At 37.1% G+C, this 72089-nt stretch overlaps 1 protein-coding gene across 3 annotated transcripts; it reads right to left on the bottom strand.

Annotated features, from left to right (window-relative positions):
* Positions 1-14993: 14993 nt before the first annotated feature.
* On the bottom strand, positions 14994-23897 carry LOC311289183 (uncharacterized protein). 3 transcript variants are annotated; one of them, XM_084406984.1, is made up of 4 exons: positions 23827-23877; positions 23025-23073; positions 22686-22820; positions 14994-15961 (listed from the first exon to the last, which is right to left on the bottom strand). In XM_084406984.1, exons 3-4 carry the CDS (start codon positions 22780-22782, stop codon positions 15087-15089), a joined length of 972 nt encoding a protein of 323 aa, XP_084263110.1. In that variant the 5' UTR covers positions 22783-22820; positions 23025-23073; positions 23827-23877; the 3' UTR covers positions 14994-15086. The 3 variants fall into 3 exon arrangements, with proteins under 3 accessions (XP_084263110.1, XP_084263108.1, XP_084263109.1); XM_084406982.1 differs by lacking the exon at positions 23025-23073 and having other exon boundaries at positions 23827-23897; XM_084406983.1 differs by lacking the exon at positions 23025-23073 and having other exon boundaries at positions 23307-23833.
* Positions 23898-72089: the final 48192 nt, after the last annotated feature.

Below are 72089 nucleotides of genomic sequence, written 5' to 3' on the forward strand. Positions count from 1 at the left end.
CAAATGTGAACCCCTTAGTAAACCAGATCTAGCTGGTTAATACAAATAAAGTTCTTCAAATAAACCCCTCCTGGACTTTTACTGTCCTCATATACCGATGAGGTCAAAGCTAGATAACCTCTCAGCCTGCTGTGAAGACAATGGGTTTAGCCCTTCCCCCCTGGATTTACTGTTTTTCCCACCTGTGAGGCCGAAATGTCTTTGTTTGTGGCCTGAATACAAATTATCCATACTAAAAAGTTCAAAGACTCATCTGACCACTTGTTTTACTGTGCGTTCTCTTGTTCCCGCCATGAGCATATTCATCCTCCTCTTGATGCACAACACCCATCTCGTGCATAAATCTAACATAATAAAATTCTCTTACTTTTATCAGACGCTTTTATCCAAAGCGACTTACATTTCAAGGTACACATTTACATTCTTATCAATTCTTGCTTTCCCTCGGAAATTGAACCCATGACTTTGGCGTTACAAGCGCTAACGCTCTACTGTTTGAGCTATAGAAAACTGCAATATTTGTTCATATTTATTTGGTAACATTTGTTTGGATAAAGTTTGCTAACCCAAACGTTGTCCTTCAGCCAAATTTCCCATCTTTCTCTGCCTCTGAAATAAAAATATTACTTAAAGCCACAATTTCATCTTCTTATCAAATTGTTTTAAGGCAATGGCCCCTAAACCCTATTGTTTGGTCTCTTAATCAGCTGTCATCTACGAACATTCTCCAGGTCATCAATTGGTCAGGTCAGGTCGTGTACACTTTGTCAACGTCACTACACTTCGTCAACGTCAGTCGAATAACAATCTTCCCCTTTTTACAATACATAACTGTTAAGGGCTCTCTGGATAATCTGATATTTACTTAGCCTACTGTACGTGTTTGTTGCTGTCAAATTTATAACTTTTTCTCAACACATGACTGACGGCTATCTACGACTTCACAATTCTAATTTATCAATACTTAAACCTGTCCAGAAAGTAATTCAAATCTACTGCACATCATGAATGACCAAAATAATAATTAACAGACAGAGCTCGATGATCAATCAACTTAAAGCTCATCCTGTTCTGTGTTGCCTTCTCATCAGATTGACTCACAATCCTCAGCTTTGTGAAATTTCAATTTCAAAATTTCAAATTTGTCATTCGCCTTAACCCATCTATAATGCTAAAACACTCTTTCCAGAGGTTAATGACAAATTTATACACACTATTCAGACAGAACAGTTGTCCTAAACTAACACATACTGTACAAACATGAATTAACACTCACACTCATCCCTGACTATGAACTGCTCATATTTCTTATTCATATCTTTTCTCTAAAAAGATTTAAATTTTAAATGACATTTTAACCTTACATTTTCCTATATCTTTTATCTAATGTTTTTATGGCCTCTTAACCAGTTTCAAAGCATGTCTGTTCATTATCCATCTGATTTTAGAAAAGTCAGCTGGATTGTTTTGGTGCATTATCTTATTTTGCTCCAGCTTTCTTTGGCTGACTGATAACAGAAGAACAGACAGAGTACCATCCTCTTCCTCCACTCAAGCAGTCTCTTTCTCTCTCATTATAAGCAAATAATCTTTTCAACAGCCTCCTAGGACTGTAACTAAAATAATCATAGTCAATCCTTAATAGTTCACAAATGTCAAAATACAAATGTTTGACTCAAATTAGAACCGTTACAATAATCTAAAATACATTATGCTATGATCTTTTTTCTAAGGTTATTTTTAGTTTAAATACTCAATTCACCTAACCTTCGTTTTTCAGAAATTTCTCTTGACTCATCACAAGCTGTTCTCATCTTTAGCCACCACCATGTCTAATGACCTTCAGGAGTTAAAAACTAGTTCAATATCAAACATTTTTCTTTGCCCATAAGGCAACCAACATCATGTTCCTTATGTCACATCTTTGATCTTCTGTTAAAAACAGAACGGTCAAATGTTTAAGGTGACAAGCTATTCGAAGTCCCCGTAATCAAGATGGTTGTTGGTTGTGCTCTGTGATTCTATTTACATATTACTGAGATTGGATGTAATTGTCTCTATATGATAATTAAGCTCTTTTAAGTGAAGGAACATTTTGATATATATATATTGGAGTGGAAGTTGTAGGGAACAGACCCCTCTTTGATGCTCTTGGCCCCAAGTAGCATCACAACCACTCCCTTCTTGTAGGTAACACCTCCCGAACCTGGTGGGCAGGTGCCCCAGTGGCGGCAATAATCCCTGCCTTAGGTTGTTCCCATCTATGGCCATCAGAGAATCTTACCCGTCTTTGGGATCTACGCCTCCTGCACACTGAGTTATGGCTCTACTTCACTTGAGCAAAATTATCATAGTTTGTGGTAATGAAATTTTTTTTTTTTTTAATCGAGGTAATCAAGAACCATCATATCCACTTGGAACATTTAATATTGACATTCAGTGTACTGTTACTTCTGTAGCCGGAGCCATCGGCCCTGTTTTATGGTGGAGGCTAAAATCAGACAAAGAAGCGGTCAAAAATGTCACTTCTATCATTTAAGGTCTGCATTATTATTTTAAAGACTTCTTTAAAATCATTCAGTTTTACTTTTAAAACATTTACAAATTGTCCTCTAAATTTGTCAAATCTGATTTGTTTTAGCTTTTCCACATCTATGAATCTTTTCAACTGAAACACTGTGCTTTACACAGCCTCAGACAACAGCTTTCCGCTTATATTGAATGAGAGAGAGACTCTTGAGGCATTCAGGACTGGTACACTGCATTCTCATAAACTTTTAACTTCAGACTTTATCTACCATCTTTTTCAACTGTAGCCCATCTTAAGGCATCTTTTCCATGAATTACATGTATTGTAATTTAGACATAATATCCACTCAGAATGAGTCTCTGTTGCACTGAAACTGTGGCAGTTTCAGTCACAGCACATGCCAGATTCAGATAAGCAAACCTGTTTTGGCCAAATCACAATCTTATCTTTTAAAATCAACATTAACAAGCCTTTGTTTAATCAAATGCCTTTTACACATTTTACATTTAGCAACTGTTAATCCTGTAACACTGCTTCTGTTTATTTTATCTTAAAGAAATAATACGAATTATTCTAGTTCTTAATAACAATTTCATTTCAATTTTACTTCAATGTTTTCTCTAGGAGTTTATCAATCTGCTTCTATGATTCACTTTTGAGGCTGCTCCCTGCTTGTGATACATTTTTTGATTATCATTATAAATCATTCATTAGATTTGTCTCTCCATATCATCTAAAACCTTATCAAAGCATTTCATTCAAAACACAATCATCCTTTTAGTGACCGGTACTTTTAAAATATTTTGCAACTCATTTAGCTCATCTGTAATTTTACGTCCACCGGTACTTTTTATAGTTCTTTTCCTTTCAAAAGGAATTCCTTACACTTAATATCTTTCAATCTTCTTAACAACTTTCAAAAGTTTATCTATCAACTTTCTTTTCTCCCTCATCTACTTTTACAGTTATACAGTTGTCATTTTACAGTCACTGAATGACCTCGCTGACCGCAGTAAAACACTCTCTGTTATTCTACCTACAATCACTGTGATCTTTTTAACATCTCCACCCTACTTTACGCCCCTGAAGCAGAGCGTTCCTATTCAGGAAATGCAAACAGAGCCACTGATAAGTTCTCTGCATTTTCCCCCACTGTCCCAGCTGCAAATTCAATTACAACAGCCGAAATTATAATCTTCATCATATTAACATTGATCTACTTTCTAATCCATATTAACACAGACTTTTCTTTAAATTTGTGTCATTTTGGCACTTTCTTTCTTTGGAGCCAGTTAAGTTATTGTTTATCTTTCCAATCACAATCAAACTTTTACTAAACATCATCTGCAAATCTCTTCAGAGCGTGAGCAGAACTGCTTACAGCATTTGCTCTCTATTATCTCACTATTTATCAGGACTGTTCAGTTACTCTTCATACAGTATTAAAACTTTAACGTGTCATTAATTTCATCAACACTGGTTTTAAAAGCTTATTCTTCTATCAAATGGTTAGTTTGCAGATTCAACATAAATCACAAGATTGTATTATAATTATTCAGTCCTACTTATCTCTACTGTTTCACAGAAAACACAAGATTCTCTAAATCTTCTCAGTCTCTAAATTACACAGACAGCTATCTTAGCCGCTTGCACCTTCAACTCTTGTTACAAAAGTATGGCAATCTATTCTTCAATACCCTTGTTTTCATAACATTAATACAATAAAGCATTCACATCGTCATTATTGGCAGAACATTAATTTTCATAAGCGACACGGAAAATCTAAATATTCTAAACGGGTTTCACAAAGTTTCTGATTAACTTTAGTCACACGTTTCTGGGGAAATTATCTCCAACCCATAATTTCCTTTATAAAACAATATATTTCCTTAAATGGCTTAATATCAACAAAATATCCAATCTCTGGACATTTTCTAATTTGATATTATCATCAACAACACATACAAAACAAGTATACATTTAACATTCAGAAGCTGGTTTGAACAAGCAAGCGCTGTTGCTGTACTCCCAGCATAGCTGGACCCTTTAGGTTCAAAAGACAATCGTTTTACTTAATGAAACATTCCTTATCCTTATATCATGCCAATCCCTGTTAATCATACTCAACGCCCCATTTCCATCTAAAACTCACCTTTCGTACCATTTCAACTTAATTTGACTTAATCAGGCATTCATAAATAGTTCCATGAACTCTATCGTTCCCTACATGTCAGTTCCTTCTGCACCTGCTCAATCCAACGATTCACTGTTTCCATCAGGAAAAACATCCTATCTTCCCCTACATGTCAGTTCCTTCTGCATCGACTCTGTTCTCTTTTATCTGCTTCTTTCCCATCCAACAATTCACTGTCCGTTCACAGTTTTACACTCATGAACAAACTTCAACAACCCTTTCTGACTAGTAACGGATAAGTTAGCATTTCAGAAAACCCTGTAGGCTACTTTTGTACAATCTCATATGCTCATCATTCACAACACTGCTCAAATCATCAGTCATAGCTTTGCTCAAAGTTTCATCAGCCACACATAAAGATCCTTTACACACGTTTAACACACACACAACAACCATTCTGTTTTCCCTCGTTCTTTTCTATTGATTCTTTTACAACATTGAGTCTTATCTTACTCAAGGTTCCCGCCTCGGGGAAATACATTTACATTTACCACCATCATTATTTCTCTTTTAACAGAAAATTGGTGTATAAAAATGATCTACTTTACTGTTAGATGACCCCATTTTGGCTGAATCTCCCTTCTGGATTTCACAATTTCGACACGTGTCTTACAGTATCTGTCAAACGTCTTCAACAGACCCGATCTTTCCCTTACCCCAAGATCGGTCGGGTGGTTTGTAATTACGTTTCACTCAAAAACTTCCTATAAGCACTTTCCAGCGCTCGATTAATTCTGATTTGACGTGGCTCTTCCGTCCACCTAAATCGGTTACTAGCACTTTTGAGTAAAACTAATTAATCAATAACTGTGATTCCCCTGAATCTGTGATTCCCCTGAATCACCTGTGGGCTTTCCGTCCACCAACGAGCTAAGTGAGGTAGAAACTGATCCGAATTCCTCAGATCAATTCTTTCCCTTACCCCAAAAAATTTGTGATTCCCCTGAATCACCTTTCGCTCGTACCAAAAGCAAAACTCAGCCAATATGGTTCACGTTCACTCACAATTATCAAATTACACTCAACTTCAATAAAACAATTTTGCCGTTTCTTACCCAGAGATGCTTTTCTGTTTTTCCCGCAATCGTCGCGGATTTTTTTTAATCCTGGTGGGAGTTTTTCTTTCACTGGTCCTGAGTGTGGGGTATTTGCCTCTCTCTCTCGTAATCTGTTGAGTTTCTATCTCAAACCGTCGAGGTATAAGACGGCTGCCTAGTGCTGCCGAGGTTGTGCACTTTCCCGTCAAATCCGTTCTCAGGACCAGGAGAAGAAGCGTCCGCACAGGATCCCTCTTCTTGACACCAGCTGTAATAGCAATTTTTATCTCACTGGGAAAAACAGCATCACAGGGTTAAGGAACACTCAAAAGGCAAAATTGTAATAAAGAAGAAAAGGCTTTTTATTCTTTGAGGAATCTTTTCGCAACCGCAGCCACCCAGATGTGAAACAGAAAGCCTACTGACATAATAAAACAGAGACATTTTATGCAGGTTTCTGACATTCTTGACTCCTCCTTTCCAGTTTCTGTAAATTTCCTTAAAGACATCTTATATCTCAAGCTAGTATGGACTGGTTCTACCCCCCCTGGGCAGGTCATGCTGTTCTTTGTCCCTGAGAAGCCAAAAGGCCTTTATTTACAATCTAGATGACCTCCTGCTGTTCTTTATCCCCTAAGGGGATGGCATGGGACCCCTTGTTTATTGTTAAACGACCCCTGTATTCTCCTGGCTGGATCCTTTCTCGTGCTCAGGTGTAAGTTTTATCACCCTGTCTTCCTGTCCCTTCTTCAGCTGTTAGAAAACCCTCACAGAAATATATATGGTCAGATGCTTTTACACACACTCAAATGAAATCAACAAGTTTAAATGAATGGACACAAGAACAATGAATTTTTCATTAACAACTGCTATATTGAATATTATATTCTGCTATATTGCTATACTCCATTTTGAATGAGTGACTCCGGGTAGGGAGTTTATCCAAGGGGGTAATCCACCGAAACCGAAGCTTTCCTGGGGGCCGTCATTGATTAGCAGACCATCACCTGCTGTTAGCATTCCATTGACTCCCATTCATTTTGGCGTTACTTTGACAGCGAATAACTTTACATCTAAAGTTTAAAGACTCCATTTGTCCATTATTTATTTCTAAAGAAACACAAAAATGTATAAAATTTCCATTACCTCCATTACCTTACTCCATTATAAGGCTCCATTACCTTGTATCTTACGTTATGGCTCCGTAGAAGCAGTTTTTGTAAAAATAGGCTAACGATTGCGTCATAACCACGCGACTCTCTGTTGCACAGTAGAGAGATTACCATATAGACAGGAGGAGAAGCTCGCAGGCAATCTTTTACTGTCTATGAGGCAATCGGGGGGACGTGGAGGCATAAAGTCAAGGGAGAAGCCCATAGAGAGTCCATAAAAGCAACGGAACAAAATTTTTCAACAACGTTTTGAGGAATTGGAAATAATTCGGTATGTGGCAAGTGAATAGCCTACATATGAAGTAACATTTATCCACGAACTTTAAATAATTTATCTACTTCATTAAATAATGAAGTATGGGTAAAGGGGTATCTATATTAATGGGGGATGGGGAAATTATCATGAAATTTTACATGCAATGAAAAAAAAAAAAAAAACATCTCAATGTCAATCGCGGTTAACGTTATTCCTTTATTTATTTACAGATATAGACCTACGCTTGAAGATGAATGTGATCCCTTTCATCCTGGTCGGAAGCCATCTACAAGATGTCCTATCCTACATAACCTAATGTGAAATAAAGAAAAACGTTTCTGTTCAAGTGTTTTTGTTTTTGACCACGATTTATTAGCCAAAACTACATGATTTAACACCTAGCTCACAATTCTTTATATATTGGAATATTATATGGTCAAATGTTTTATGTGAAGAGATGAAATCATGTAGAACAATGAGCAATTTTAAGAGACTATTTAAAATGAATTTATTGAATGGATACGAAAATGACTCAAGGGGATATTATATTGTATACTGACAGTATGGTTCCTTGGCTTGTATACTAAGTCTGTTTTAGATGGGTTATTATTCGGTTTGATGTATATTAATATTATTGTAATATTAATATACATTATATTATGTTATTACTATACTATACAATTTGATTTCCAAAACACACACACACACACACATTAATGTTCAATGCGTCATTGACCGTTCGAGGTCAGCTTGCTTGCGCCTTATGATAACACCTGGCAATAGTCAAAGCCCCTATTTCTGGAGAGCTGTGATACTTAGACCTTGGAAACTTCTGATCAACATTCAAGACAAGTATTGTGTTATAGGTGGTATTTTGTTAATTCAGTGTGTTAACTGTTTGTTGCCTTTTTTTCGTGATTTCATCTTCCTCTATTTACTTCAATTGACTTGTTGCTAGCATATTGTCCCTCGTGCGAACATGTCTTGCTGTGTAGCGTACATGTGTTCTAAGAGACAAGTCTCTTCTTTCGAGTTAAGCTTTTTCGGGTAAATCCACAGTCTCCATCAGTATATAATGAAAGATTATGATTATTTGAATCATCATTATATAGGCCTAAGCAGAGGTGTAAAGAGTAATGTTACCTGAAAACAATACTTGAGTAAAAAGTACAGATACCTTACATTAAATAAGAATCCATTAGAAATTACAAGTCACCAATTCCAATACAACTTGAGTAAAAGTCTTAGAGTATCTGATTTCAACAGTATTTAAGTATTTTACTTGTACTGATTGTGGCGAAAAAAGATGCACATTGTCCTCGACAGCTGAGAGACATGCAGGTGACTTAAAACATGCTGGTGAAAGAAACAATTGATTTGTAAGATGAGAAATCATGTTTATTTTCTAAAATCAAAATAAAGCTGAACACCTCAATATTGCAATAAATCAAGGTCGAAGAATTTAGAAGAATATCAGTAACCAGACCGTTTCTGGTCTCATTGACTTCCATAGTATATATTTTTTCCTACTATGGAAGTCAATGAGACCAGAAACTGTCTGGTTACTGACATTCTTCTAAATATCTTCCTTTCTGTTCAGCAGAAGAAAGAAATTCATACAGGTTTGAAACAACATGAGGGTGAGTATATGATGACAGAATTTTCATTTTAAAGTGGAGTATCCCTTTAAACGTCTACAAACTCTCAGTTAAGCTCAAGTGCACAAAAAGGCTACAAGTAAACCAACATCCTTAAAAAAGGCCTTGTCAATATAGAGGATATATAAAATTATGTTAATAAAAATTAACTAGTCAAAGTCTACTTGCACTGAATGTGCTGGTTTCGGCCTCATCAGCAGCTGCAGTCTTGACCTCATCTCCAAAATCAAACACCTGAGAATCAGAAACCAAGCACAAAAACTAAGGGTACTCCAAGTGATATGCCACAGCAATAGGTTTATTTTAAATGAATGGCTGCAACAATAAATATATATTGTATGTGCATAATGTGTGTGTTTGTGCATGCACACGTGTGCGTTTGGGTGTACATGTCTGTACGTGCACATTCATATGGGTGTGTGTGTGTGTGTGTGTGTGTGTGTGTGTGTCATACAATAGCCTATAGTGCCCAGTTGAATGCTTTCTACCAATTTTAATATACCACCACAGCCACATTTTATTGTTTTGGTTGGATGTGAGTGACAGATCAGCTTATGCATTGTCACTGCAATTGATTATCAACTGGGGTGGGGGGTAGTGAGATCCTTTTAGGGTAGCATGGCATGCAAACTTTTGGTTTAATTTCCATTAAATTCATTTGATGAAATGAATGACATGACATTCATTAAATGGAAATGACATTAATTTCCATTTAATTCATTTTCTTGAACAATGTGATATGCTTTTTTTCTTGTCAGGTTCCCCTTCAATGATAAAGACAGGTTGCAGCAGTGGATACACAATGTCAAGAGAAAGAGCTGGACACCAAACAAGCATTCTCGCCTCTGCTCCCTTCACTTCACACAGGACTGTTTCATCCCTGTCCAGGGACGAAACACCCTTAAACCAGACGCGGTGCCAACCATCTTCTACCCCCATTGCCAGGTGAAGGTCAAGGTGAGGCACACCAGAGTCAGTAAGAACACAGTGGTTAGTAAGACTGACTCTGACACACAACCTGGTAAACACAGGAACTTCAGTCATGACCATGATTACATCAGTTGCACTCACAGTGAACCACAGACAGTCGAGATGAGTGTAGCCAGCTGCAGCCATAGCCATTCTGCAGATCATGGTGCATACACACTGAAAAACTCCCCCAGTCCTCTAAAGAGGAAAGTGGCATTTGTTCAAAGTAGCTTGCGTTCTTGCAAGAAAAATGTGAAGCTTCAAGAGCAGAGAGTCAGAAGACTGAAACAGAAAGTGAAGTCTCTCTCTTCAGTTGTCACTGATCTGAAAGAGAAGCTGCTTGTTACCACCAGCTGTGCTGATATGCTGGAGGCTTCCTTTAGCGGTGTTGCTAAAGAAATTCTTACAAGGGCCAAGTGCAAGACTAAATCTTCTAGAATCTCTGATAATTTGAGATCTTTTGCCATGACTCTCAATTTCTACTCTGCAAAAGCTTATCAGTTTGTTCGTGATAGCTTTGATTGTGTTCTGCCTCATCCTCAAACAATCAGGTCTTGGTACAGCAGTATTCCTGCAGACCCAGGCTTTACAGAGGCATCATTCGCTGCCCTCCAATCCCATGTGGATGAAGGAAGGAAAGATGGTAAGGAGACTGTTTGTGCTCTTATGATGGATGAGATGGCCATCAGAAAGCATGTTGAATATGCTGAAGGGAAATTCCATGGGTATGTTGATGTAGGATGTGGCAAAGTTGATGACTCTTTGCCAGTAGCCAAGGATGCATTGGTCCTTATGGTTGTAGCTGTTAATGGATCTTAGAAAATCCCTGTGGCTTACTTTCTCCTTGACGGGTTAAGCGGACAAGAGAGAGCAAATATTGTCACACAGTGTCTTTACAAGCTGCATGACATTGGAGTGCGCGTTGTTTCCCTGACATGTGATGGACCATCTTGTCACTTCACCATGATGCAGGCTCTTGGAGCCAATATCACAGTTGGAAACATGAGGCCATTTTTTCCTCACCCTGCAAATCCAATGCAGGCTGGACATGTGTCACATGATGAAACTCTTGATGAACGCTTTTGCTGATGGACGTGTTTTTCCAGACAGGCAGTGGCAAAAAGATTAGGTGGCAATACCTAGAAGACCTCAACAAACTTCAGGAGACTGAGGGCTTGAGGCTGGGTAATAGGCTGAAGATGGCACATATTCTGTGGAGAAATCAGAAGATGAAGGTAAATCTTGCTGCTCAAGTTTTCAGCAGAAGCGTTGCGGATGCCCTTGAATTCTGCTAAAGGGTTCCCTCTCGCAAAGGGTTCCAAAGCTCCTTTGGGAAGTTGTAATAAACTTCACATGCTGAGTCTGTTGGAGAGAGCTGAAAATTTCCTTCTGCAGCTCAGAGATAGCTCTGGGAGACATCTTTATGCAGGTCCTAGGAAAACGGGTCCCATTGGATTTATTGCCAGCTCCAGAAGCATTTTGAACATTTTTAAAGAGCTGGTTGAAGCACAGGATGCACCTTGTAAGTATCTCCTCACTTACAAACTCAGTCAGGATCATCTTGAGCTATTCTTTTCTGCAGTTAGGGCACGCGGAGGCTACAACAACAACCCAACAGTTCAAAGCTGCGTACAAACGCCTCCTAGTGAGACATCAAGTGATGCATGCTTTCATTGCCCTGAAGAACAGGGGAGGCTTACAGAATCCATCAACAAGCATTGTGGAGGTGTGTAAAGCCTCTGAAAGGTGCTTTCAAAGACTTCTGAACACCAGTGGAGGAAAGCTTCCTCAAGGAAAAGGAGTGACAGCTGCCATTATAATTCAGGTTTAACAAAGCTTTCGATTATACCAAAGACATTATGAGAATCTGTTATGTGTGTGACCAGTGCAATAAAATGTCAGCTGAACTGGACCATGTTCATTGTGTTCAATGCAACATTACTTATGACAAAGCCAGTAGGTTGACCAATATTTTTTTTCATATACCTCTCCTTGGAAGATCAAATAAAAATATTTGGAAAATTCCAGGAATTACAGACGAATTGATACAAAGGCAAACAGAAACATCAACATCTGTCAGTGATATTTGTGATGTTTTTTATATCAGAAAGCTTTAAGAATGTTCTCATATTAGGCTTCTCATCCCCAAACCACAGTCCACAAAGGAGTTCATTATCCTGTCTCATTTTCAACGGCAACTCATTAATGGTGCAAAAAAGGGGTCAAATACTACAAGGGGACTTTTTAAAAACTGGCACACCATCACAGCTAAATGTCAAGTTAAGGGTTTGAAGGGGCGTATCTGAACCACTTAAATCCTTTTGTAGAGGAATGAGTAAAACTAGAGGATACCAGTTTCACATGGGAAAAGGACAAAGGTGTTTCTATCAATACAAAAGTAATCCCTCTAGTTCTTTTTATCTAGTGTAATTAAAATACTTCTGTAATTAAAATACTGGGAGCCTGAATTATGTGGTGCCTGGATTACCACATGCTTCCCATCCATTGCACCCACAAAGTTGGGGAAGTTCCACCTCTCCTTGAAACCAAAGGTGATCTCCTGCCAATCAGCAGTCTTTGGTACAGGCAGAAAGTCATCCACCAGGCTGTCCCAAATGGCCTTGGACACATCTTTTACAATGCCTGTCACCGAGATGCCCACTCTGTAACTAGAAGCAATGGTGGTGTAGGAATCACCAGTTGCCAGGTATCTGAAATTAATGACATTATAATGTCCAGTAAAATATAACTATCAGTACAATTAAAACAGCAAAACTTTTAACCACCTCCAATTAAGAAACTGATGTGGCGTGAGAGGGATAAAGACATGACCACAGGACTCCCGCAAAATATAGTCTATTGTTTATGTAGCCTATGAAATAAAAGTAGTAGATTTTTTTTTATCACATTTCACATTTCACCTGATGCTCCATTGAAGAAATTGGCTCTTGGTATGGATCATTTAGATTTTAGGTCCAACTCTGCCCAGCAAACTGTCAAACTGCTCCCTACTGAGCCGAAAGTACACCTGGAACCGATCGCTGTGGAAACGAAGCTCCTTCGCAAGCCTGAATACCCCAAAATGTTCTTTGGACCTGAGGGTTTCATGCACCCACATTCATTCAACAAAAATCACCTGTTCAATATGACACAACTTAACATCAAAGTAATACTATTTCAAAAGGCAATTCACACATTACATTTCAAATGAGTGTCTATTCATTTCCTTACAATGATCTAACTATCAATTGATACAACTGCTCAAAATGATAAGTAACTGTTGCATTACTCTTAATGCATAGTTGTATGGAAACAGACAAACAATATTCCATGTTTAAATCATGAAAGTTTCAAGATAACGAGATTCATTGTCACCAATTAGCGTGGAGCATGAACCAATTAGACTACAATATCCATGGATGTAGCCTAATATTTTTTCATAATGCTTCATCAGACACCGTGTCTATGGTCCCAAATACTGTAACACTGTTTCAGACTATTTACAGTATTGACAGTACTGCACTGTAAAGATGCAGGCCCTTGTAATTGCTTATCCAATTCTGCCAAGTTGAGGAACACTGCATTTGATGTTTTACAGTACTGTCTTTTCTTTTCTATTTCATAGCTAATTATTTTTGCTTTGATTCAAATAAACCTATGTTGTGATTGTACTATAGTGTTTTGCATCAATATATTACAAACTTTGTTCAATGATTCCACTGTGTCTGTAGTATTCTCTCTACTACTGCAGTACTTTTACAGAGATGTTTTTACTGTACATGTAGTACCATAATGATCACCTATTTTGTTCTACAATATTTAATGATTGTACGAACAATGACACAGTGAAACTATCGGTTGCTTGTGTGTGGGTGATCTATAGTTATGTTTCAATGGTATTTCACAGTAAATTTGTTTTTTAAACCAATGATTGTGCAAGTGCAAGATTTCTTTAAAGATGTGAATGCATTGCACAATGCAATGTTTTGAACATTAGACAGCCTGTGTTACAAGTGATAACCGTTTTGTGATTGTAAAAAACTGTAACAGGAATTCATTACAGAATTATTATTGTCAATTAACACTCTTGAAACTGTAATAATGGTAATTAATATTGATTAATAGAATACATAAAATGTTTTTGTGTTTGGGGAAACAGCATGCCATATTCTGGCTACAGATAAAACCATCTAGAATTATTTTAATGCTTTTTATTATTAGAAAATGAAGACTTAACATGATCTTATCAGCATGATGAATAAATTAAATGAAATTGCTCTTAAAGTTGTATGTTCTAAAACTGATGAGTTCAAACAGGCTTTGTTATTGGGAGTGTTTGTTTGGATTTAAACAGGATTTAAACAGCATATGGCAGTGTTGTCTTCATCATTGATGTTAAGATGCTGTTCAACAGATCCTGTTCATTATAGCATTTTCTGGAAGTGCTTTGTTTTTTGTTGAAGGATTTCAGGAAATTTTAGTGTTGGTTTGAAGAATACCTTTTTCACCTTTATGCAAAAAGTGTCTAAATGTCTTCTCTGGATTCATTTTTGTGTTATTAGCTGTAAAGGGACAGAAATTGTTGTCAAAAAAGTGATAGATGTAACTGAACTGTAAATTATTGAAACTATTCAAAACTAAACGTAGGCATGGTGGAAAATCTGACATTTCGAGGATCTCATATTTAAATGTAGACAGTTTTGTAGTTTACCTCAACCTCACACGAGGAACCAGTTGTGTAGGTGTTCTCACATGTGACCAAAATACAGCTCTGGAAAAAATAAAGAGCACTGCAAAACTGGCTATACTATTTATATGTATGCATTTGAGTAAAATGTATATTTTTGTTTTTTTCTAAAATCTACAGATAGAATTTCTGCCAAATTTAAAGTAAATACATAGTCATTTAGAGCATTTATTTGCAGAAAATAACTGGTAAAAAATGAAAAGAAAATCTACATATTTTCAGGTGCATCTGTAAAGCCGATCCCGACTTCAGCGTCATTACTACGACACGGCATTATTACGGCTTTTGTTCACACAGCGCGCGTTCCGGGACTGAACACAGCAATGTTACTAGGTCCCCAACCCGGCATCAATCCCGGGGTCGTGTTTGCGTTCACACAGAAGGCGTTCTGGCAATTTGCCGGGATCATCGCGCTGTGTGAAAGGGGCTTAAGTGTGATGGGAAAAAAAAAAATTGTACACAGAGCAATAAAAAAAATAAAATAAAAAAAAACACACTTGCACATTGATTCAGGAGGAAGAATTTAATTTTGTAAACCTCTTGCCAAACTGAGGAACATTGCAAATTCTTTCTCAGAATGAGTCTGTAAATGCCGTTTCAGGTCTCTTTGATAGGTGAAACTCTTTTCACACTGAAGACACATGTAAGGCTTCTCTCCAGTGTGAAGTCTCATGTGAATGTTAAGGTTTCCTTTTTGAGTGAAACTTATTCCACACTGTTGACAGGTGAAAGGGCTCTCTCTAGTGTGAACTCTCATGTGGACTTGAAGGTTTCCTTTCCGACTGAAACTTTTTCCACACTGTTGGCAGGAGAACGGGTTCTCTCCAGTGTGAATTCTAATGTGAGCATTAAGGTTCCCATGTTGATCGAAACTCTTTCCACATTGAGGGCATGTGAAAGGCTTCTCTCCAGTGTGAATTCTCACGTGGGCATTAAGAGTTGGTCTATGTGTAAAACTCCTTCCACATTGAGGGCACGTGTAAGGCTTCACTCCCGTATGAATTCTCATGTGGCTTTCAAGGCTTCCTTTTCGGTTGAAACTTCTTCCACACTGATTGCAGGTAAAAGGCTGCTCTCCCGTGTGAACTCGCATGTGGTAATTAAGGTTTTCTTTTCTGTTGAAACATTTTCCACACTGTTGGCAGGTAAAAGCGCTCTCTTCATTGTGAATTATCATGTGAACTTTAAGCTTCCCATGTTGTCTGAAACTTTTTCCACACTGAAAGCAGGTGAAATGACTTGTAGTTCCTGCCTTTTGAGTTTTTTGTGAGGAAGTAATTTCAGTCTGTGAGCAACTATAAGTTTTTGTTCCGGTTATTAAGTCATGGTGTTTTTTGTACCGATCTTTCTCTTCCTTTTCATTCAGTTCTTGACTCTCCTCTTTCAGTGCAATCAGGTCTAAAGTGAAAAGAGACAAATACAAGTTAACCCCAGTTTAATGCCACAAATCAACAGACATTAAACCATAGACATGTAAAGCATCAAAACAAACAACAGTAGATCCTATACCCACACTATGCTGTAAACTCAGAACTCGATTTGTTTTAGCACACATACCAAAAACATCTTGGTTATGTATGTAACCTTGGTTCCCTGAAAAGGAGACATGATGCTGCATCAGTAGCTGACACTATGTCAATTCATCACTCCATTCAATCACGCCACTCTCTGAGGCATTGAGTCACTGATGCGATAAAATAATGTGGTTCCGTCATCACTCTGTTTCTGCTATGACTTTCTTTGTTGAAATCTAAGGAATTTGGCAAGGTATTCAGCATCCAGGGAATCCATCCATGTGGATCCATATTCAGGAAATCAAGTTTACATTTGTAACCGAGACATTCCCTGTCATAGGTTAACTTGATGCTGCGTCAGTAGCTGGCGCTATGGGAACACCTTAGCGTAGCATCATACTATGTCAAAGTGCAGTTGCACAGCTTGAAAAAAAAAAGAACTGACTCCCATTCAAAAACAAACCTGGAAACCAGTAGTCAGATAAACATCTAGATTGTAAAATCTGTTAAGTGCTGGAAAAGTCCAGCAACACAAATATCTTCCACAGATAATGGCTGATTTATGCCACTGACTTGCAGTCAATGTTAAAGGCCCACTGAAGTGCCTTGAAACGCATAGCTTTGTATGAGGCGTTGACGTAATTTCCACTGAAACAGGAAGCTAAGGCGGGACATATTGAATGGCTCCTCCCCCTTTTCAAATAGCCAGCCAGCGCTGATGATACGTTGGATTCAGTAGTAGATGTGTGAATAAATTCTAGCCATTTCATTCTTTACCATCGTACATTTGGAAAACGGACTCGTTCGTTTGAGCAACCACACACAATTATTGCTTTGTGACGGGTCAGCAGTAGTGATGTCCAGTTCGTGAACTAATCGTTCTTTTGAACTGGTTCTTTTTAGTGAACCTGTCGAACCGGTTCACCAAATCGAAGTGAATCGTTCAAAACAGTTTGTGTTGAGTCAGCGCTGATTAACAGTTTTCTAAAGTTACTCGCTTTCAGACGTGCCTGACAGTCCCTCCAACTATAAAACAATATCCCGGAGTATATGTTACTCCAGTAACTCCAACAGTTCACTGAGAAGTGATGAGCACGAGCAGCTGATACTGAGCATGCGTGTACTACCGAACATACAGGTACATCCACGGTCGCTTTGGCCAGGTGGTGTTTACAGCATAACTAAGCAAGGGAGACGCAGGACACATTAGATTCTAGAGAGCATTTAATTGGACAGAAGATGTGATGAGAAGCTGAAGTCCGTGGTGATGTCAAAAAAATCTGTGATCCATTTTAGTGGAAGAGACTAAGTTTTGAATGCTTATAACTCCTAAATGCAAATTGTCATTGTTTTGGATCACACCAGCTTATTCATAACCTTGAGGCTACCCTATTCATGAGTCAATGACGTGACGGGTCATTTTTTTGTCCCAAGGCCTTAATAATAATAATAAAACACAAATATATGACATCCAAAGTATGTAAGGTAGTACAACTTGATCTATTTTATTGAATCCAAAAGGTTTTAATTATATTTTACTACATATAAAAGGTATTTTAAAGATTTTGAAAATCAAAAGGTGTCAAAGGGTCATTCGGTTTAACTGTCCAAAGGCCAATACAGCATAGATAGAATACAATTTAATTTGTGATTTAAATGTAGTAAATTTATATATTTTTTCTTCTGGCATGATTTTATAACATTTTATATCAACATAGTGCAAAATGGTTTTAAAATTATGTGTAGAAGTCGTTGCTTTGTTATGGAAAAATTAATTTCATTGATGTCATTCGGAGTAAAAGGCACCATTTTGGATCAAGTCATGCTGTCAATATCATGTGACAGGATGTGACAACATTCAGACACCTGCAAAGAACCACACAGTCGTGAAGCAAAGTTAGTAACTCTCTCTTAACTATTTGAAAAATTCATGTTATCACTTGCTTATATGCGTGTTCCGAAATATCAGGTCATTCGGTACAACCGCTATAAAACACGGAAAATGTTGTAATATTTTAAAAACTTGTACTAAATATAAAATCTTTTATTGTCTTTTTGCTAGCAAGCTATCTAGATATCAGCCTGTTTGCATTGTTTGAAAATATTGTCATTTGGTATTTCCAAAAGTTTAATTCAGTAATACCAAAAATTTGGTCACACCGAATGACCCACTGGTTTTACCGAATGACAGCAATGTATGTTGGTCATATTTGTATTTATCTGGAATAAATAAATACAACATTTTATTAATAGGAAATGTGCAGAGTATATTATTACATCATTTTGACTAATTTTTACTTTTGCAGGTGACTATCAAATAAGGAGCAAGCAGTTCGCTACTGGGGAAGGATCAAATCTGATCCGGTTAAAAAAGAAGATATACTTGCCTAAAGAAGAGAAAAGTATAATTTGTTTGTATTACTTATATTATTTTATTATTACTATTGTTATAATACTATCTATAGTAGTAACTGTCTCATAACACTAGCTACGTTTACATGGACACAATCGGAATGAAATCAATCCGACTGATGAATCCGAACAAGGTGTTTACATGATTGATAAATAAAGTAATCGGGTTGATGTGCGCGTTTATATGTCACAAGTTTCAAATCGGATCTGATGTTTTGACATGCGCACACTGCACGAATATACAGAGTTTCCCGCTTTTTGCGCATAAATATTCTCCTCTATTGGTTCTTTATTTGTTTTAAAAAGCAGACGTAATATTAATTCGTCTCTGGTCATAATTTAGAGCATATTAACCGTTTTGCCGTGCTGCTTATTGATCACGCAGTAAAAATGCCCCTCCCCGCGGCCAAAACCAGACGTCTGTGGATGAGAATCCAAAACAAGGACTGGTGGGACGTTGTCCTGCTTCACTTCACAGACGCGCGAGTGAAATGAGAATTTTAGAATGACGGGAAACTTATTAATATGACACTTTATTCAACAGGAAGAACAGCTCGTTCCGCGCGTCATACGTCATTACGCTAGTTAACGTCATTGCACATGCGCAGTCCTTTCAGTTTCGGTTTTCAATCCGATCAAGTGTTTACATGTTCTCTCGATCGGATTACAAAAGGGATAAACCACCCCTTTCAATCCGATCGAAATTTCATTCGGATCCAGCTCAATCGGATCGATTAAGGTGTTTACATGAAGGTTTTTTAGTCCGATTGAGCCGTCAATCCGATTATAAGTGTCCATGTAAACGCAGCTACTGTTACAGCGCATACAATCAGCTCCATTTTGCATTTAGTAACTGAAGAAAACTGAGTGATTAACAGCAACACCTGCCAATATTATATTAGTAGTAGTAGTAGTAGTAGTAGTAGTGGTGGTGGTGGTATAGTTTTATTTTTGTTTTTAGTTACCAAAGAAAAAAACTCAATGGCAAAAAAGAACACCTGTCAATAGTTGAACTTGGCCAAAAGGATCAAGAAAAAAGGAGGTGTATATGGATGAGGGAAAAACAGAAGCAGAGAGAGAAGTTGAGGACCATAAACAATATAGTCTTTAAATGTGACACCTATTACATCCAAGTGGATGAGGTACATCAGGAACCACTTTTGGCATCAGAACCAGACAAAATCTTCTACTTTAAAGACGACGTGCATACAACGACCATTAGTGAGCCATAACCTCTAAATTCACAGTCCTCAAGATTATGCTCTAAAGACTGGATGACTTTCAAGAATATATACCATCTCATTGTTTAACAATTTAAACATTTGTTCCAAGAACAATTGAATGCTTCAATGTTTTAATTACTTTAATATCATTAACAATATGAATTGTATGTAAATATGCGCGTTCCAATTACAATAAAAATGTAATGTTTGATGTACATTTTTACATTAATATATTAACAATAAAATGTGCTTTTGTAGCTATTTGTGTCTGTGTATTGTCTTAAATATTCATAATGTCAAGGGCAGCAGATATAGTCATTCGGTAGAACCAGCCTTGGTCATTCGGTAAAACCGATATATGGGCCATTCTACAGAATTGGTGCTGCTGTCCGACAACCAAAAAACACATTTAAAAAGCATTTAAGTATTCAAATTTTAGATGTTTACTAAGATCCTTCTATTATCTATTGAATCCCACAATAACATTTAAAATATCAGTAAGTTAAATATATATAAAATCATCATTTATTGGGTACTTTCAATTGGGAGGTGGCTGTCCCGAACCCTAACCCCTAAATTTCAACTTGTGAAAATGATTGAAATATATATATATATTATTTTTTTCATTGTTGTTTTTAAAAAATATCTTTTTGATTTCTTTTAAAAAGTAAAGTTAAAAAACAAAAACATTTATTTTTTATTTTATTTTTAAATCATGAAACTTTATGTAAAAAATATGTCCCGCGTTTTCATGTCACTACCGAAACAGTGTGTGTTTTAGTCCATTGGCTGATTTTTACCACACTCCTACATTTTTGATCAGGAAATATTCCTGTGTGCCTCTCTGTCATAGCATTTTGAAGGAAATGTGTTCAAAAGTCTGAAAATCTGTGTGTAACTTCACGTCACTACCAAACACCTTTTTTCTGCAATTAAGCAAACCTTTTTGGGTGTAATTCCATAAAATTTAGTTTTTGTGTGTGTACAACTGTTCAGAACTGTGCTAGTAACCATGTGCTGGCTATCATCTTTGAACTAGGCTCAAAAGTATCTTAAATTGTCACTACCGAAACAGTCATGACCGAAACATGCCATCATTGTTTTGGTAGTGACAAAAGGGAACACATGATAATTTTTTGGGGGGAAATAAACAATTTTAGTACAGTTATGCAAATCATTAGTATCTTAGTATGCGAGTTAAAATTCTGTAATGTGATGTGGTCTCTACCAAAGCATTACTGTCACTACCGAAAATGTGCTATCACGACCGAAACATGCATGTTTTGTATAAAATAAAGTATATTGAATTATCAACTAAGATGTTATTATAGTGTTTGATTCAATATATATTCAAACTAATGAATAGTTAACTTTGAAATCAGTATGATTAACTTAATGCCTTTTACAAAGAAAAACCAGTGAAAACTTTCTTTTTTTTTTAATAGCAAAAAATATATTTACGAGGTAGATGTAAACAAAATATTAATAGCTCAATATAAGCCTTCTTATTGAATTATTTATTATTGTGTTTTGGTAGTGACAAATTTGGGGAGAGGAAAAATATATACATATATACATAAATATATATATATATATATATATATATATATATATATATACATGCTGAAAATACAATATAATTAACTGCACAATTACTAGAAATGTGTACCTTGGATATTATACAATTTGCATACATGCACATTTTTTTAAGACGTTTCCAACTGACTTTGAACCAATTCTGTAGAATGGCCCATATAGTAAATATTTAAATTGAATAATATTGTTTTAAATAACTGAAGTAACTACAATAATACAAATATAAAGCAGATAAGGCTTTTTTTTTTACTCTCAATATTTCCCCTCTTCTCATTTCCTACATACTATCTCAACATCAATGTTAAATCTGATTTTTTCATGAATTATTATCTGCAAATTAATAATTTTAAATATATTCATGGTTAAACCGTTAAACCTTTTTGGTGACAAATTTTGTCCATCTTGTTAAAAAAAACAAAAAAAAACATAAGCAGTGTTAATTGATTGTAAAAAAAAACAGTCTCATTGTTAACACTTAGTAAAACAAAAAAACAAAAAATTCAAAATTAATTATATCGCCATATTTTTTTTCCACACTTTTAAAAACCTTATTTGTCACTGTACTGATTACTAAAATCTGAAAAACTTATATTTTGATTTCGTGTATAGATCTCTAAAGTCCTATGTTGATTTTCTGCCAGACTTTAAGTGCTGATTGTCTGAGATCTTAACATTCACGTGGATAATTCAAATGATGTGTTAGGAGTTGTTTACAGACTTACTAAACTCCTTTGTGGTCAAGCAAAATGTCATTAGACCCACTCATTGTTTTAATCATACACTAGTTTAATGTCACATGTATTTAAAATCATCTCATGTGTTACAAAAACAGCCTTCTTCCACCTCAGAAACATCACTAAACTACAGAATACGTTATTGGTTTCTGATGCAGAAAAGTTAGATCATGCTTTCATGACCTCTAGACTAGATTTCTGTAATGCATTACTAGCTGGTTGTCCTGTATCCTCAATAAACAAGTTACAATTAGTCCAAAATGCAGCTGCTAGAGTTCTTACTAGATCAAGAAAATATGATCATATAACACCAATTTTATTATCTCTACACTGGTTACCGATTAAGTTCTGTATCAATTACAAAGTATTGCTACTGACCTATAAGGCCCTGAATGGTTTAGCTCCTGTGTATTTAACTAATCTTATTTCGCCTTCAAATCCATCACGCTCTTTAAGGTCACCAAAACTCTGGGCTTCTGGGAGTACCTAGAATATCCAAGTCCACTAAAGGAGGGAGAGCGTTTTCCTCCTAATCTCTGGAATAGCCTTCCTGATAATGTCCGGGGCTCAGAATCATTCATTTCTGTAGAGATGGACATTTAAGAATCAAATGACTGAGTTCAGTTTTGAGAATGAAACCAACCTGTTTGTTCCTCAGTATCTTCTTGTTTCACTCTGAATGTTTCTTCAATCTTCACATCTTCACTCTCTTCTTTAATAAACGCCATATTTATAATCATATGTTATGTGGATCTCAGCTGCTCCACCAGGAGATTTTCTGTGTGTTTGAGGAGAGATGAGGAGAATTAAGGAAAAACAAGACACTACAGTGAACACACACACATCCGGAGCTCTCTGTATATCTATCTTAAGCCCAAAGTATAATTAACTTATACACGTACTAGGCTATATACTCACTACTCCTAACGTGCACTAACTTGGGTGGGTTAAATGCAAAGGACAAATTCCAAGTATGGGTTACCATATTGAGCCTTCACATGTCACTTTCTTATTTCTTTTCTTTTTCACACCTGTTAATAGCAGAAACTCAAATATAATTTGCAAAAATCATTTGATCCAGTCTTAATGCTTAGCTAACATTTGAAAGAAATGCCAAATTATCAATGATACATTATTTGTTGTTCTTAAACTTGCACCAAAACTGTGATTTAAGTAGCCCTAATAAATCGGTCTGTTGAAAGTGTTTAATACAATGTCTTGATTTGATGCTTGGTGGCTATTTAAGTTTTATTTCTTCACATACTTTTAAACAGATGATTACTTGAATTTGTAGTGGACACGAATGTGCATATCAGGTCATTAATCCACAATAACTATTATTGCTTGTTTTGGAGTCCTCATTTCACCCAATAAAAAATTTAAAAAAACAATTCTGTCACTGCTTTCATGAAAACATTTGGAGTTGGTCTGTTAAAAACGGTCATTACAGGGTTTTTTTCTCACTGTTTTGAATCAGTGAATCATTAAGGGAATCAATCGACTCAAAAGCGCAGTTTCTTCCATCAAATTGTCAGTGACCGAACTCGTGTTTAAGATAAACTGATACACCATACAGAGAGCGAAACGAGACTTATTCTTTTACTGGTGTGTGGATGCATTTTACCAATAGAATCACGTTCCTTAATGTTAAATAAAGTGGCAATAAAGCCTTACAAAGTTACATTAATTAACAATTCATTCATTTTAAATCGCCTGCAAAAACGATGAAATATACTAAACTGTTTCAACCGATTTAAACGCATTGAATTGTTAAAAACACAAACCTTCTTCAGCCGAATCACGGGCGCAGCCTTATGACGTCACATCATCACACCAAAATAAAAGCCCTGTTCACACGCTAAAATCTCAAGTGCATAGAAGTTTATGTACAAAAAAACACAGAAAATAAATATTATATATATAAAACTGATATATATCATTTATGTCTATTATGTCTATCTATGTATATTTGGGCAGTGCACACTTTTTGTTCAATGCAATTTCTAGTGCCAGAGAGGGGAAGAAACACTATTAGGCTATACAGGTTTGTCAATAAAATTAAACCAAACAGATTACTCCAAAAAAGAAAAAGAAAAATGCAAATATGCAACAATCAATGGGGAATATTTTTGGTTATTATTCTTGTAATCACACAAATAAATTAATATATATGTCAACATTATATCCAAACTATCTTTTTTATGTGAAATACATTACACAGCATGTAATGTGACAGGCTGGTGGTCGGAGAACTAAATTCGGAACAAGACGGCTACACAACGGATGATCATTGAAGTGGAAAAACAGGTGTTGTATGGGAATTTTCATATAAAGATTTAAACATGAAGTTTTAAACATGATTTTTAGTGAGTGTCTCCCAGCTTGGCTTTGCTGGTTTTAGCTGGTCTCCCAGCCTGGCTTAGCTGGTTTTAGTTGGTCTCCCAGCCTGGGTTAGCTGGTCAAGCTGGTCTCCCAGCCTGGCTTAGCTGGTTTTAGCTGGTCTCCCAGCCTGGGTTAGCTGGTCAAGCTGATCTCCCAGCCTGGCTTAGCTGGTGTTCAGCTGGTCTCTCAGCCTGACTTAGGTGGTCAAGCTGGTCTCCCAGCCTGGACATTTTGGTCGTCAGTTGGTTTTAGCTGATCTCTCAGCCTGGACAAGCTGATGAACATCTTACCTAATTACAAATTAATCAGATTCCATGTTCCATATACAGATAAGGTTAAATAGCATGGTAGTTTAGCATCATAGTTAGGCTGGCTAGATAGTACAGCCTAAATTATTATAGTTGTTAATAAAATATCTGAACAGTATTAAACAAAATTATTCAAGTAGTTACACTAATAAATTACAACATAAATCTGTAGCATGCCCAGACTCGATTCAGATTCAAATATCGTTTGAACAAACACATTCACCATAGTTGTCTGACCAAATATAGTCAGCTTTTTTATTTTTAATAAGTGTTTCAGTTGTGAAAAGACTTGTTCACAAATTACAAGTGAAACAATGTCTCTATACAATGACCAATTTAATGTCATATGTAATCGCAAAACTAGATAAACTGTACAATATCTTAAGACACAAAACACGATACACATAATCTGATACAGGTTTATTTTACTTTGAGTCCCATTCAGAAATTACACAAACATACATTTTTGTATTCAATTTTTGCATTTTGTATAAAAAAAATACCATTTTGTTTGGCTTCTCTGTTAGAAAACTTTGTTCTATTATGTTACATATACTTTAGTTATATCCAAGGACACATTCCCTCAAAACTATAAACACAAGCGAAAGCTTCAAAATCAATTGTGTGCTGCTGAAGTTTGTATATCAATTAAACACTTGTTGTAAAGTAAAAATCACATTTATTTTTCATCAACATCTGTTCTCTGCTCTGACAATTTTACAGTTAAGATAATACCGAATGCGTTGTTGAATCCTGGCAAGTTTCCGATCAAAAATATTCACAAGTCAGCTATCTCCATTGTTTAAAGTTATAGAGGGCATAGAGATTGCTCTATATTTAATACATTTCACCCTCAATAGTAAAGGACATGCTTAACGATAGTAGTAAGGATCTGAAAGTGTGGGTTGTGTGTGTGTGTGTGGGGCAGTGAGGGGAGAACAACTGACAGTTAGACAGAAACACAGCAGCACTACACCAAAAGTGGCACACCTACATTTACATTCCCCCTCTTCCTCATCGACACCCCCTCACCCAAACCTTCCACAACCATACACCCACCCGCCCACAAACCCATTCATGCCACCACACTTTCCTCACCCAACTCCCACCCATACAGCCTTCATACCCCCTACAACCATCCACACCCCTACACACCCCTCCCATCAACTACCCCTCAACCCACCCCATTCTTTCCACACATGTATACCCATCTGTACACCACACTCTCTCCCTTCACCCACTAACAATGTGACTCCAACCCATAACCCACTCACTAACATCCCCTACAGGCACGTGCAGAGGGGGGGGCGTTGGGTGCTCGAGCACCTGCCCCTTTGCCCCTTGGTGCCCAAAGTGCCCTTTTGTCAAGGCAAAATTTCCTCTCCTTTTTTTGTAATTAAAGGCCCTTTTGTGGATGCCTGCCCAACCTAACTATTAGTAAAATTAATAAATAATAATTTAGCCGTAAATGAAATGATCCACATGATGACCTTTCACCTGACGAACTCATCCGGAACGATTCCTCACGCTGCACGCACATTCTTTAATTTCGCGCGGCTACGCGCACTACCAGAAGATAAAATCTGCGGCTGCTGGTAAGTGGCGTTTCATTTTCAGCGAAGTGATTTTGATGTTTGTTTACTTATTATTATTATTTTACAAGGACGACGTGAAGAGAGCATGCAGAGATGTTGTTTATATTGCAGTGTGTAGGAGGTAGAAGTAACTGTTTTCCTGAATGCCATCAAGATTAAAAACCGAGACTGATTTCATAACAGGTCAATAAACAAATAGTTAAAATTAAGTCACTTACATTTTAGACGCAATGACTGTTTTTGTTCTGTTTCAGCAGCGAAAATAGTTCCAAACAAATATCACCGCACAATCATCGCGCATCTCACAGCAACACTTGTTGCATTACTGAATGATTCAGCATTTTGAACGAATCGGTTGAGTCAAAGATTCAATTACCCATTCACAAACTGCCTCATTCTGAATAAATCAGCCGATTGAACGAATCGTTTGAATGAATGACTCAATGACTCGCTCATTAAAACGGTCGCCTGCCGCCTCCTACTGGCGGTTTAGTTTCATAAAGTATCATTCTTTTCAACATTCCTTATTTTTGTATAGTCAAAAATATTTAAAATAATCTAATTTAATACAGTTATAATTTTTCAATGTAAATTATTTAATGTGATTGGTAACTATAATATAATAACTATAATATATTGATCAAATTTAAGAATTTGAAATGAAAGTTGGAGCATACATTTAATAAAATTAGGGGAAAGATGCCCTTTATAAAAGATACAAAAAATTAGAGATTTCAAACAGTGATGTAATGAAACATTGACAATTTAAGTTTGAAGGGAGAAAAGCCTCTGTTTAGGCTATTAAGGAAATGTAATTTTGCCAAAAGAAGAACTTTTATTTTATATAAATGTTAATTTTAAATCAGCCTACTTCAGTGTGATATGTTACCATACTATCATGCTTAACACTAAGAATTTGAATAATTGTAATGTGATGATCAGATGCAGATATCTAAATCAAAGAATATGGGCGGTTTGCGGGTGGATTATTTATTTTTAACAGTGGATTCGGGCAGATTCGGGTGACTCAAAGTGCACCAGATTAATGAATTTATCTTTAAAATGTACAAAATTTTCTTACGGGGGGGCATGCCCCCCGACCCCCTAGAGGTACCAAGCTCCACCCACAAAAATGATGTGGGAAACACATTAGGCTATATGATGATCTACAAAGAAATACACATTTTATTATCTTATTATTAAAATACATTATTAGGATTTTACCACCTCCGCCTCATTTTAAGCCAGGAAAAACACAGCCCCATTTAAAGCCTTGTTCCATGTGCCCCCCTTTTATACTTTGAGCACCTGCCCCTCCAGAGGTCTCTGCACGGCCCTGATCCCCTACGCCCACCCATGCATCTACTAGGGGTGGGAATCTCTAGGCACCTCACGATTCGATTACGATTCAGAGGGCTGCGATTCGATGCTAAAGTGATTATTGATTATCTGAATCTTTTTTTTGTGACTATAAATACATTGCTTTAAAAGTACCAAGTAATGACCCATAAAGAATTTACGTACAATATATTTTATTAACATTGCAAAGAACCAACAGGAAAATAAATGTGTGCCTGAACTAGCATCATACTTGTAGTAAATTAATAATATAACAATAACAAATTATAACAAACTTCAGCATATTCTGAATCTCTAACATAAAATGGACTTCAAACAAACATCCTCCTGTTATGTGCAATATAATCTAAAAAAAACAAAAACATTTTGCAGTAGCAACATAGGCCACAATGAAATGATGCAAATGTGCTTAGCTAGATCAAATGTGTAAGTTCTTGTGTAAGAACAGGAGCTGGTCTACATGTTCAGATGCAAGTGTGCTCCGCTGTGCTGTTACTATATCTCCTGCCGTAGAAAAGACTCTCTCTGCAGAGACACTGGTGCCAGGAATACACAAGTATCTTTTGGCCAACTTGGAAATCAGAGGAAACATCATCTGATTCTTTCTCCACCAGCTAAGAGGGTCCTCGGAGAGAGGGAGTGATGGAGCACTACGGTACTTGGTAACTTCTTCCTCAGCTCTGGCATAAGCAGACATGGGCTGCTGCTGGACTCTAGCATCAGTAAAGGTCTGCCCCAGCAGATTCTCTAGCAGAGAAGATGATGACTTTCTTTTGTTAGAAGGGCTTTGGTGTTGCTCCTCCTCAGTGGTCAGGGTGTCTTCTTCCCTCAATGTGTTGTGCTCTGGGGTTTCCTCCTCTTCAACTCTCACCTCTTGCTGTAGGTTTAACACAATGAGAAGAACAGGTAAACACAAAAGCCTTACATTTTTAAATCATTATCTTCAATCCGAACAACATTTTGAACAAAATTGTCAAAACACAAATGTACTTGTTCTATTCAATATAAATAGAAATAAATTCAATATCTCAGAAAGAAAAGGCAGGCCCTTGAACCGCGGGTCCAGAGCAGAAGCTGTGAACAGAGTGTTTCTCTCTTGCTCGCTTTTGTATCTCTTGCTGAGGTCCCCACTGATGGCTTGCTTTATCTCCCGGACCATTGATGACTCTCCAATCCTGTCCTTCGTGTCCTGGATGAGTTGAGCTTGCAAAGGAGCAATCAAACAGATGGTGGGGCTGCTCTCCTCTGATATGAGAATAGTTGCATCGTTCATTGGCTTTAGGGCCTTGATAATATCCTCTGCATTTCAGATGTCTGCTTCACTGAGCATGCAGATGTCAGACTCTCCTTTCCTTACCTGAGGAGACAGTAAGGCAGCAGAGACTGCAGGCTGTTGCTCCAGAAACCTGTCAACCATCTCATCGCACTATTCCACCTGGTACTCACATCTGTTTTCAGCTTGTGTTTCGGCAGACCAAGTAGAATCTGCTTCTCTTCAAGCTGGTGTTTTGCAGTGGTACTGAAAATACGTAGTATGTGTCTCACCCTGCCTAGTAGCCTTGACACAGTGGGCAACTTGAGCGCCCGCTGAGAGGCCAGGTTTAAAGAGCAACTTGCAGGTTAGAAGACCAACAAGTCAATGTATAGAAAAATAATGTAGGAACTAGATTTTCTTTAAAAAAAATTTATAAATACGCTACAGTGGCTTCTGGAGTCGTTTTTGTGAGAAAATTTTACTTCCGCATCTGAAAATGGGCGTGACGGGCGAGAGTCGTGACGTGGCACGAGGGAGAGCGGTCGATTCAAACAACAGGGAAATATGGATTGCAATGACATTTCGGACGCTGAGGAAATTGTTGACGGACCACAGCCATACAATTATGAGCCTGCTAGGCTGCCAAGAGAGCAGGGACAGGCCAGGATTAATGTTAGACAGAACATATTGGAACTTACAATAACAGAAACTAAGCTTTGATCAGGCGTTTGATCAGGCGTTTCTCATGCTCATTAATATCCGCCCAGACTAACGTTACGTGATATAACTTAGCGGTTTCTCATCGAGAGACAGAGAGATATTTATTCCTGATAACATTTTTTGTTCCATAGGTGCTTGTGTGGGAAATGCGAGGCAATGTTTACAGCTGAGGAAAGTCAGTGTTGCAGGGAGGTGGATGCATACTGGGCCTTAGTGGAAAATGCCAAACTTGCATGGTTGCAGTTAGTGTTACTACAGTAAAGCCATGGTGAATGTTGCTGATCTGTGGACACTGGATAGTTCGTTCATTCATTGCACAATGTTTATTCCTGGTTTCCACGTCAGCGCTGTTTGATCCGTTAATAACGGAGAAATGTGAATATTTCTCACTAGATCTCGCAGCGATGTTATTACTTCAGTGGCGAATTCAAATGCTTGATTTACTGGATCTCGCAGTTACAGTGTTGCTTGATCAGGCTCGCGCTGCACTAGTCCAAACTGATAAACGGTCCACACAAACACAATAACGAGTAGCTCAGTTTCGACAAACGACCGAGTGTGCGGTGACAGACGCGGCAGTGAAGTCTGCTCTCTTCACCTGAACAAAACGCACCCAAGAACGAAAAGCCTTGTTTTTCCTAGACGGAAAATGATGGACACGATGTCCTGACAGGCTGGATTTTGTGCAACCAGCACAAACACAATAATTTACCATTATGGCTTCTCTAAAACTCGATCTAAAACTTTCTCTGTCGCTCACTACTGCTCTAACTACTACACCCACAATGAGAGCGCTGGCTGAACGCGAGCTCATATTTACCTCGGCATACGTCATGGCGCGTTGCTATAGGGGGAAAGGCGTATTCCAGAGCCTAGCACATTTTCATCAAAATCTCTACAACCAATTAGATTTCATTAGTAATTTCTACATATGTGTTTTTAAAAAACCTCTTCAGACAAAATCAAGTATTAATTCAGTTATAAATTTAACCTGCAAGTTGCTCTTTAACGTGTGGGCATAGCACTTCACGTGCAGGAAATTACACAGTTCAGCAACAGCCATGTTGGATGCATTATCAGTAACTAAAACTAAATCTTTTTTAGTGATCTTCCATTCCTCTGCTACATTCTTTAACAGCTCAGCCATATTTGCACCCGTGTGGCTCTCATTCACTGCTCTTGTCTGGAGCACATGAGACGCTAGCTGCCACTCATCTGTAATAAAATGCGCAGTTACGGTGACATAAGATTCTGTGGCAATGGATGTCCACGCATCATGTTACAGCTACCCTACCCGCTTTCTTCAGTGATTCCATGACTTCGGTTTTGGTCTTGTTGTAGAGTGTGGGGATCGCTGTGTCTGTAAAATATCTCCGAGATGGGACGTTGTATCTCGGCTCAAAAGTGTGCAACATAGCGCGAAAGCCCTGGTTCTCAACGACTGAATATGGACACAAATCCTTGGCAATAAAAGTTGCGATTGACTGTGTAATCAGCTTTGCCCTTTCCGAGCCGGGTGGAAGCTGCGACAATAGTTTGCTCGATGGTCCTCTGTTTGGCAGCAACGACCGGTACAGCCGAGTGTTTTTCCTCCTCTGGGTGGAAACGTGTCATATGGCTTCTCATATTTGTCGTGTTTCCGAAATATTTTAGTTTTATTCTACAAAGCTTACAAATAGTGTGGCTCTTGTCCAGCTCCTTTCACCCTTCAGCTTCATAGAAGCCAAAATATTTCCACACGTCAGCTTTTAACGAGGAGGGTGTTTGGATTTCGCGCTCAGCCATTGCATCTGTTATGCACAGACGGTCCGGGCACTGCACTTCCGCGCTTCAGAGTTCCGTCTTTTGCGTTCCGTCAATATTACGTTATTATAAATATATATAAAAAATATATATGTATTTTTTCAAATTGATTTTTGACATTTGTGAATCGATTCAGAATCGTCCACGTCCGCATTGCGATGCATCTAAGAATCAATTTTTTCCTCCCACCCCTAACGTCTACCCATGCATTTGTGTTACTGACTTTCACTTTTCACGTTTTCTGGGTGGTAGAAGCACCGGGGACACAATTATAGCACTTAAACAATGAAAAAGTCTGATTTTTATGACATGTCCCCTTTAATACAGCTGTCACAAGCAGCATTACTATGTGACTTGAATGAAACACTATTGCCTTTTTTTATTTATTTTTTATAAAAATATTTGTGTGAGGTAATTACCAGGGTCTGAAGTGTGCAGTAGACACAACCATCTTAAAGATTTCTATTTCGCTTGATCATAAACATTATCCTAGGAACTATGGATGCAGCGAAATTTCAATATGGTCACTCAATCACTTTTGTGGTTTTACCACTGGCAATTTACAATTCTATGAGAAATCCAATCATAAAAGATCAGTGGGATATATTTGAACTACCTCTAAATCTGAAGAGAACTCATTTATGTCCAAAAAGGACTCATCTGTATCTGAACAGGTCTGGTCTGTAAGCAAAAGGGCCTTGTTTGTCTTCTTAACACTTTCCACCTTTACAAAAAAAAAAAATATATATATATATATATATATATATATTCTTTATGTATGTCTGAAAAGTAGTTTGACACTTAAGTTACACTATGAATGCAATATGAAAAAAATATATGAAAAAAAGGAAAACAAATATGCTGTTTATTACATTTTTATTAATTATGGGGTTGTTACTCCATATAGCATAGCTACCACTGAACCTGAAGATAATTTACTTACCTCCAATGAGGACTCGTCTGAACAGGTCTGGTCTGCAAGCAAAACGGCATTGTTTCTGCCTTCTACCAAAAAAAAAAAAAAAAAAATCATGGACAATCTACATTCATAATGTTCACAATGCTTCTTAAAATGGTTTGATGGCTGATCATTTGGCTAAATGTATATGGCTGACTGTAACAGAAAAAAATAATCCCCCCTAAAAAAGCTATCTCTGAATTTAAAGTCAACCCATCTGGGAGCAAAGAAGCGTCAGAAGGGTACCATTCTATGTCAGAATGGTAGGTGATATAAGGTGATAATTAAGGTGAATAGCAAGCAACATATAGCTACCTCTAAAGCAGCCTTCTTCCCAAGCCTCTGACTGGTTTTGACTGGTATCATGGACACATTGCCAGGCTCCAGGTAAATTTTATATTTTCGTTTCGGCATCTATAAAGAGAAGTTCAAATAAGTAACCTTGTATGCAAACTAAAATATATATACTTTTCAAAAAAAAAAAAAAAATATATATATATGGGTGGTTGACATATTTAGCTGAAAAAAAGTTTTTAAATAAAATCTCAAATGGAACTCATGGAACTCATTGGGTTATATTCTACCAACTCTTATATTTCCAAATATATATGTGGTCTTGTAGATTTTGTCCTGAAATTTACATTTATTCGCTAGTTTACTGTCTTAGTGACTAAAATTGTCATTTGGTGTGACATGAATGTAATTGTGTATTAAATTAAAAAGGGATATAATGTAATAATGTAAGTTCATTTATACTGATTCTTTATCATTACTATATAAAGGTATAGCATTTCTTATGTGCAAATATGTTACATTTTGCATTATTTTACTTTATCATCACTCATAGGAAGACGTTTACTCGTAATCTTTCAATATACTTCAAATTGATTTGAGAATACCTTATTACAAAAGTACCAAAATGCTTGTAACCTTTGCTGGCACTATTCCCCATCTGTTACAGTGATGATTTTATGATTAATAACCAAAAAGCCTTAATTTTTTTCAAAATTCTGAATGTCACACCAAATTACATGGTGTCACGCCATATGATGAATCACACCACACAACAATCTGTATGCAAAAATCTGTATTACCACTTACTTTATTCATTTGATGTTGCACTTTTTATTTAGTGAATATTAATTACATAAATTTTAATCATTAGTAAATCACTGAACATTTTATTTATTTATTTAATGCATAAATTCATTTCAAAATGAGGATGGGTAAAACAATGACCGAACAACAAGCTGATGATATATCATTAAAAACAGTGTGCCACTAAACATTGTAAAAACATTTGGCTTCTACTTAAAGAGACAAGAACCATATCTTTATAAAGGAACTGAACAGGCTTATATTTGTTGCAGGTTTAGACTTCATTAAACATGAGCCAGTCGTATTTCAAGAGCATGGCAAAACGCCTGCTTTGCTGGGGTTGTTTGAGGCTGCAGATTATTTCATTTTGGTTGTAGTATATGCAATCTTGTCTGTGTGGCCACACAAAAGCATTCTGGCACCCCTTCTGTTTCATGCAGTTGACCTTCAGCTCATTCTCACTGAGTATTTCCACTATCTGACCCACATATGACCTCTCCTCATATTTCACAATCACAAACTGCCCCTCTGTGTATTTCTCATTATCATCATCATCTTTTTCAGTGAAATCTGCCTCAGCTTGAGTAATGAGTGAACTTTTGCTTGATTGGGGAGGTGGCACCTCAGCATGAGAGTCACTTGACTGGGAACAGAGCACTTCAGCAGGTGAGTTGCTGTCAAACTGAAGATGAGTTGGCTTGTGACAAGCACACATATCTGGATATTTACAAAAGCAGCTCAAAGCCCTGTAGAATATCTCCCCTGGGGCAAAGGACAGAATCTGGTGCGTGCTGCTGATACCAGTCACTGGGCGCACTGATGGAGGGAGCATTTCGTCCATTACAGAGATCTCTTCCTCTTCGATCCAAGTGACTGTGACGTTTTCGACAGTCTCTTGCAAATATTCACACATTTCCTTTGGACTTTGCAGATCCCTACCCCCAAGGACATGCATGTCTGCTTTTCTTTTCAGAGTCCCTCCGACGCCATCAGGTGCCCCTTTCCCATGGCCGCGCTCTGAGTAGTTCCAGGTGACTCGCTTGAACCCCCACGTATAGGGAATGCTGCTCATGAGGTAGCAGTTTGCCCTGTTGCGATATTAGTTGGCTGGCCCATCACTCAGAAAATGTACTGTATCAATGGCATGGACATTTCTTCTTCGGAAGTCCTCTAAAACGGGCTTTATGTGTGCCCACACTGCGCGTTCATCGTGACGTAAGGACTTGGAGATTGTGGCATAGCACTGTGAGCCACTAACTGAGTAGGCAACTCCAGTGTGTAATGTTGCCTGTTGTCTATTGCCACCAATATGGTAGGTCTGAATCTCAGTGTTCAGTTTACATGCGTAATTTTCTGAGAAGTCTACATGCAAGACCATCTCATTTACCTTCAGGTTCTCCTTAATTTGTCTAAATTGCTGCACCTGGTGAAGCCAGTTAAACTGGTGGCCTGCGATCGCCTCCAGCCCCTTCTGGAACAGTTCAATCAACTCCACGAGAGTCCCCCTTTCTGTTTTTTTTATCCAGTTTTTGTATATTTTCCCACCAACCTCAGCATCCACTTTTTCCCACTGCTCCCATGTTGCGGAATCACTTTGACTGTGGTCATTAAGCTGCACCTCATCAAAGCAGCAATTTGGACAGAGGCGTTGCATGCATCTCACGTCGTCTGTGCTGCATGTGATACTTGCGAGCAGATCAGAGAGGCTTTTTGTAGGAAGTAGGCCTCTAATTGCAAGACTGTTAATCAGGAGAGACATATTTTCATGTTGGTAACATGCACATGTGTTGCGATCTTTTGACTTAGCCTCAGTGATATAAAAAGGTCTGTACCTCGTAAACTGCCGTTATGACATACGGTGTTTACGGTCACATGTCCGCGTGTAGGCCTTGTGGAGATCTGTCAGAGGGCTGGTTAGTACTCTTCTTTGTCTTTTCACTTTTCGACCAACTACATCTTTCTTGCCTGGAAGAACGATACTGTTCTCTTCTTGCAGCAAAAATGACTCCACTTTCTGTGCCTTCTCAGACTTCTTACTTTTTGGAGTCTTAAGCCCTATTCGCACGGGATTAGTATTACCCCTGGACCTCTGTAATTAAGAAATTACCCCCTGACGTCTGTGGTTTTGGTGGCTCATTCACACGGGCAAATAAATGTTCGTAATTCCCTCGAGTTTACGGACTTTACAGCGTGCGCCCACCCATTCACACTTCACTAGCTGAACGTGCTGAAACGATTGCGCTGCAGTATTGCAATTCAAAAAAAGAACTTGTTTAAAACCAATTTATTAGAGAAATATATGATATATATATTATAGAATATGATATTATTGTATAAATATATAATATATCTTCTTTTTCTTTTATTCTTTGTTCATATTTACAACAAGCCTGCCTGAAGAAGGTATTATAAATACCGAAACGTCGCGATAGGCTTGTTTTTCTATTCATTTTATTTGGTTTATTTCATTTTTACTCTTTCACTCTTTGATTTCTTGAGATACTTACAGGATGGACGTCTTTAGAGGCCGTGTGAGACAAAGAAATGCTCCACGATACAGACTACTAAATTACACTAGCACAAAAAGCGTCCAAACTTTCCAAAAGAGCTTCCATGTTGCGCCAAAATACTTAATTTTACGTTTCCATGACAACGGTCCGAGTTGAGCTTCCGGATCACGTCTTTACTGTAGTTTGTTTTCTCTTTTGCAGCACTTCATAGTTTTTATTGGAGAAAAACTATAATCGGATTGGAGTAGAGCATATCGAGAGATTTTATTGTTAATATAGTTTTAATACAGACGTAAAATGGACTGTTAAACGGCCCATAATGGTTATTACGTTCTTTAGGAAACGATAGGCTCACAGAAAAACAGCCCAAATCACAGACATGGGGATTCGCACGGGACTGGTATTATCAGAGGACCCCTGTGTTGGCCGAAATACGGTAGGTAATTTTCGGGGGAATTTTTACAGACATGGCAGATTCGCACGGGATAAAAATCACAGACGACCTCTGCGATTATTACAAATTACCGGAGGTCCCTAGGTAATACTAATCCCGTGCGAATAGGGCTTTACTGACAGCTGTTGGCTTTATTGTCTTTTGTCTTCGACACTGTTTTCTGTATTTTGTTGCCTTCCGTTGTTCAATATTTACTCTTCTCATTAGCACCTTATTTTTGTTTCTCTGTTGTCTTAACTGAGCCTTCAGCTTATTGATCTCTACCCTCCAAGGGCTTGGTGATTCTGGCAGTGAGGATGGTGGTGGTGGTGATGGTGGTGATGAAGTTTGTGGTCTTTCCTGGTTTTGTGCTAAATCTGGATGTTCAGGTGTGCTACAGTGGACTGGCACTGGGTCAGGTTGAACTTCCACCTCCTGGTTAAATGAGGTTTCAGGGGTTAAGTTCATTATCCCTTGTAGATTTTTCTTCTTTACCCTGTATTTTAACTGTGCATTCCTCCATAATTCCCTAAGTTTCTCTCTTCTTGATGGTGGAAGAGAATTCACATGGAATGTTTGTACTTCCCCTTTCAGTTTTTTCTCTTGATATCTGTAAATAGACAAATTCAATCATGCACACAAGCATTTCAGAAATATACACTGCAAAATATAATCAGATTAATAATTTATTGCATTTACTTTTGCATTCAAGAGTGATTGAGTGAGTCTGCATGCATGTCTGAGTGAGTGAATCTGCGTGAGCGAGTGAGTGTGTGTGTGTGCCTGCCATAGACTAAAACATCTACGCATCTATGACATCTTGGGGCTTGAGTCTGCGCAGTAGCGATTTCGGGACCAGACCTGCACAGTCGTGAGCAGGAAGTAAAGCCGTGAAATCAAGGCCCCGTCCTCAATCTCGGTGTGAAATAATTAATTATAGAAATTTAGATATTACATTTAAAGCTCCAATCTCCTCAGTCCTCTGAAGATCCTAAAAAAAATGTCTGTTGGTGCTTCAGTGACTACTTCGCTTAGAGAACCTGTCAATCACAGGTGATAAAATATTGACGTCACACCACCATTTTTATAGCATAAAATAACTAACTAAAAACAAACTTACTTTAAAAACAAACACTTGAATTTACATCAGCGTGATAAAAACTACAGTAAATGACAGAAGCCACCTTCGGAAAAAAGATATTTGAAGTGTAATTAAATTGTTTGTTGGTCTCAAGTCCCATTGAATAACACGGGGAGGCGGGGCTTATGGCCTATACTAGGACCAGTCACCGGGGGGCGATCAAGACGTTTTGGCTTCACTTTTCAGGGCTTGTGCGGCACGCTTGGTGCCTGCTCGTGCAAGTGTGTGTATGTTTATCTGTAGAGCTTTCTCAAGTATAATGTGTTTTTCAACTCAATATAACTGCACATTGTACAACTGGTATAGGCTATGTGATGCAGCACCCTGCATCACTATCAATAAGTTAAATGTTTCCATTTACTTTGCTTGTCTTTTCCTCAGGACCTCCTCTCTCCTTAAAGCATCTGCATTTAATCTCTCCCTGTATTTCCTTGTTCTTTCTGTACTCGCCATCTCTCGCCATCTACTGAAATCTACCTCAAACTGAAAAATAAGTAAATAAAGGGAAACATTTGAGTGACAAAATGCTGTAGTTTAACTATTGAACAAGTAAGGGAGTGTGGCAAAAATGCAACACGTCTGATAGACTTTCGTATTTTGTGACTATGAAGACTTTAATTATACTTTTTTTTTTTTTTACTTTCAAAACAGTTTAATTAATTTCTTTCAGTTGCAAATAAAAACATTAACAACACTTGCTAACTGAGTTGTATACCCTAAAAAATAAAAGAGAAAAAGAGAGAGAGACTCCTGTCTATGCACAGATTGAGTTGTACACCCTTTTAATCATGACAGGAAGTCCGTCTGTATCCTTCATTTTTATAACAACACACTCCAAAAAGGTCATTGTCTTTTTCAATCCTTTAGGATATTGGATCCCCAACAGAAAATACACACAAAGGACGAGGCCCAGTGCCATCGAGATGTCCTCACTCTCTTCTGTAATTGACTGGCCGGATTACAGCAGGAGATGGACTCAGTTCAGCAGCTCTAATGCGCTTCAGCACAGGCGGAGGACAGACGAGGATATCAACATTAACTCTGTGTTTCGTACTCACAGGACTGGATTACAGCAGGAGATGGACTCAGTTCACTTTAATTATACTAATTTATACTATATATTGTGTGTGTGTATATATCAAAAAAAATTAAGACAAATGCTGTTCTTTTGAACTTTCTATTCATCAAATAATCCTGATATTTTTTCAACACTGATAATAATCATACATATTTCTTGAGCAGCAAATTACCATTTTAGAATGATTTCTGAAGAATCATGTGACACTGAAGACTGGACTGAAGACTGGAGTAATGATGCTGAAAATTCAGCTCTACCAACCCAGAAATAAATTGCATTTTAAAATATATTCAAATAGAAAACGGTTATTTTACATTGTAAAAATATTTCGTTTTTTGATGTATTTTGGATCAAAATAAAGGGAGCCTTGGTAAGCAGAAGAGACAAAACACAGTAGGTGTGGTGGAATTGCATCAGTTTTCCCTGCTGTTAATCTTGCATGTCATTTTTTTAGTACATTCATCAAGGTGAGAAGAGCAATTCCCTTGTTCCTGTTCCTGCAACCTTGAAACAATTCAAAGTAATTTGTTTATTAAATAGTTTTTCTCTCTTTAAATATTGTAATTGCTTGTTTTTTTTTTATGTTACTTCGAATAAAATTGTTACTTTAAATTGGTATTTTGTATTGTGGGAAAGATTGTATTGTAAAGAAAATTTTAAGAAGACTTTTTGTATAAAGGTTGTTCTTTTTCTGTTTTATCAATTTTTAAGTAGTGAATTTCAGACATATATACAATTATGTAAATATTGTGTTTCTCCAAATTATCTCCATAAAATAAGTATGTATATTGTGTTTTTGGTTTTAAAAAAGGTTTTGCTTAAATGGTTTTAATATGCTGTGCTGGTTGCACCCACCGGCATGGGAGCACACTAAACTCAACAGTTTTTGTCGTTTGTTGGTCACTAGACAATGTCTAAAAGCAAATGATGATTGCCTTCAGGGTTTTCTGGCCTCCATTACATAATGGACCCTTACCCTTTCACGGACTGTGATGATATGTTTCAACATTGCAGTAATATTTTCATTTAGTAAAAAATCAAAAGGCTACCCATCCATTTTTGACACCATAGGCCTACTTTAAGGGTCGGGTGGTACAGGGCCCTCTCAAGGATGGCCCCTTTACTTTGCGTAAATTGTGTTATATTACCTTGGCAGTAAATATCAGATAAACAAAATAAATAAACAAACAAATGATAATGTGTGAGGCATACGCTGAGTTTCGTTAAAGGGTCATGAAACCCTAAACCAAATTTTCTGAGATTTTAACAGAGGTAAGTGTGTTGAACACCATTGAAGACAATGTGTTAGATTTAAAAGTAGGGGGAAAATGATTCAATTTTAGTTTTTTTCCCGCTATTTTTATCTTCCGGGTTTAAAATCTTCATCGTGTGCACGTCACAGGCTGTGACGTGGCAGAGCACTATAGTACTTTGATGACTCATCGGTGTCTCATAATTATTCATGACTGAGTTTTCTTATCCAATGAGAATACACTTTCTCTTAATTATTCATTACACCACGTGGAACTTTCCAATGACGGACATGTCAAACTGTGATATCGCGTAGATGAGAGAGCAATGATGGGACGCGCGTTTGTTTTCGTGGTGCAAAAGTTCCAGTGCATCTGTCTCCGCGATGCTACCAGGGCTAGACTCTGACTGCGGGCAGTTGGTTGGCCATCAACCACAGACACATCTAAACTATGTGTGTGTAGCAACCATTCAACTGGAGAATAGTGGACTTTGGCCTTGTACACCAATGCAGGTTTCGTCTTGCGAGTGATGCGGTCCCGAGGACTTTCTATCGCTTCAGAGGTGTGTGTATCTTTCTAAAATGTAACCCTGGCCTGACCGTTTTTGCCTTTTGTTAAATAATCACTCGATCGTTATTAAAATGTAGATATTTCGATAATACCTCAATTGTATGGAACATATGCTTAATTTGTGCAAATGTCTATGTCACTGTCCATCTTTATTATGTGGGTTTAGGGGGCGCATAGAGCTAGGCTAAGCGGAAAATGTATTATTTTCAAATATATGCATTTATAGTGTGTATGTAAACAAATATATATTTTATAATGACATAATTATACATATGCATGTACATTTATATGTTTTAAATAGAATTATGATTAATGTAGGCTAATATATGTAGCAGGGCATTCAGTTACTTTTGAAAGGACAAAAATAAGGTGTCAGTGTATTTCATTAGACTTTAACTTTGTCAGCTATAAAAAAATCTAGCATTTCCACACGTTTTACCACTGATTTTTAGTGACAGTAGATATGCATGGGCCACTGGCGATGACAGTTTCCCCCCCTCCCCTCTCCCCTGCCGTGCCATACCACACCCACTCTCCTCCCTTCATCTCACAACCACCACACCCATTTAAGTTGCATTTTTTCAAAAAGATTGTGAGCTAGACTTGAGCTGAAAGAGGGGGGTTTCATGACCCTTTAATTTATGATGAGATGTGCTCGTTCACGTGCAATGCAAGTGACCGCGCCAGTGCTTCCATGTCATGATTATATTGTCTGCTATATTTACTTTATATTTATTATATTTATTAAATCCAGGCAATTGGTTGATGAAACATTTATTAAAATTAAGATACAATTTATACAAAACAAAATTCACTTTAAAGGTGCATTGCGCGAGAGTCTGAGTTTTCGCAGAACTACGCCCCCTCTGGCGGCAAGCGAAACTGCAACCAGAGGTGTGCACGCTCACGGACCACACGCACACGCACGCTTGCACGAGCTCGAGCTGGTCATAACCCAAGGAGCATCAGCCGCACAAATCTTTTGTTTACAATCATAATGTCTTCAGAGGTAATAAAGTTTTAAATCTGCAAGTAATTTAAAATATGTGAAAGGAAAGGCAATTGAGTAAATAACACACTTATGTGTGAGGGAAAAAATGGGGGTAGTAGAAAACTTCGTTTTTTATTCCCATCTATCTCCATGTTGAACTGTGTTATGTGTTTACTGTATCCACTTATGACTATTATTATGGAAACACGTTCATGAACAATATAAGTTATAACTTTGTAAAAGCTCAAAATTGTAATCATGATACCATACCATACACAGTCGGTCAACAAAGTACACCCAAATGTCTCAAGGTAATAAACAATCAAGTGGCACTATGACGTTACCATAAAAGCCAAACAGGCTAATCCGCCGAAGATTTGCGGGGGTTTAGCCTGTTTTATTGATCAGCTAAGTAGCATATTCCAATAGCAATACATCGTAATTAAGCAGTAATTTGCTCAAAATTTGTGTCTAAGTATCTAACTTATATATCAGCATTTTATATCACAATCATTCTGAACCTGATCACTAACAATGGTAAGTTAGTAAAACCTATTCCGATTGTACATTTATCTAGCTTACGCTAAAGCATTACACATTTTATGGATCGTCATTTATTGTCATTATTGGCCGTATCAGACATTAGAGAATGGGATATATCTTACCTTTTTATCAAGAAAAAAGCCAACTGAGGATCCCGTTTGAGCCCTAGAGCAGACCGGAGATCTCTCCATTTGTTGAAAGCCTTCCCTATGTTTACTCTCGTCTTACCCCGACGCCTGTCTGACTCCAATTTGGACCTTTTGGTTGCACTAGACAAAAGTTCTCTTTTTTTTTTTATCTTACGTGGAGTTTGCGTTGGTGTTTGAAATGAACTACAAGCCGGTCTCTTAGAATCCATTTTCTACGGAGAATGGCGGCGTCGGCGCATACACAAACCTGCCAGACATATGAGCGTGCCGTGAACGCGCATGACGTCACGCCCAGTCTCAGATTCCGACCCGAATCCCTCTTATTTATTTTACTGTACAGGATTATAGAGGCAATCGCAGTGATCAGAGAAGGGCTCAGTCAGCCCATCAGGCAATTGTTTAAGCATGTATGGGTTAGAAAACGGGTATTTTTAACATGAAAAGTTGCGCAATGCACCTTTAAAGAAAGGTTTTCTACAAAACAAAACTTAATGAAGTGGTCAAAATCATGTCTGACCCACTCCATGTCTCCCGATATATTGTGCATCGCATCTTACTCATGCTTTTCACTTTTCATAATCAACATAGATGGAAACAAATTACATTATAATATTTTAACAAATATAAAACTAAATGCGCTTATTTAATGGTTACAACACGTATAGTAGGCCTACAGACAATCTATTTGTACAAAGTGCACATTCATTTAATTCAGAATTTTGCACACATAAGTTGAAAGGCATTTGTTTGTGCATAGTAAAACATATCTTAAAACATATCAAACCACTGTGCAACTAGACCCTCCCTAGCACCGCCCATGGCCCTAATAAACAAGGAGCTACCGAGGGAGAGACAGGTGGAGCAACTGAACCAATAATCACCAAACACCAGACGTCATTTGGACGTTGTTTTTTAGGGCTAAATCAAGTAGCCGACTTGATGTAGCCCAAAAAACAACGTCCAAATGATGTCTGGTGTTTGGTAAGATGGGCACAAGGAAACAAACATGACTAAAACAAGCACATGGCTTGTGATTGATCTTACACAAAACGAGACATGAACACAACTATGAGAAAACTCATATGCCGCGTGTTCACAAAAAACACATATGCATGCAGCCAGTGAAAAAAATCCAGCTGCATGCTATACTGCACAAGACAAAAACACAACATGAAAAAAAAAAAAAACACGTGCTACACAAAACAACAACATTTTGGCCTCTTGGCCTGGCCGATGAAAACAAACCTAAGCACTCACAAAACACAAGAAAAATGTGGGTAAAATATGGACCAACCCCAAACGTTGGTTTAAAATGTAATTTACAATTGTAACTCAACTGTTGGGTTTGTCCATGTTTTACACAATTTTTGGTTGAACCAACTCAGCCTTTTTTTGAGTTTAGCCTTGGGATCACAGTTGATTTATACCTTAAGATATGCATAATGGTGACGGGGTGAGCGTAACCTGTTGCCACTTTTTTAGTATTATTGCCGATATTGCAATAACCATCACCTGAAATAGGCTACACAGAAAGTCAACCACTAAACAGTGTAATTTCTATAGTCATGGCAAAAACGAAAAGGGGGAAAGGGGCTGTCAGAAAAGACATGTGGACGGCAGCTGGAGGTAAATAGGTAATGGTTAATGGTTAATATTTGGTCAAAACACGCAAAACAACAGACAACGGCTTTATGTTGAGTGGAGATACAACAGGAGGAACATTAGAGAAATTATTCAAAAGGAAGATATGTCCGCTGATTCTACGCCCTCTAATTGGCATCCAAGAGCAGTTATTCAGGATAATCAGACGAAGGGTCAGACAAGGCCTGAGAGAGTGAAACCTATGGAGTGTGAAACTGACGTGCCTCTTCCCAGTGAGCTGAGTGTTCAAAGTGAAGCTGATGATGACGTGCCTCTTCCCAGTGGAGCTGATGATGTGCATCCCCCAAGCGAGTTTCAAAGTGGTGAAAATAAAGTTATACAATGTACAAAGGATGACTTTCGAAAGTTAACCCTCCCCACCAAAAACCTATAAATTGGTCATAGACCCAACAATCTGGAAAAAAATATCACATTTGAAAGGGATAAATAAACTTAGACGGCCATGGACTCACTACATATAAAAAATTTAGTAAAATCAGTCCTTGCTGCCCACTCAGATTCACATACCAACACGTTCGTGTTACAGGAAGCCGAAAAAGGCACTGTCCGTACATAACTACCCTCCTCTGGCTTCGCCTCGTCCATTCGTCCCTCTGGCTTCGTTGAGCTCCTCTCTCCCTCCAGCTCCACCTTGGTCCTCGGTCACTCCGGCTACACACCGTGGCCTTCTGGATCCCCGCCTGCGCTTCAGTCGCCAGAGCCATCTGCGTCGCCAAGTCCCTCCAGATCCTCTGCATCGCCATGTCTCGTCGGCTCTCCGGCTCGACCCTGGTCTCCTCTCCCACCTGCTCCGCCCCCATTCAGTCGGACCCCTGGAGTCGTCAGCCCTGCCTCCACCATGGCTCCTCCCTCCGTCGGCTCCGCCCTGGCCGCCTGCTACGCCCTGGTCCCTCTTGCCTTTAGTCTGCCCTCACCTACTGTATGGAGATCCTGGAGGACTATTCATTGAAAGATAATTTTCTGTTTCTCTTTTTTCTCTGTCCTTAGCTCTCTTCCTTTGTTGATTAACTTTCCATCACTTTTTTTCATATGTGTGTTCTTGCATGCTCAATAGGGAAACAGATTTCAATTTTCCTGTTTCTCTTCTTCAAGGATATCTCTTTCTCACTCAGCAGATACTGTGCATATTTCTCAGGATTATCTTTTAGACGTTTTCTGTAAGATTTGGACCTTTGGGCAGCTGCTTTTGGAGCCATGTCACACCTAAACACAACAATTATAATGAATTAATTTAGCATTTTAAAAACAAATGCATTACTTAATTTAAAATATAGTGACTTTTGATTGGTAAATGTATATTAATTCATTTAAGATAACGTATTCAACATAAATTCTTTAAAGAACAGTATGTTTAATGTATCTGCCGTCATCACCACCACAACCTGTCATTACCAGCACAAGCTGTAATGTGCTGGTAATGACTGTGCTGGTAATGACATTTTTGTCAAAAAACTAGCCTTACTAGCAAAGATGATAACTAAGCAAGTGTAGCTAGCTTTCTACATTTAATGTACACCATTTAAATTATTAAAGTGATAAAAATTATGTTTAAAAATACAGAAATACAACACATATGGTAATGACGCATAATAAGTGTACATGCCAAACACAAAGAATAAAGAGTAGATTTACTTACTTTTCTGGACATCAAGGCATCAGTCTTGCAGCTTGAAATCCATGTGGCTCCACTATGATATAAGGTTACCATGGCTACCAAATAAACTTTTGATGAAAAAAAGTGCCTTTATGCAGAGCGTGTTGGTAATGACGGCTAAACCATGGGACAGGTAGAAATTAAGCAAAATAAAGTACAAAATGCATATATATATGCTTAATCTGTGCATGTAGTTTATTAGTTCAGGTAATATTTCATTCATATGCATACTTTTTTTTAATTACATTAATTAATTTGTGATAAATAATGTTTGATTTATAAAACAGTTAGTTCCAATCCTTGATTCTGATTGGCCAATAGCTGTGTTTTATTCACGATAAAACACGGCCATGACCGCTTCACCCAACGGTTCTATGTATCACTAAACAACACCCCTAGCAACCACTCTTAGCAACTTAAACACATGTTTGATCTCATTGATATTGTTCATTGAAGCTAGACTAGAGTATTGTGAAGGACCAAGAAAGCGAGTGTACCTGCATTTACAGTAGATTATTAGTTTATATTAGGGCTGGGGGAATTAACGCGTTAATCTTTGCAATTAATTTGAGATGTTAATGCGTAAAAAAAAAAAATAGCGCAATTAACGCAGCACTTTTTTTTTTGCCTCGTTTTAATGATTTCCTGTTGCGGCTGCTATTGAAAAGGCCGAAAAGATGCCGTCCCGTCCCTCCGTCTTCGGCGATTAGGTTTTATTCTCGCGCAGCTTTCATGAGCGTGTATTTTCCGCTCCGTGTGTGTGTGTGTGTGTGTCGGACTCGGCTCTGTCGTTAACGGCCCAAACGCTCGAATCATGTACCCATCACGCACTGGGAAAGCAAAGTCCGCTCAAATAACGTGAAATTTCTCGGTAGTAGACTTCTGTTTGCTGAGCTGGTATAGCCATGCTGGGCAACAATGGTAAAATTACCTGCTCTGATCACATGCTCTGGTAATAATAGCTTTATAGGACTATATTTTATTTTGATAATTAGTAAAAAAATATATAAAAAAAATCTGTTAAATTGATAATGTTGATTGATTATTGAAAAAGAATAATATACTGATGTTTAATATTATTTTAATATAGGGCTATTTTCTGTTCCTTTTTTTTCCTGTGTTGTTTAATTTAATTAGGTAATTCTGAGTTTAAATATTGATGATTACAAGCTTGGGGGAAATGCAATTAATTACAGCAAATTGTGCAATTAATTCGTTTTTTTTTTTGTTTTTGTTTTATCGATTCCCAGCCCTAGTTTATATTCATAATAAAAAAAACATTTGAATGTCCGCTGCAATATCTTGTAATTTTAACAGTAAAGGGGTTTTCCCGTGCCCTAGTCATTTGTTGCGTCTTGCTTTTCCGTGTTCACAAGTTTGAATCTTATACTTTCAATGTATAAGTTTTCTTTACTGACTGACTCACTCATAAAAGATAGTTTTTTGCTGATATAATGTATGTAACTTCTGTTGCTGTTTGTGGTCAGGGACTATTTAAAAACATGGGGTGTTTAGTTAAATTTTAAATTTTAGTTAAAAACATGATCTTTTCCAATCCATAGAGTGCACATTTTCTGTCCTGAGACCCTCAGGTGATTGGGACCACCAAGGAAGATCAGAGTAAGATAAGAAATAATGAAAATAAATAAAAACAACAAATAACTAACAGTGTCCTTACCAGACACAGACTGCGTTTACATATAGCATTAACATGCCATCACAGTGATCCGATCAAGCAGATTGGATCATTAGCCAATCAGGACATGGCACATTTACATTTGTTCACATTAAGTGGCCTCTGTATCCGGATAACCGATTGGATTTCTACAGTGTTGTCATTTTTTTGTTGGCCATATGAGTGTAAACTTATTTTTAAGGAATCTTACCCTGGTTCAAACTAGGCTTCTGTATTGTATATGTTTGATTTATGTTGTGTTTGGGACAAAGCTTTAAAATGAATAACATTTTGTTTTTGTAATTAGGCTCTCTAAGTATATACAATTTTGGATTTAGATTTATCAGCCAATATATCGTTATCGGCTTTCAGATATAAAGAATTAATGGTTATCGGTTTCAGACAAAATCTTCATATCGATGTATTCCTATTGGAGAGCATCTACTCCTACACCCTCTGTCATTTGACAGAATCAAGTGACCAGACCAATGCCGCAGGGGGTGCCAGGAATAATCACACTCAAATTTGGAAACATTCCCAATGTGAAAACCACATTAGAGTCCTAACTGTACTCAAAAGAGCACTTATGTACTGACTGGAGATTGTTGGTAATGCCAGTGTAATAATGAATAAATTAACCGTTAACTGTTCTTATAAGAAGTGAACAAAAATCTGTTTTATGCTTTTCGGTTTTATATTTTAGTGTGTGTTAACTTGTGTTGGTAACAAGTGAATCTTCCCTACTCCACCTTTCTCAGCTCCAGTGGGCGTCTCTCAGGCAGAACATCATGGAGCCGGCTGGGGTGTTGATCCACCGAACACACAAGGTAAAAGAGCATTAATTAGAAATCAAACACATTCACAACAATTAAAGACAATATAATACTTATATATACAATTACATTATCTGTTCAATCAATAGTGCAAACCTTTTCTGTCCTGAGACCTTCAGCTATCCTCGAAGGAAGAGAGGAGAGTATGTTTCCAACAAATGATATTTTTACATATATTGTTTTATGCTGCTATGAAAATCAGCAGCAGCATTCAAGTTTTTACTTGCCAAAATCCAGACTTGAGTATTGTACCACACAAGTCATTTAGCAATTTAAATGATCTTCTGTATTGCAGCTGTAGAAAGGGCAATACTGGAAACACTACAAAAAATGGACATGAAGATCAACCACCTGACTTCACGTGTCCAGTCTCAAGTGGGAAACGGGCGCTTTCTCCCACAGATGCAGAACGACGAAGAGGATGACGTCTTTCCACTCGCATCTATTGAAAACCTAGACCGGCTGGAACAAAGTTTAGTTGCAGAGAATGGTAAGAATCAACAGAATTTTCAACCTACAACTACTAATGAAATGTTTACACGCTGACGCTTGTCAAAAGCCTGAAATTATCAAGAATTTTTTTTATTTTTTTTTACAAAAATTAAAGACGTTTCTACTGCTCAGCTAGGCATTTATTTGATCAGAAATACAGTGGAAAAAAGTAACAGTTAAATATGATTAAACCTTTTCATTTTAATATATTGCTAAAATGTTTTTTTTTTTTATCAAAGCTGAATTTTCAGCATCATTACTCCAGTCTTCAGTGTCACATTATATTCTAATATTCTGTTTTTCTGATTGGTTAATAGCAAATATTATTGGTGCTCAATTATTGATAATGGTTCTTATTATTATCAATGTAAAACATTTTTTTGCTGCTTCATATTTTTGAGGAAACGGTTATCCTGTTTTTAGGATTATTTGATGAACAGTTCATTATTTAATGTACAGAAAGTTCAAATGAAAGTTCAGATGAACAGAATTTATTTGAAATGCTAATCTTCTGAAATGTAATAAATGTGTTTGTCATTTTTTAACATTGCTGATTAAAATGGTTACTTACCCTAAACTTTTGAATGGTAGTTTATCACAGTTTCCACAAAACTATGAAGCAGCACAACTGTTTTCAACATTGATAATAATCAGAAAAGTTTATTGAGCAGCAAATAAATCAGCATATTATGATTTCTGAAGAATCATGTGCTGCTGAAAGTTCAGCTTAGCGAAGCAGGAATTGCTTTTCACAATTGAAAACAGTTCTTATAAATAATATCATAATATTACTGTTTTACTACATTATTCGATCAAGTCAATGAACAGACTTTCAAAAGCGTTACAAAATATGAATTATTCCAAACTTTTGACATGTTTATAACAGTACAGAAGAGGTCCATCTATATGCTAAAATATTCAAGCTTCAAGGTCTTCACCACTAACGTCGCCCGGGAACTGAACTGGTGTGGGAGAGGAGACAAATCGAACATCGATCGGCTCACTCTTAATAGGCAAGTTCAAATGTTGTAGGCCTACAGATATGCATTAGATTTAATGGCGGTAAGTTAGTCGTACGTTGCAAGTACTAAGCTAACATTTTCATATGAGGTAATAATCAAACATGTGGTAATACCAACAGCAATGTGCCATTTTCAAAAATAGTTAGCAAATATAAAAGCTTGTTAAGAACTTAAATGAGGTTTAAACGTTCAGTTAAATTGCCCAAGCACAGAAACGTGCACGAAACGACATAGTTAACTAACAGGTGATATCATCTAACCCAATTAACATAACTTAATTTCAAAGTTATTACATAACCGATCACAAACGCAATTAATATAAACAAATATTTGATTTATACAAACTTTAAGCAAATCTTTCCTCACAACTCGCCAGGACACATTCTCCTCTCAGCATCAGCAGCACATTTGGTTTTACCTAGACTCTCTCAGGAAGAGCTGAACTTTTTTATGCAGCTTCAGCCATGAGGAATCCCATCCTGCTGTCTCCAACGGAAGCAGAGGCAGAGAAATTCATAAAAGATTTCCTACGCTTGGCCCCACAGGGAGGGTGTAATTTATGTTATTCATTTGTGTATGTTATAAATATAAAGTGTATTGTTTTGTTTAAATAGCCTTTATTTATTTATTAATTATTATATGTTTTAATTATTCTGCCTATTAGTAATAAATGTATTTCTGAAAACGACAGCAAATGCGTGTTTTATTCTAGGTTTATTCTAGGTTCAGAAGATTGGTTTACTTCATGTGCACGAAACAACTTGCTAACTAACAGGTGAATATCATATCTAACCCAATCAACATAACATAATTTTAAAGTTATTATATAACCGATCACAAACGTCACACAATTAGTATTAAAAATATATTTGTTTTTATACATACCTCAAGCAAATCTTTCCTCACAACTCGTCAGCACACAAGTCTTCTCCAGGAGCACATGGTTAAACTTGGCCCTGATTAATGTCAGATCACTGGCCAACAAAACTTTTGTGCTAAATGATTTTTTTACATCTTATAAATTGGACTTTATGCTGCTGACCGAGACTTGGCTTCATGTTGGTGAGTCCGCTTCCTTTTCTGAACTTCTCCCTCCAAACTGTAAAAAATTTTAGCTCTCCTCGGACCACTGGTAAAGGTTGAGGACTTGCCACTGTGTTTAAATCCACCTTCCAGTGTCGGCTGTCTGCATCTGTCAACTATTCGAGCTTTGAGCTGCAGCTATTCGAACTGAACGCCTCTTCTCCGACGCTGTGTGCAGTTGTGTATCGTCCACCGAAAGATTTTATGCAAGACTTTGCTGATTTTATAGCAGGTCTAAGGTTAAACTATGATCATTTTATAATTTGTGGTGATTTTAACTTACATGTATGCTGTGAAAACAAACCTATGGTTAAAGACTTCTTAAATCTTCTAAACGCTTTTAATCTCACTCAGTCGGTGTCTGGCCCAACACATGAAAAGGGACACACATTAGACCTTGTGTTGTCTCATGGCCTGTGTGTTCATGTAAATGAAATATGTAACGTATGTATTTCGGATCACTTCCCTGTCTTGTTTACGATTACAGTCCCATGTTTTGTGGTCAAGTCTCCTTTTGCACACTGCCGCCGTGTAATTAACAGTCAAACCTCGGCACAGTTCTCTGCTGCTTTCAAAGACTCTGTGCTCTATAACTTGGATGGAGGTGATGTTACTGATGCCGGTGGACTTATAACTCTTTTTAATTCAACCTGCACAAACATCTCAGACTCTGTAGCTCCTTTGAGGATGAAACGCACTAAAGCGCTTTCAGAGCCTTGGCTAAATGACACCACCCGAGCGATCAGACGTGCATGTCGGCAAGCTGAGAGAAGGTGGAAGAAAGATAAACTCAGAGTGTCATATGAAATTCTACAGCAATATCTATCTGACTATCAGAGAGCTGTAAAATTTGCAAAATCTGATTTTATTTCTAAACTGGTCGCAAACAACCGTCACAGGCCACAGGTTCTTTTTAACATGTTTAACATCATTACAAATCCTCGAAACTCTGTTCCTACTACACCTACATTGGACCTCTGTAACTCTTTTCTAGAATTTTTTGTTGAGAAGATTTTTGCTCTTCGATCTTCTGTAACCACATCCTGCGACCATGATCCCTCTGTTCCTCCTACATGCCTTGCGGTACTAGACCAGTCTGAGCCCATATCAATCTTCTCCCTATCTGAGGTGGTCCATCATCTGCGGCCCACAAACTGTCCCTCAGACAGCATTCCCTCTCGTTTGATTAGAGAAGTCTTTGATACCGTTGGACCATGTATTTCATCTTTGATAAATACTTGTCTTGTTTCTGGTCATGTTCCGTCTTGCCTTTAAACACGCTGTTGTACAACCCCTACTAAAAAAGGAAAATCTAAACACGCTGTTGTACAACCCCTACTAAAAAAGGAAAATCTCAACCCCTCTGTTCTCTCCAACTTCAGGCCCATTTCTAAACTGTCCTTCTTATCTAAAGTCTTGGAGAAAGTACAGTAGTTTCTATGCAGCTGCAAACTTTTTTAATCAATAACAATGTTTATGAAAAGTTCCAGTCCGGCTTTAAATCCCGTCACAGCACTGAAACTGCACTTTTAAGAGTTTTTAATGATTTGATTTTAACTGTTGACTCAGGAGTCTCTGCTGTTCTAGTGCTTTTAGATCTCACTGCAGCCGTTGACACTGTGGACCACTCAATCCTCTTGTCACGGTTGGAAAATTGTGTGGGAATCAAAGGTACTGCACTAAGGTGGTTTCAATCCTATCTAACTGACAGGAGCTTCTCTGTCCACCTCGGTGATTATTCCTCTGAAACGGCCCCACTTACCTGTGGTGTCCCTCAAGGTTCTGTCTTAGGCCCCATCCTATTTTCTTTGTATATGCTGCCCCTGGCCTCCATCTTTGAGAGGCACGATGTCTCTTTCCACTGTTTTGCAGACGATATTCACATTTATTTGCCCTTAAACGTAAAAAAAAAAAAAAGGGCCCACTGCAGGGGGTTTGATTGTATGAAGGACATTAAAACATGGATGAATCTAAATTTCCTCAACTTAAATGGAGACAAGACAGAGATCATAGTGTTTGGACACCCTGAACTGCTTGATGTAGATTATCTCGGCCCTTTAACTTCAAACAGCCGCTCAACTGTGAGGAGTCTTGGTGTTGTGTTGGATGGTGCATTTAAGCTTGATAAACAGATATCCGCCACTGTTAGATCGTGTTTTTTCCAGTTGAGAACTATAGCCAAGGTAAAGGCTTATCTCCCTCCTAAAGATTTGGAGAGGGTGATAAATGCCCTTATAATTTCTTGCCTTGACTATTGTAACTCCTTATATGTGGGCTTAGACAAGTCATTGATTCAGCGTCTGCAGTTAGTTCAGAATGCTGCTGCCCGCCTCCTGACAGGAAAGAGGAAGAGGGACCACATTACACCTGTGTTGCGTTACCTCCACTGGCTTCCTGTTCATTACAGGATTGATTTAAAAATTGTACTTTTAACTTTTAAATGCTTAAATGGATTGGCTCCATTATACTTAACGGAGCTTCTTCATGTTCATATTCCAGCTAGAGCGCTGAGATTCGCCAATCTCCTCCTCCTGGATGTACCTAGAAGCAGACTAAAAACCAGAGGTGATCGAGCCTTTAGTGTAGCTGCCCTAACCTGTGGAACAACCTGCCAGTCCATATCAGAACCTGGCCAACTCTTGAATGGTTTAAATCATTGTTGGAAACTCATCTTTTTTCTTTTGCATTTCTTTCGAGTTAAGTCTAGTATTTTCCTGGACATTTTTTTTCTTTTCTTTTTTCTCACTATATATCGTATACTGTATATTATAAATGTTTTATTGTTGTTGTATTTAACCTGTGAAGCACCTTGGTCAACCTTGGTTGTTTTAAGTGTGCTATATATAAATAAAATTGATTGATTGATTGATTAAACGTAGACTCACGCAGGAAAAGTATTGGCCAAAGCCAGGTAAAAGTACATATAGGGCCTATTTACCGTGTTTGCAAGTACTTTTTTTACTTTATTAGAAGAAGCAGCAACAGAAGACAGGACAGCAGATTGTAAGTGTTTTGTTTTCTCATTAGATTTTAGCGCGTTTTGCCGTTGCTAGGAAACATTGTTTTGTTTACAGTGTTTACCGTGGTACACGCCTGCTGAAGTTGCGTTTGTTCTCGTACAGCGTGAAGATTTGTAGTGGCTGCGTTTTATGCTAATTGATTTTGTTAATGGGAGGAATTATATCTTAAAACGATGTCTGGGTTACATAAATCAGATGTCTTTGAGATGTATGAACATCTGATGAACATCTTTAAAAGAGCAGATTGCCGACGTTCTAAATTATTTACGTCTTATTTACATACCCTACATATACATGAGATGTCGCCTTGGCTACGGCAGTTCATTGGAACGAATGCATCAATAGAGCCGCCATCTTGGAACAGGGGAGCCCCTCCTCTTTAATGCATCAGCGTCAATGTAGGAAAAGGTCTAACGTAAATAAAATCATCATAAATCGTCATGAATGCAATTTTCTAGTTTTTTTGGTTCGTTCAAATGGTCAGACATGTATTTATCATTGAGTCCAGAGTAAGGTTTTGATATTAAGATAATCTACTTATTTTTCAAAATATAATGCATAGTGCTAGTAGGCCTAACTTTATTAATCACATTCTTCCACTTGAGTAAACTTAGAATGAACTATCGCTACTTACCTTAGCCTACTGCATGCAAAATGGCTACAATGGTGTGACTATACATGTTAATTTAAACATTTAAATTGTATTGTTTTTTTAAATATGATACACAAAGCAATTTGCAGGTGGAAGCAAATCAAAAATTTGAGAGGATTGTATTGCATTGAAATTCTTTACGAGTGGCACTTTCCTTTTCACTATTGGAGATGCAGAAAAGTGCTGTCTGTCGTGCCATTCGCAAAGTTTATCTGGCACTCAAGCAGTTTTTAGGGGGGTTTGTGGTATTTCCAAGCCACTTAAGACCACAGGGTTGTGAAGCAGATTTTTTTTGCCATTGCAGGTACATTATAATTGTTAATGAAGATCATGCAACCATGATCATGCCAAAAAGTAGGACTTAAAGTATTTGTTCCCCAGGCTTCCCTAACGTGATTGGTGCCATAGACTGCACACACGTCCCCATCAAGGCCCCACTAGGCCCCAATGAAGGGGATTTTGTGAACCGAAAGGGATTTCACAGTGTAAATGTGCAGGTAAATTACTATTACGATTCTTAATATTCCAGATTAGTAATATATAAGAATAATTCAAAAAGTATGCAGTTGACTGATTACAAATATCTTAGATGGTGTGTGACTCCATGTCCTACATCACAAATGTGGAAGCCAAATGGCCTGGTTCTGTGCATGACTCCAGGATTTTCAGAGTCACATTTATGCACATTATTTGAACGTGGTAAGGAAAATTTTTATATCAAGCTCACTGTATTACATACATTTATTCTGAGCCTAACAAAACTGCATTTTTCCGTGTGCTTACGACGGGATCCTGCTTGGTGACAGGGGCTATGCCTGCAGGCATATTATCTGTACCACCATGGGGTAGCGATTAGATGCCTGTACAGACATATATTTTCAATTTTGTTTATTTCTTAGTTAGTGAGCAGATATTTCAAGCAGAATTGTGTCACCCTTTCATTTTTGTGCACTTTTGTTCTTTATTGAGCAGATTTGTAGATTGTACACATAAACACATCTTTATAATTTTGCATTTTTGCATATTTTCTTTTAATTTTTATGGTGGTAATTTTCAACCATGAACAATACAAGTGTGAGTATTTTTTCCCGACGATTTAGCTTTTTTGAATGAAGTCCATGCTTTTTTGGAGGGGTCATAGTCACTGTAGAAATGTTATTTTGAATAGTTCAATTTGTATAAGTACCTTTATTAATTTGTACTATTTTGTATACTTTTAAATGCATTGTTCATTTATATATGTCTGTAGGTGTGACAATGGGGACACTGAAGAAATCAGTATGTTGTGAAGTAGAGGGCTTTTTGCACAGTGTCTCGCCAGTTCTGCAAGGAGGTAGCAGTGGGTGCAAATATTTCACTGCAGTGATGCAGGAGGCTGAATAGCCGAGTTGTGGTATTTGATGCGCATCGGCATAATGAGTTTTCCTGTGCTGAGAAGGACAAGTGAATTATTGATTAACAAAGATTTTATGTTTAATTGTTAAATTAGGCAGTTTAGTATAGATATAGTATATGTGTTTGGTTTTAATATTTTAGATAAGTGTAATGTAAAAACATTTAGGCCTGACCAAGATTACTTATGTATGTCTTTAAGACAGGGTGTCCAAATAAAAATATATGCTTTGAGGGGATCAATTAATTGAAATTTAATTGAACTAGTGCAAAATGCCCGTGCAAAATCAGTCTTTGTGTGTGTTTTTAGTAATTGTTGGTTTGGTGTGATTGAATGCTCATTGTTACAATTACACAGCAAAAGTTCAGTGACATTTTTATTTGTGCATGGTAGAAAGCACACAGTGAACTCTGAGAAAACGCTATGCTTGAGCAAACAGTTTGTGAAAAGGCAACTACAAATGATGCCCGTGTAAGAGACTGTGAACGCATTGAATAGGATATGTTTAGTTGGTGAATAGCATAGGCTACTATTACACAGTAGCAATAATGTTAAGCGCACCAGAATGAAATATAATATTCAGAAGTAAACAGCATAGCTAACATATAGATTCAGTTTACATCCACAAATGAATAAGCGTGTCGATTCAGGGAGCAGTGCAAAGTGCCCGTGCAAAATCAGTTTTGGTGTGTTTTTAGTAATTGTTGGTTTCTTGGTAAAGAAAACACATTTTTACTCAAATTAATCAAAATGGATTTATCACATTTTGGAACCAAACTATAATATTCAGAAGTAAACAGTGTAGCTGACAGATTGTCAGAATGTTGATTTTTAAACCACAACCTTCTTGGGGCTTCTTTGACCGATACAACCCTCTAATGTCAGATTGTTTATTTTTAAACCACAACCTTTTAAAAATTATATATTTACCGATATCTTTAGCATTTCTCATCCAAACAATGTCAAACTTGGCACTGCACTTACTCGTGCCGGTGGAGAGACACCTGTCAAGTTTGAAATCCATCGGACTAACAGTTCGAGAGATATGTGGTTAACAGACACACAGACAGACAGACGTTCCTGTAATTTATAGATAGATAGATGATGGCTATGCCCCTAAGTGGTATTATGTTCTCTGTTGAGTATAGATGTTCAATATTAGGCTTTTCTATTGTGGATGATTAAAATGTTTCTATCTGCTTTTCAAGTAATATTGAGTCTAGTATTTTGTTATAGTGCACATTTGATCAAATGCAGTTCTGGCAACTTTGTCACAGTGTAATGTACATTATTTAGTCTGTGATAGAGTTTCATTAATACACGGGCTGTTATGATTTGCTTTTTCTGAGTGTGTACACCTGAAATGTGCACACAGTAAGAGCCTGTGAAATTGTGCATAATTACTGGACTAAGTTATCTTTTATGTCTGACTGAGTTAATCTCAAAAACACAGAAGGTCTACATCTAAATACAGTTGGTTATGTGTAAAATGAAAGTAAACATTAGGGAAACGTATGGGTGCAGGTCTTTAAGCGACAGTAGTGAACATGTTGCCGTTTGGAATAGTTTGTTTGAAAATTTTATTTTTGTCATTATTTAGTCACTCAAAACCCAATTATGAATTTTTTTTTTCTTGCATTGAACTAAAAGAAGATATTTTCAAGAATGTAGTTTACCAAATACTAACTGGCACCTATCTAATTTGATAGTAGGGAGAAAAATTACTATGGAAGTCTGTGGCGACAAGTAACTGCTTGGTTACCTACATAGTTTAAAATAACTTTAATGTTGAACAACAGAAAGAAAGTAATTCAGGTTTAATATAAGTTGAGAGTGACTAAATAATGGTAAATAAAGCTGCAACAGGGTTTGTTGTTTAGGGAAGGAGGAGGCGGAGAATGTTTAACACAATAATAAAATAAACCAACAACAAAACAAAAGTAAAGCGGCAGTCTCCTCATGGACAACTGCCGTGCACAAACATAAATATAAAGTGTACAGGCCTGGTCCTGTCTAGTTCTTCACTATCGTCACTCCTCTTTTTATTCTTCTGCTATTTTGTGAGAGATATGAGACCATCATGGCTCGCAGGTGATGCTCATTATCAGTCATACTATTGGCCCCGTGCCGTCCTCTCATGGACTCATTGTCCTATTCGCCACAACAGCTTTATTTTGTTTATTATGTGTTTTTGTATAATCTTTGATCTCATTTTGTACTAACAAAGTTAAAATTCTGACAAAGATTTTCTTGACAAAGTCTATAAAGTTTGGTCTAAATGTCAACCATTGGTTTTTATTTTATATTTTGTTACTTTCAAAGGCTTTTTAGCGCAATTTTCCACCGGACAAAATTGGGATTGTTAACTCATGATTTCTGTTCTGTCTGTGCGCACCAATCTTGCACTTCTATCTACTCCTCAACCAGACCACCTAGAGACTTCGGGTTTTCGGCATTATGTTAATCTCGGGAACGCACAAAAAAAATCCAGGAAAAGATTTTGGATTTCCTGGAAATTCCAGAAAAAATTATGTTTTTTGCAAATTTCTCGGCAACCATAATAGATATCGAGTTGAAACAAATTGCAATCGATAGCTTCTAAAATTTACAATAATATTATAATTTATCAAAAATCTTCCCTTTATGCTTAAAAAATTAATTAAAACTTTATATGAAGGGAAATAAGAAAAATATTGCCTTTTCACCTATAAAACTATTGTTCCACAGAAATACGTAAGGAAGGTATTCACAAGAGTCATGAGCACAATTAATTCCACTGAATTACGGCAAGAAATCAATGAAGGTATCGATCAAGATTTGGAGAAGGAGCAAGAATATATGAGAAAACGACAAGAGGTTGTTGCAAAATAAATGGAAGAACGTTCAGCAAAGCGACAAAAGATGGCGACATCCACACCAACGGCTTCCTCATCAGGCGTATCTGATTTCTACGATGACTCGTGGCTTTCAGAGGATGTTTTGGCAAATATCTCGAAAGCAGAAGAAGAGTTTACAAAGTCACAAGCCAATAGTCAAGCAGAAAAGAAGGAAGAATCTGAAGAGGACAAAGCAGAAAAGGAAGCTGATACAGAGAAAAATCGAGGATATTGAGTGAACACAAGATGTAAAAAAATAATGATCTAATAAAAAAAATGATGTTCAACTAGTCAAGTGATTGTGCCTTTTTTATTATCCATTGCTGATTTGATTTCAGAAAGTTCATTTGAATTTCAAGAGAAAGTTATATTCTCGAGCAACTTATTTTCTCTTTCATTTACTATCTCTTAGTGTTGTGATCCCATGACGTGATAAAATTGCGCTAAAACACTCACTGAGTTTTTATTACTTGTTTTATTTACAATAGGGAAATTATTTTGTCTGTCCTGCTTAGACAATTTGTAAAATATTAAAACCAATATGACAAAGAATTGTGATAAAATCGCGAATATTGATTTTATTTTATTTGATTTGATTGAATATCATGTATTTGTCATATTGCACATCTAGTCAGATTGATACCCAAGTGAATTAACATTACAATGATTTGGTAATATACGATTATTTAGCTTAAGTTATAGATGGTGATCATTTTTTGTAGGAAAACTCTTATTAAAAGACATTACAATTAGATGTTTTTTTTTTTATTGCACAAGCCTAAGAAACAGTAGCCTATATTCAATATATTGTATGTATGTAGATTTATGTTGATTTTACTCTTTTACAGCTTGTGGTTTTTATGTTGTGTTTATAAATTTGATGGGGTTGTTTGCATGTTGTATTATATACATTTATGTGATTGTATAAGTAATATCGGTTTATTTTTAATTTTTGCAGAAGTCCTGTTAAGTTAAGTGGAGTAGGCTTAACCAAATCTTGACAAGAAAGGGACAAGTGTGACGTATTATTCAATGCTCGCTCAAAATTGTCAATTGTGAAGAGACTGCGTTCGAAGAAAACCTGTCTGAAGAGAGTGTCGTGAAAACACGAACAGATTTGTAAGGATGTATGTGAATATCAGAGGGTAAGTCTTGTAATATGGTTTATTTTATTTGTTTTTCTGCAATTTAGTTTGTAGAAAGATGTTAGCTTATTGAAGGTGTTCTGAAGAATATTGTGGTATGTTAACTTTTGTTAGTCTAAAAAAAGCTTATACTGAAAGATATCTGTCAAAATGACAGCTTTTGGAATGTTTTAATCTTTGATGTAAAAGTGTGAATAAGCAATGCTTTTGTAAAAGAAAATCTACATCACTGCCTGTTGTAGTCAAGGTAAAAAATATTTAAAAAATAATACACAATACATCTGTTTATGGGATGAATTGTGAATGGTTTTTATTGTGACTATGATTGCGTATTTTTTTACTTGTGAAAACAAGATTTTTTTTTTTGTGGTATATTCCATTTACTGTAAGTTTTACTTTTTTTTAGATATATTTGATTTACATTAAGTGACAATAGTGATGTATTATATTTATATTATGTAAAAGTAACAGTTCTACCAGAAAGACTCGGGAGATAAAATGATATAACAAGAGTAAATTTATTAATAGCTCAGCAAGCATAGTCTTTGGCGTAGGCCCCGTCCTTAGCAAGCAATGCGAGGGTAACGGAATCTGCAAATCCCACCTGAAGATGAAGGCAGGGGCGCAGCCGACCCCCTGGAGGTAAAGGAAGGGACCATCCTGGTGGTGGTGGTGGGGAGGATGGAGGGAAAGGACCATCTTGGAGGTGGTTGGGGAGGATGGAGGTAATTGGCGTCGTCAGTATCTGCGAACTCAGACGGATGTAAGTACCATTCTTTTATACTGAGAGTGTTAACACATGATTGGTTAGAAGTGAGTTAATTCATGACGCGCTGATTGAGTCTTCCTGGCAGAACTTAACGCTAAGCTTACATTTCTTTTCAATAAGTGAAAATCATAATTAAATGCTATGTATAATTTATATTAGCAGATCATTTTTGTATTTTATTATTTTTGTTTATTAATAGGGCGTCATTGAAAGTGTAAATGATTGTATCCATTAAAATTATTAAATGGATTTTGCCTAATTGGGACCATAAAACAAGTGTATGTTTCAAATATAAAATGTTAAAACTGTTAGAGAACTTCATACTTACAAAATTTTTGAAATATTGGCAGAGGTTGTATAATTTATGTTTGAATTATAATAATGTACACTCACCTAAAGGATTATTAGGAACACCATACTAATACTGTGTTTGACCCCCTTTCGCCTTCAGAACTGCCTTAATTCTACGTTGCATTGATTCAACAAGGTTCTGAAAGCATTCTTTAGAAATGTTGGCCCATATTGATAGGATAGCATCTTGCAGTTGATGGAGATTTGTGGGATGCACATCCAGGGCACGAAGCTCCCGTTCCACCACATCCCAAAGATGCTCTATTGGGTTGAGATCTGGTGACTGTGGGGGCCATTTTAGTACAGTGAACTCATTGTCATGTTCAAGAAACCAATTTGAAATGTCAAAAGTTCAGTCAAAGTTGCTCTTCTATCAGCTTGAATCAGTCGGCCCATTCTCCTCTGACCTCTAGCATCAACAAGGCATTTTCGCCCACAGGACTGCCACATACTGGATGTTTTTCCCTTTTCACGCCATTCTTTGTAAACCCTAGAAATGGTTGTGCGTGAAAATCCCAGTAACTGAGCAGATTGTGAAATACTCAGACCGGCCCGTCTGGCACCAACAACCATGCCACGCTCAAAATTGCTTAAATCACCTTTCTTTCCCATTCTGACATTCAGTTTGGAGTTCAGGAGATTGTCTTGACCAGGACCACACCCCTAAATGCATTGAAGCAGCTGCCATGTGATTGGTTGATTAGATAATTGCATTAATGAGAAATTGAACAGGTGTTCCTAATAATCCTTTAGGTGAGTGTATATAGATGTTATATTTTTATTGTACCTACATTATACCTTTATTGATTTGTTTTGTCTCTTAATTTTAAGGTTTCTGTGAAGGTCAAGATTTTGGAGCTGGTTCGACAGAAGGAGACTGTGACCAGAAGTTGACGCAGACTGAAACAAACAACGTACACAGTTTCTGATTCAACAACCACCGTGCATTTGGTATGAATTTGAAAATGTGTCGGTCAGATTGTTTAATGAGCGACTTTGCCTCAACCGAATTTCAGAGCCGAATTTCTATGATTCGTGATCTTGGCGCTTGTGCACAAGTAGCAATAAATCATAGAGAAAGTCTAGAGGGAGAGATAGTAGATACAGAAGTTCGGGTGGAATATCTTTGTCCACAGTTCCACACTTTGCCCTCTGTCAAACCACGAGACACAGATGACTAGATGTTTGAAGTGTAAAGCATTTTGCAAAACATCTAAAGTTAGGGTAACAGTTCGAGGACACATCACAATTGACATTGGTGTGCAGAATCAAAAATTATTCTGGACGATGATATATTTTACCAGCTTCTTAATTTGCAAAGAGGTGTAAAATATGAGTCTGATACCTTGGCATCAAAGATTCTGAGCCAGGATAGGTTGAGAGTTCAAAAGTGTAGAGGACTGATTGTTAGTGCAGCATTTGTTGACAATCATGAAACAAGGCAAAGCAGCACGGCAACCTGCAGTGTAGTATCTGAGGAATGCAGTGCAGCAATCTGCAGTTCAGCATCTTTTTCTTCAACAGCTGTTAGTGTGACAGTTCCTAGTCCACCAGCACAACAGTTGTTAGCACGGTACATGATATTAGTGTGTCTTGAAGTGCAGTAGCTATCGGGTCTGACGTGCATGATAGTGAAGATAGTACAAGTTGCAGTATTGTTCCAAGTGGATCTGGTGTTCATGATGAGAATTTTTTCGCGATAGAAGATATTTTTGATGATGTCGATGTTTTCTTTTTTTTAATTTGTATTTGTATATTTTTTTCTGGCTGTGTTTTCTGGTTGAACTTAAGTTCATAATGTACCTAGTAATATTACAGGTATATAGATGCTTCTAAAAGAATTATGGATGTTTTGCAGGGACATTTTTTATGTTTTAGTTATTATATACAGCTGATTATATATACACACTATTGTTAGTAACAGTCTTAAGTTGGTTGTTTCTCAATGGTGACTATTGTGCTAGACATAGTTTAATATAATAATCGTAATAATAATAGTCTAGAATGTCAAATTGTGTTGTAATTGCTTAAGTCACCAAGTTACACTGAAATAAGGTGTTGCACACACTATATGCACAAAGGTATTTTTCAAAATGTGTATTGTACACGTAAGTGTACTGTTTGTTGGAGTAAAGTTGTAATAAACAATTTTGTACAGTATTGTGAATTAGTGTATTTGATATTAGTTGTTAATTATGGTTGGATTGGACAACTGTCAATATTTATATATATATATATATATAAAACTCTTTACAAATTTATGATTAGTTTTTTCTTTGGTCTTTATTTTTTAATCAGTTTAGTGTTAAATGTAAATAGTTGTAAACAGAAGTATCCTGATTATTTATGTTTTTAAGTTTTCACATTGGTTAATCATTAAAAAAAATGTATCAATGAATTATGTTTTTTAAATGTTTTCTTCAGTTAAAAGAAATAAACAGCTCACAATTGATCAGTTAAATCAGTGAACGTTAACCCGTATCATGTTCCATACACAGGTGGAGGAGGTACTTTTCCCCACTTATCTCAAATATTATTGGTCCAAAAGACATCAATCAAAGTGTGGACTGTAAAATGGGAACATTGATCACACAAACTTGCTTGTCTGGCTCTCAACAACAGAGGAGTGGTTGCTGGCATGCCATGAAGGGGCGAAAAGTGTAGAGAGCATGGTTAGTCTACTACGTTGTAAGAAAAAAATTATGAAGCTGTTGAAGATCTCAAAGACAAAGTTTATTACAGCATAGCAGTGGCAAAGTACATGAAGCACCTTAGGTTCACCTGTGTCAAAATGAACCCAGAACATCTAAATCTTAAACCTTTTATCCTGTTTAAGTTTACCACTCTTAATATAAATTAGGGGCTGCACGATATTACTAAAAACTTACATGGCGATATTTTGTTTTTTCCACTATATATATATTGCGTTTAGGGGTTGAAATTGAACAGTTCATCACGATACGATATGATATCAATTCTCTCAGCCAGTGATACGAAATTAGCAGATACCTCAAAAAATTCTGATAATAATATTTTAATATTTTAATGCCAAGTTTACACAACCAGTTACATTTTTATGAACTCACAAATGCAACCAAAATGTATAATATGAACATTTAATTAAACTCTTTGAAAATTGCATGCCCTCTCCCATTTGGGACATTTACAACAGAAGACAAGTTCATTTGCAAAAACATAACTATCAATCAAACAGCAGCTGGGTTGTTTTGATTAAGTAATAATAACAACAAAAATACAGGTTACTCACAAAATTAAAGTTCATTCAAAATATGTTTTTTATATATATTAAAAGTTAGTTTTTTGGCAAAAGCAGATAACTCCACATTTCATGTTTCAGAGTTAAACAAAACCAAATAATTGCTATGATATATAAAACACTCGGTTAATCTTTGTAACGTTAATCTCCTGACAAACTTTATTGTTGTGATTACACAAAATACAAGGAGATTTTCACCACTTAAGAAAGGTTCCGTGAAAGTTTCAGCTTTTAGATATCACGGGTTCATCTAGTTTGTTGAAATTATCCATCCTCAACCGCTTTTAGTCAACTTTAGTTCAGCTTTTTAAAGTGACTAACAGCCTTGTCACCTGACGTGAATACTGCGCGCTAATTCGCTAAAACTGACTCACCGGGTTGTTCGCAAACAACAAGGGTGCTTATCAGTTTCTGCTGTAAAACACGAACTTGCGATGCCATGACAGTGGATAATGCCGGTTTTTGTGATAAAACGTGTTTAGGGTTCAGTCAATCTGGTCAGGCGGATGAGGAGATTAACGTTATAAAGACACACCGGCAGACAGTATGGTGAGTAAAAATGCGTAAACGGAGGTTACGTGAGGATGTGGAGAGTGTCAAAATAAAGGTACCTCTATTCTATATTTTACGTGTGGCATCAATGCATTGTATCGTAAGACGTTTGATCGATGCATCGATCCATATCGATGTATTGTTACACTCCTAACTGAGAAACAAAAAATTTTAACAGATGATTTGATTAGCTCTATTTGAAAAAGAATTAATCATTCTAGAATAATTGGGGTTATTTTGTAGGGGAGTGAATCTGCATAGAAAATAATAAAAAAATTACAAGCACAGATAAATACAATAAGAAAGATACAATTCAAATTAACAGTGCTTTATGGTTTCAGGTAAATCAAACAGTATTCAGGTACAGAAATGTAATACTCAAATGTAACAAATGTAAACAGTCTTCACTGTATAAACGAAATATAACTAATTTAATTAATTAATTAATGCAATTTATCTTTGTTAAAGCTACAAGTCATTTTCTCTTTCTCTTTTGTTGTTTGATCAGCATTGGTGACAAACAGCTGCATGTATATTAGGCACAAACCCAATATAAATGACACGCATTCATTTTCTTTCCCCGTTTACAACACATAACTGACTGTGTTTACGAGGATACTTGCCGAGATGGACATTTTGACTTCATTTTGCATGCATATGTCCATTTAAAGGGGCTATATGTAGTTTTCAGCGGCCTCCAGCAGTGATGTTTCAGATTGCAACCAATAAATTTACAAGCGAGTGCTCGTGCCCATGCTCGAACTCATGAGCGAGCACTCTGGGTACCGGCCAGACTGAGACGCAACACACCGGAGAAAGCATCTCACAACATGCTGGAAACTCAGGTAAACTCCCACTGCAACGTTACAATAATAGGCTACATTTATCATCTTGATGTTGAACTAATGCTCCATGCTCGTACCATGATAAATATGGAACCCTAGCAACCGTGCCGAATTTTGCCACTGCAAGCACCACTTCACATTTTCTTCAGGAAATGTACATTCTAGGTTTGTGAGATAAGGTTTCTCCATGATTCAAATGCCCTGCCAATGTTGATCCGTGTTTTCACCCAAAGTTCATCCGATTCACGTCTGGCCTTATGAGCTTCAGCAGAAAAAACTTTTGTTTTTTATCAATATGTGGAGTTTGTGTGGGAGTCTGTGTTGTGCTGGGAGCAGGTCGTTTCTTAGTGTTATCAGACATGTCATAAGTTGCATAAGTCATAAGTCCATGTCATAAGTTGCAGTGTCGTCGCTGTTGAGTGCAGTCAGTAGGCTAGATGCGGCGAGAGGCTCGGGAGCGCGCATGCATGTCACGTCACTGGATTTCACAGTAAATCCGACTCGGCACCTTCACATAAAAATAAGAATACTTGCTTTCCGAGGTAATAGCAAAACCCGCAAAGTGGATCATTTTAATGTGAGATTACAACCCCTTCACACACAGGCAATAAAAAAGGACTCATTTTAGTAGAAAAACAACATATAGCACCTTTAACCCTCTGAGGTCGGCAAACACGCCGGCACGTTTTGCTGGATTTTCTTCACTTTGTAGCACTATAAACTTAAATTACTCCGTCATTTATGGTCATACAGAAAAAAGAAATATAAAAAAAGAATCTGTGATATTTCTACTTTTGTATGTGTCCACTTACAATCAAATCAAAACATTGTGCTTTTGTAAAATAAAGAAAATAAACAGGGTGTGCGTTCTGCCTCTCCGTCGCGGTGAACTTTTTTTTCTTGAGCACGTCTATAAACTGAAACAAAACTCAGCGAATACTTGTCACACATTTATGAGCCATATATCTTTATAAACATTTAAGTGTGTACTTCTAAATGATCGGATTCAAACTGAAAACAAATATTCTCTGTTTGAGTAATTTGTATAAAACCAACAAGATGTCCAGTTTCTCAAGCGCTTGCTCATTATTTTTAATTTGACCACGCCCACGCACGCAAAAGAGATTGACATGCAAATCTCCACATGGAACGCGAACGCGCTCTTTATCTCAAACACAAAGCACCAAACTTGATAAGTCTCTGCTTTTCGTCGAGTTTGGAAGACAAGCCGTGAGCTTACATTGGCTTTACCTCAGAAGAAGAAGAACGCGATTTGAAGACAAGAAAGATGTAAGGTAAGAAATTCTTAATTAGTTAAATGTTATTGTTGCATAAACTTCACATTGCAGTTGAACTGTTGCTAGATATATGGTGAATATTATAATATTTAGACCCGTGTTTACTGTTAAATACTGTGTTTGTGGATATCTGCTCAAACGTATGTATAATATGGTAACCATAATGTTCCATATTTTGGAGCGCGCTGTGCTTTTGAATGTTTCATATTTTGGAGCGCGCTGTGCGTTTAAGCAAAACGCACCAAACATTAGGCTTAATGTTTTTACTCCAATCTCATTTCATATCATAATGAATGGAAACATTTGATAATCATTGTTACATGAAGTAACATATGATAATCAATATATTTTTCTCTAGCGTAGTTGTTACTGAAGTGTTCCTTTTGAAAGATTTATAGGCTGCTATAGGTTATTGTTATTATTATTTTATGCAGCACTGCGCATAGCCTATGCCTACAAGGCACAACAAACCTGGTGTTCATGATATATTGTTGGAAACATTTGTGTGTGTGTGTGTATTCTGTGAATTTTAAAAAGCAATTTTAACCAGAAAAATCTAAAATATATTCCCAAAATCGTGCAGCCCTATAGTTTCTCTTGATATCAGCATGTTCACAGGTTTTAGTTTTTTTTACAGGGACCAGATGCCCCGCTGATGAGTCCTGCTGACTTCAACATTCACAGTACATGTCTCTGTACATGAACATGGTAAAGTGAAAATCAAACACCTTGGAAATGAAAGGTATGTACAATGTTTTTAGGAATGGCACAAAGGTCTCTGTCTTTGGATCATTGTTTTCAATAATGTGCTTTTTTGTCATTTTTTGTGTATCTTTGGATTATGTTGTGTTGTAAATAAATCCAAACAATCAAAAAGCCATTCTTTTTTAAATCTCCTCATTCTTTGTGCAAGGTTGCTCAGAATGATAGGGCCTGATAGCACCTAATAGGGCCATTAGGGGAGGGTCTTTGTCTTTCTCAGGTGTGAAAATCCATCAATATTCAGGATGTGTTTACGCCTCTTCGCATAAAGCTTTCTTACACAAAACACGTCTTACAAATTTTAAATCAATATATTGTCTTATCTGAATGAGTTATCAGGATGATTTTCACATAGTTTTGGAGCAAATATTCTAGGCTACGTGATACAATTTTCAAAAGTCTTGTGAAGAAATAATCAGTATGGGTTTCATGACCTTATTTCAGTGACAATTCTTTTTTGTATTTTCACAAACCACACATAAACGTCATCTCAAAACTATAAACTTTTACATACATGCTGCTGATATATTATTGTAGCAGAGTTTGTGCTGAATACAGTATAATAAGACTTTAGCCATGAAAATGTCACAAGTAACAGGAATAAGCACAAATGTCAGAGCATGTCAGAACACCTCCAGGGCCAGAAAACACCTCAGACCCCAGAGGATTAAAAGAAAGAGAAAGAGAACTGAATTCAGCATTCACATGCTGTCTGCACAGTTCTGTGTGTGCGCAAAGACCTCTTGCGCACCTGACTCGACTTAAAAACAAATGCAAATGACTTTGTAATTAATCCACGAATCACCGCTGGCCCGTACTGATCAACTACGACCCTTATACTTTATATTGCACATGCTGCGATGCGACTATCACGGATCCGCACATCACAAAATCGATGCTAAAACGATATATCGTACAGCCCTAATGTAAATGAAATTGCTCCTGTTGTAACAGCTGTGGTCTGTATGTTAATGAAGTTGAGACACCTGTCTGAGATGGTTCTGTGTCCCACACCCATTTGACCATTTGCTCAGGATATGATCAACCCAAATGGTGAAGAAAAAAAATATAACTTGCGTTCCTTCATCTCTACAATAATTAACCCGTTTTGGGGATGAGCTCATTCTAAAATATACCTTGGAGTGGAATCTGAGTCAAGGCTGACTTGCATTTTATTATGTTAGCTATGTCACAGAAGATGAGAACAATGTATTCCACCAAATCAAACAAACTATACTGACATCAGCATAACAATATTCAATGAAAACACACAAACTGTGTACAAACACTTTAAGTAGCTAACTTATTTAACTTTATTTATGACAGTAACACTCTTATTAAAGTAGGCCATATAATTTTGTATGTCTATAAACTCTGTTTATCGTTAGACTCACCAAACAATGACAATGTTATAGGACACAAACGCATTAATAATCAAATGTTAATGAACTCTCTTTACAAACAACACTGAGTGCATTGAATTACAATCTCTGTCGAGCATTTTGTCAGATCGCGATCTCTCGCGTCGATGCGGTTATTTTTTAAAATAAATTTCGAACACAAATGCATCGAATTCACATATAAATATAAGAAACCATCAGTTGCGATGTCACATCACTCATCTTACCTGCAAAATCAATAAACTATATTGTATTGCACAGTGTGTTGAAATGTCTGGCAGTGTGACTTCTTCATATATCAAAGTAAAACTTCCTGCGTCTCACTATACTGCCCTCTAGCGACACCCGCCAGTACAAGTGATGTTAAAATAGACATCAGTATACTAAATAAATAACTAATAATAATAATAATAATAATATGCATAACACTATTTGAATCTAAATGACTACAGATAGCTAACTTGATACAATGTTAACAGGAGCTTGTTTAAGTTCTGTCAGTCATGTGTCTGTTGTTTTATGGATAATCCTAGCAGAGTGTTTCTGTTTTTGTACACAAATACCTATGTGGATGCTGATTTGATTTTATAGGTATCCATGGATAACGGGATGTTCTCGCAACCGTGGGCAACGTTCCCTAAAAGTTACGGAAATCCCAAACCTTTACAGAACATTAGGGACGTTCATAAAACGTCCCCTTTTGGTTATGAAAGTGCTCCAGTTTAAGGTTCCTTATATGACTTTAGGGGGACGTTCTATTTTGGTTATTTATGGTCACATAGCAACGTTACAAAGAGGGCAGATTATTGAAAGCAAAGATGCCTGAAATGTTTTATTGAAATATTAAATGTTATCTTAATTAATTACAATATGTATTAAACTTAAAAATAATAAAACGTGCTGCTTGGATCCTCTGTGCTAATTCTGGTGAAGGGTCTAATTTTATCTTTTTACTTCAAAATAATAACTATTATTTTTAATCTTCAAATCTAAAAAACATGAACGTGTCCACAAATCCCGGATTAACAAATATACATGAAACAATATGCTGTCATAGATAGAGGCAACGTGCTAAGAGAAGCTCTCAATGGCTCTCATTTAGTGATGCTATTCCATTTTTCACAGATTTACATGGGAAAATTGTGGATTTCTGTAGAGCTCTGACACTGCTTCATAATACACGCCTGCTAAATAGGGTTACCACCCGTCCCGCTTTGCGTTGTAACGCACAGCATTTTCACCCCTTGTCCCGCACGTCGCATACGAGAAAATGAGAAAATGTCCCGCATTTTTATCAGTCTATTGGTTTTTAATCATCATATTAAGAAAACGTGCATGCGTTCTTTTGCCTTTTTAAAGGAGAACTCCGGTCAATTTTAACATTGAGCTAATTTTTTTGTACATTTGGAGTGCTGTCAGTACAGAGAACAACGACAAAAATCGGTGTTACCTACAACGTGTTATCCTCTTTTTAAAATTTGCACCCTGTTGACTTCAATGGGGCAAGTTTTAAACCTGCTTTTAGCCTCTTAACATCCTTGATGTGTCATTACAAGTGCACAGGTCATGTGACTGCAGTAGATGTGAAAGAAATATATAAAAAATGATGTTTATTCAGCCAGCGCACATACCTGTATTTACATCCTGTTTTCGGTCGAAGTCCACAGTAGTCGTTTGTCGAGTTCACGCGCGTGATCATAGGTACTAAACCTAACCTAATAAAAATGCCTGACTAATATACTGTTATATTATCTGTGCTTACATAATAGAGATTTTAATAGCTTGATGCTCTTTAAATATTCTGTTGCATTTTAAAAAGTTTCGGTGCATAGGACGGACCTATCCACGATCGCTCTTCTTGGTTCAGACCAAAGAAGAGCGCTTTGGAATCTCCATTACACATCATACCTGGCGGTGCTTTAGCACATCTTTCTATAGGCCTAAGGCCTATAGACTGTAAAAGTGGTCAGGAATCTAATAGTTCCCCAAAACATAGTTTAGTTCTGCTTGTATTACATGAAGCCGAATATTTCACAACAATTCTGTTTAATTGTTTTAAGTTTTCAACAATGCAGATCAACATAACATATTATTATAATCAAATCTGGTCATAAGTGGCAATAGACCTGTTTGACGATTTCATACAACATTAATTTCTTTCGATTTCATTAACAACAGACTGAGCTTGGCTTATTATACAGAGAAGATGCATTAAAATGTAGCCTATAGGCTACTATGAGATAATAACTAAAACAATAGGTTACCGCCAATTCACGGTCATCCACGAAGATTAGTGTCTACATCCGATCCCGAAACTCACTGTCTGCTGAACTTGCGCAGAAACATCAAAATAGACATAACCAGTTTTTAAAAATTGTTTTGAAAACTCGACTAGGTGACGTCACCTCGCCCCATAGGATCCACAACGAGCCGTAATTAGAGCTTGATTAAATAAATTCTTCGTTTATAATAGGGAGAACGTCTTAAGCTATGAAACTTTGAAAACTAAACATTAAGACTATTTTAGCACAAATGATGAGCTTATTTGCCGATTTGTAATAATTCTTGCCAAAATTAAAATATATTAAAAGTTTATTTTATTTTTGAAGAAAAGTTTTGGGTGGGCCTGTTGGAAAGTGGGTATAACGCCGTGCCTGTTCTCTATACTACAACCTACCTAGCCTACCTCGTAGATTAGGTATTAATTTTAAAGTGCAGGAAAACAGTTAAGTCAGTTTGCAGTGTTTTCAGTTTTCATAAGGAAAAAATTAAGTTTCAGTTTAGTTTGTTAACTAAAATCACCAGTGGCCCTTCATGTCAGTCGCATTCCCCCGACGTGTATTTCACCGCAGTCTGGCAGTGTCTGCATGCTGTTTTTTTGCCTGTCCATCGCCTTTTCTCCTTTCTCGTTTCTTGTCACGGGGAAACCGAAATGCTTCCACGCTTCAGATTTAAAATTTGCTTTAGTGTCCACAATTACAAATCTCTCTCTTCTCCTTCACCACTAGCAACATCTGCCATTTTCGCTTTACGTGCATCTAGGTTGAGCCTGGTTAGTACCGGATGGGAGACCTCCTGGGAAAACTAGGTTGCTGCTCACCCTTTGGTCTGTGTGGGTCCTAACGCCTCAGTATAGTGAT

Source organism: Rutilus rutilus, assembly GCF_951802725.1.
Source record: "Rutilus rutilus genome assembly, chromosome: 4".
In the NCBI taxonomy this organism is placed as follows: Eukaryota; Metazoa; Chordata; class Actinopteri; order Cypriniformes; family Leuciscidae; genus Rutilus; species Rutilus rutilus.

Excerpts from the sequence above, each read along its gene's own strand:
- LOC311289183 (XM_084406982.1), bottom strand. The coding sequence starts at position 22,782 with ATGATTATAAATATGGCGTTTATTAAAGAAGAGAGTGAAGATGTGAAG. Across the intron at positions 15,962-22,685 it reads AGATACTGAGGAACAAACAG|ACCTGATTGCACTGAAAGAG; the intron begins GTTGGTTTCATT and ends TTTTCACTTTAG.